Here is a 72,089-nt window from a genome sequence, read left to right on the forward strand (position 1 = left end):
ACATATTATATTAAATAATGGTACTCAACACTTGACAACTTCCAAATTAATTTGACAGAAAAACTGAAGTTATTTGAACCTTAATTATATGATTAGAACTTATATTGGTTTGGGGCACCTGGGTGGCTCAGTAGGTTAAGCATCTGATGGTTGATTTCTGCTCCGGTCATGATCTCAGGGTCCTGGCATCAAGCCAGCAGCAGGGTCCCCACTCAGCGGGGGGGGGGGGGGGGGGGGGGGGGGAGTCTGCTTAAGATTCTTTACCCCGCCCCCTACCACTCCCTTTGCCCATGGCATGCACTCATTCTTTCTAAATGCGCTCTTTCTTTCTTGGTTTAAAAAAAAGAACTTACATTGGCTTGAAGCCATTTTTGAAAGCATATTATTTTAAAGTGATTTTTAAAAATCTTCAATTAAAAATATTGTTCCAAAATGCCCAGAGTGTTTTCAAAGTTGGAGTAAATTCTCCACTGCCGGGAAGACACTGAAAGCAGCTTTCCTGGAAACAGGCTGATAATCCCTCTATCCTTTCAAATATACAAAGGTGATTTCGTTACCTAAATCACATTTTCCATCCTTAATTGAGATTATAATCCCAAATCTTTGCTCCAAACAAGCTCTTTGGAAATTATGAACAAAGTTGTCTACTTAAATTTGACATAAAGTAAAAATGTCACCATTTACCATCCATGATCACGACTTGGGCATCTCAACAGTGTGGCATGCTAAGTATGTTGCTGCTTGAATTATTGCCAGCTAACATCCATTTTGATATATGACTATCACCAGGGAAATTCAGAACCCTTCAGCCACTTATGTCTCACGTTAATACTCCCAAGTGGTTTTATTAAAGGCGCCAACATCGCTACCCATTAAGAGTTGTCATGCAATGTTTTATTTTGATATTTTACTTCACTGATTTTCATCATAGTTTCCTACCTAGGTTCCAGACACTATGACTGCATTCATAAACTTGCATATAATATGCATGTGAAATCATATTTCCTTCTTGGACGTGTTAGCAAAATTCCATCTGTCTGTTCCTTTTTAAACTGTTAAGTTTTCCACATTGAAAAGAGAATTGGGTTACAATTACCTAGTGTGGCTTTTCATCAAAATAACATTTTAAGTTGTATGTAATATTGTTCCATATTATCCCCTGCCTGAGGAGTTTCAAAGATTTCACACACCCAGATATTTCTACAATAAACCAAAAGACATATTAAAGCATTTTAAAGCCGAAAGGAATTTTTAGAGATTTTTCTAGCCTAACCCCGTCATTTTTCAGATAAGAAAGTTCAGCTCAAAAAGATTAAAGAGGCAGGAGGGCATGCGGGTGAGAATGTGAAGTCTGGGGCCAGACTGCCTGGGTTCAAGGATGTCTCCACCGTGGCCTCACAGTGGGACGTCGCCAACAAACTTCACTTCACTTCTCCGGGCCTTTGTTTCTGTGATAATAATACCTGTTCTATAGGGTTTCTGTGAGAATTAAATGAGATTCATTACCAAGGGAAAAGTTCTTCTCCATTCGCATAACTTCAATGAAGAGGGAATTTCCTTAAATACATCCAACTATTGCTTTGGAAGAACGGGTAGAATGGTGTAGCCCAGATCCTTGCTCTCCTTTATCCTAGGATTGAATACCCACAGAAGACTTCTTTGGCTCTGTTCTATATGTCTCAGGATGCCCTTCCAGTGGAAAGTCATAGTCTACCAGCGTGGCCCAAGACTGCATGCAGAAATCTATCTTATCCCTGGGTTCAGTATTTGGAAACGTGTTGTTACCACACTGTCTGGTAATAGCTTCATTCGTCATAAAGTTGGTACTTGGTTCTCCATCTGCCCAGTGTTATTGTATCTCTCATTTGCTTCTGAACTCTGGCAAGAAAACACCAGCATGAAGGGAACGGTTCAAAGAGGGCCTGACATAGAAGGAGCACACAATTAGCATTAGCTGTTACCGTCATTGTAGTCTTGCTCAAAGTCACCTATCACATCATCAAAATGAATATTACAAACCAGATCCCTTAGTTACAGAGCTAAAATCTCATTACAGACAGAAGCGTGAAAGGATCTTTGATTATTTAATACCTTAAGATCATACAACTATCTTTCTATTTCACAGTTCTTCAGATCTACTTTATAACCAATCACTATGCCCTTACTTGTAACAAACAAGTGCTGTAAATATTTGTCAAATACTCTTTGGGATCTACAATTCAAATAACAGTAATTTAGGGGCGCCTGGGAGGCTCAGTCGACTAAGCCTCTGCCTTTGGCTGGGGTCAGGATTCTGGTCCCTGCTCAGCGGGGAGTCAGCTTCGCCCTCTGCTTCTCCCTCCCCTCTCTGCTCATGCTCTCTCCCTCTTGCTCACTCTCTCTCAAATAAAGAAGTAAAAGCAAAAAATAAATAAATAAATAAATAAATAAAATAAATAATAGTAATTTATATTCTTGCATAAAATATTAAGTCATACCTTGGCATTTGGAGATACAAAAATACGGAAATATGAAAATATGAAATATGAAAAATATGGAAATATAAAATTATGCTGCATTCTGCATCTTTAGAACTTTTGAGGTTATAATTTTCCACTTAAAGTTGCAATGTGTCTCTTCCCACAATTACATATATATATGTATATGTAGATATATACACACACACACATTTACACACACACACACGCACGTACTCTCTCTCTACATAGACCATACACATAGCAGGAATATTTTAATTTTTAGTAAATTTATTTTTTCAATTCCATAGTTTAATAAGAATGCCTATGAGCGTTTGTATAGTAGAACTTTGAATAATAGATTTTCAGTTTCTTTAGAGCAGTTCCAAGATCTTTTAATTTGTCTTATTCATCATAAATCAGACAATATCAGTGCCTTACTTAAAACCTCCAACATATTTCCACCATATATAGAATCAAATCCTTTAGAGCCCATTCTGAGCTGCTCCTGCCTCCGCTCTGACTTCACCTCCAGGAAGCCCTCTCTGTCACTCAGCCTTACATGCCAAGAGCACCTCCATCCCGGGCACTTGAACTTGCTCTTCTCTTGGCCAAGAACTCTCTCCTATCAGAGAGCTCCCTGCTCCAAAGCCATCTCTCAGAGAGAACCTTCCTCACTATCTTCACTTAAGTATCCCCACACTCACACTCTATCAACTCCTTATCGCTTTACCTTGTTTCACTTTCTTCATTGCCCTTATAACTACTGGATAACACATATAGGTTCTTTATTTCTTTATTGTTTGTCTCCCCTACTAAGATGGAAGGTACACAAATTAGAAATTGAATTTACTTTATGCCTGTATCTCAAGACTCCAGCAGATGTTAGACACTCAAAAACGTGTTGAATTAATAAATAGCAAATCCTGTATACCAGCACTTAGCAAAGTCCCGGGCTCATAGTGAGCACTGGACAAGTGACAACTGAATAAATGAACAAAAAGTTTTATCCAGGGATACCTGAGTGGCTCAGTCAGTTAAGCATCTACCTTCAGGTCTGGTCATGATCCCAGAGTCCTGGGATCAAGCCCAGCATCAGGCTCCCTGCTCGGCGGGGAGCCTGCTTCTCCCTCTCCCACTCACCCCTGCTTGTGTTCTCTCTCTCTCTCTCAAATAAATAAGTAAAATCTTAAAAAAATGTTTTATCCAAATATATATATATATATATTGCACTCAGAACAAAAGGTATGACCCACCTGTCTTCAGACATCTTCGAAACTTACTGGAGAAAGAATAATTACTGCACTGAAAATTTTTAAATGGTGTGTAATACTGCAGGAAGATGCACGTCATCAGTTCTACAATAATTGTGTCTGCATCAGTGATACAGCGACAAAGTGTATGACTGCTCAGGAAGCAGAGCTTGACCAAGGCTGGAGTTCGCAAGTCAGGCTTCACTGGATAACAACTTTAGATAAATCTTAAAGGACTTCTGAGTTTCCGATAGGTAAGGAGGAGAAGTTGAACGTGGGGTGGGGGCTGCGGGGCAACAGGAATATCACCAGTAGGAAAAGTAAAGCCAGTCCATGATAAAATTGTATTTTCTTTTTTCATTGCTTTTTTGGGTTTTTTTGTGAAGTTTTCTTTTTGTTCTTTTGTTTTGGGAATTGTATTTTCTTAATAATATATTTTTTTCAAGTAAAATTTTCCGATTTAAGTACAGTTGATTCTTGAACAACAAAGGTTTGACCTGCACAGATCCAATTAGACACATATTTTTGTTTTTAACAAATACAGTAGAATACTGTATTTTCCTCTTCCTTTAATTTTCTTAACATTTTCCTTTCTCTACCTTACTTTATTGCAAAAATACAGCATATAATTCATATAACATAAAAATATGCATTAACCAACTGGTTACGCCATTGATAAGGCTTCTGGCCAACAATAAGCTATTAATGGTTAAATTTGAGGGGAGTCAAAAGTTATATGCAGATTTTCAACTGCGTGGGTGGTTGACACCCCAGCCTCTGTGTTGTTCAAGGTTCAACTGTATATAATGAATACTAGATGGTATATCCCTGCAATGTTGAAATTCTCATGAAGTTTAGAATTATGAAATAAAAGTAGAAGTTAATCATAATCATTCTCATCTTTTTTTCATGTGCTAATATGTACAATTATTCTGGCTTAAAGTAATTCAAGCACAAGTTAGTATCTATACTAGTAAAATACACCCATTTAAAAAACTAAAATAAAACTAAAATTTCTTTTAGAAGAAAGGTTTTTAATGTCTCAAAGATACAGGAAGGGTATTAGAACATCTTAACATGACCATATCCATAAAACACATGCTTTTTCTGATTATGAAATAGGTTGTTGAAGATATTTTCAGAAATACTCATTGTCTCAGATACGCTCACTGTCTCATCCTGTACCTGAATGTTAAGTAGCTTGAAAGGTATTCTTACTTATATATTCAATGCAGGAAAGTTGCTTATCAAAGTATGATACCTAATGTCATTAAAGAGTTAGAATATTTTCCAAAATGTCAATAGGTTAAACTTCAGTGAACGGATCAGGAGAGTATATAATGTGAAAGAATTCATGCTTCATATAGTATACCTTCATATTGAACTTTTGATGCTGTTTGACATTATTTATGAAGTCAGAACCAACATACTGTTAGCAGAACACAACACTGTCTTCAGGGGAGTGAGTCACACTCTGAGCAGAGACACGGCTGCAAAAAAGGTTTATGACTCTCCACAGCTTCTGAATAAAAAAGTCACAGAAGAAATAGGTTTGAAGTGCACAACATTTCTTGTAAAAGTGAAAAATTAAAACAGTTGAAAAATTAGTGTCTCACTGAACTGCAAGAATAAATTAGTAAAATAATGCTCCCAATCAAAAAACAGTAAAGAATACTTGTTTCTAACTTCTTTCTGCCTCTTCTGGGTGAATATTTTGAAGATAGAAAAGTGAATACGCTATATTAAATAGAATTTAATAATAACACCTGCCTTAACTTGAGATTATAAAAGAATAAATAGGGCAAATCAAAAGTATTGGTGAGAAGACCTTTCTTAATGAAATGGTCATCTTAAGGTCCCTCTACCCTCCTTCACTGAGAGAGAAACTTCGAGTCTCATTTACATCCCCATGTATGTTGATTGGTTTCTAGTCAGTCTGTTACCAAGCTTGTGGTGTAGGGAGGAGAGTCTGTATTTTTTAGGTTACTTTCATTTCCTGATTTTAGTACAATAGTAAGACAATGGAACTAATATTGGCTAAGGATTGGATCAGAATTTAATACTGTACACTTTCACTATCTGAACAGCTAATTTCAATTACATCAAACTGTTTAATTTTCAAACATATTGAGTCTTCATTTTTTTGTGAAATTTATGTTTACAAGAAGAAAATAAATCAGAACTTTTTTGTGTATTGTCTGGAAATAGTTCACGCTAGTGTGTATCTGTTAATTTATTTGTCATCAAAAGAGCACGTTGCCTAAAAGAAAGGACTGACAAGTGTGCAAAATGTTTACAATCCTTTGTGAAATCGTAGTTTATCATTAGTTTGTATCTGTAAGTTATTGTTATAAATACTACCTGTATTTTTTGTTATATACAACTTTATACTTTGAAGCTTGTATCTGTGAATTTGCAACTGAAATTTATTTTGCAATGTTTTCTGAATAAATTGAATAAAGCTTTTGTTTTGACAGCTCTTACACACGTGAGTGTTAAAAGAATTCACTGAATTTGTCTGAAAGATAAAGGCAGTGTGTACGATCACAGCAAGGCAAATCAAAAAACATCCAAATACGGTGAATGATTTTAGACTCAAGATTTCAACTCAACAATTTAGAAAACATTGCTAGACATGATATTTGGCATGAAGTTTAGAAGCACACTTTAAGTTCTAGTAATACCACCCATAAACAATGTGACATTTATTTAATATTCCTAGATCCCTGCCCTTACCGGAAAATGATAAATTTCTACCTTACCGAACCATCTTGAAAATCGAATGAGATATTTCAAATGATTATTAGAGAAGGAGTGGGTGTGCAAAGAGTTCATAAATTGCAAATTGCTAAACACATGGTGATTATGGATACATTTTTATTTTTTTTTATTTGTGTCCAAGGTACACAAAATTCGATTAATTGTAATTCTTCGTTCATAGTACACACTCATCATTAGTCCAGGCTTAGCTCATCTTTATTTAGTTGGTTGATTACTTAGTTGGCATTTTTAATAATGTAATAAACGTTCATGAAATCACCACTCAAAACATAAGCTAGTGACATGGTAACAACTAACATTCAGCCACATAGTCCCTTTTCCATCTCCTCACTCCCCACTAAATCCCATGTTCATCATTCCCTTGCTTTTTTTCTTTAAACAGTCTGGTTAGTTTGTGTATTTTTTCAATCTTTAGTAAAAATTGGTTTATATTGTGTGGTAATTATATAAATAAGATCCACAAATAATGACAGTTTTATTCTTCCTTATGCCTCCAATTTCCTTATCTTACTGCTCTAGCAGGTGCAGAAAACATTGAAAGTCTCAAAACTGATGAACTAAATATCTCCGATAAGATTTTAGCAAATAAACAACAACAAAAACATGAAAAGAGGAAAATAATTTAAATAGTATTCATTGTAGCGACCGCATCTCTGTGCCTACATTTTAAAGATTACACCTGACTGAGAAAAACTGAAGCAATCCTTAAAGAACTTCCACAGACTGCCACCACCACCTCTGCCCACCTAAATTAGTTTGCTGGGAATGCCATGACTAAGCATTTTAAACAATAGAAATGTATTGTCTTGCATTTCTTCAAGCGAGAAGTTCACAATCAGGTGTGTGCAGTTTGGGTTTCTTCCCAGACCTTTCTCCTTGGCTTGCAGATGTGTGCCTTCTCCCTGTGTCTTCACATGTTCTTTTCTTTTTTTGCCTACACATCCCTGATGTCTCTTTTTTCTCCTCTTCTTACAAGGACACCAATCATATTGGATTAATCCCTCACCTACGTGACCTCATTTTACCTTACTTACCTCTTTAAAGACCATATCTCCAAGTACATTCTCATTCTGAGGAACTGGGGAGTAGGCCTTCAACATATGAATTTGGGGTTGGATGGGGACACATGATTCAGCTTATAACACCATCTGTGAATATATGAATCCCAAATGATATTTTATGTTCCTTCTGCTGAGTAGATTTGGTCCCACATCAAGGCACACAGTGTGGCTGCATTTCAGTTCCCCCAGTCTCTTCAGGCAGACATCCTTGAGCAGAGCACAACCTACACATCTATAGATTATGGCCCAGTGTGTAACCAGATATTCTGCTTCCCACCAGTTACTATAGAAGGATACTCAATGATCCTATCTAAAACTGACTCATCCACTTGTTGATTTGATCTTCAGTTTTTGCCTCTTCAAGGCCACACCAGCAATCCTCATTTCTCTATGCTACATGATAATTTTTTTTCTCTCAAACTGATTATTTCCTTCAACATAAAAACTTGTTGCTATTTATCCCATCTTTAACCAGACGTTGATTCCCATTTTTGGCTCCACTTTGCCTTGTACCAGCCACCATCATTTCTCAGCTCCCTTTATGGCAAATCTTCTCAAAGAAGAGTTTAGAGAGACCTTTCAAATTTGTCTTCTTGCATTTTTTCTTATACCACTTTTTTTTTTACCATTTTATTTATTTTTTCAGCGTAACAGTATTCATTCTTTTTGCACAACACCCAGTGCTCCATGCAAAACGTGCCCTCCCCATTACCCACCACCTGTTCCCCCAACCTCCCACCCTTGACCCTTCAAAACCCTCAGGTTGCCCCAACCTCCCACCCCTGACCCTTCAAAACCCTCAGGTTGTGTCTTATACCACTTTTGACAGATTTCCTTTCCCTCCTCTCTATTAAAGAAAATCATTCTCATCAAAGTCACTGAAGACCTCCATTTTGCTAAATCTGAAGATCAATTCTTTTTGTTCATGTTACTTAATCTAGCAGCAACACTTGACACAATTTATTAACTTGATATTGATATTTGATAATCTTTTTTAAAATTCAGATTCTAGAATACCACTTCTTCGATTTCTTTCCACCTTATTAGTCACCCCTTCTCAGTTTACTTTTCTGGTTCCTTCTCTTCTCCCAGATCTCTTAAGATTGACATTCCCCAGAGCCCAGTCTTGAGCCTCTTCTCTTTAATATAGATAAATATTAATATAGATAATATAGATATTATATATATAATATAGATTATCTATATATTATATACATAATATATAGAAAATATAGATAATATAGATAAAGATTCACTCAGAGTGAGCTCAGTCTCACAGCTTTAAGTATTATCTGTATCACAATGACTCCCAAATTTTCTCTCCTAAATGGAATATCCAAATCTCTATTCCACATTTCTCTTGGATATTGAGGTAAGCAGAATTCTAAGGTGGTCCCCCAACATTCTTGGTCCTTGGTATACATGCACTGCAAAATCCCTGGGACTATAAATACTGTACTGATGTTATGGTAGATGACACAGTTAAATTTTAAAGGGGGGGGCAAGGTGGTGAGGAGAAAAGATGGGGATAGATAATAAAATTAAAAGAAATGTTAGAAACAATCCCTTTTATAATTACATCAAGCAAATAAAATACCTAAGAATAAGTTGAACCAAGGAAGTGAAAGACCTATACACTGAAAACAATAAGACACTGATGAAACAGGTTGGTAAGATATCCTGTGTTCACAGATTAGAAGAATTAATATTGTTAAAATATACCTACTGCTTAGTGCAATCTAGCAATTCAATGCAATCCCTATCAAAATTCCAAAGGCATTTTTCACAGAAATAGAACAAGTAATCCTAAAATTTATTTGGAACCACAAAAGATCCCATTTAGTCAAAGATATTTTGAGAACGAAGCACAAAGCTAAATCACCCTCACTGATTTCAAACTACATTACAAACACGTGGGAATTAAAACAGTATGGTATTGTGTTAAAAAGAGACACATGGATCAATGGAACAAAGTAGAAAGCCCAGACATAAACCCACACATACATGGCCAATGAATTTACAACAAAGGAAGCAAGAATATACAGTGGGGAAAGACAGTATCTTCAATAAGTGATGGGAAAACTGGTCAGCTACATGTAAAATAATGAAACCGGACCACCATCTCACACCACACACAAATATTAACTCAAAATGGATTAAAGATTTGAATGTGACACCTGAAACCATAGAACTCCTAGAGAAAAACGTTGGCAGCAAAGTCCTTGACATTGTTCTTAGAGATGATTTTTTTGGACCTGACTCCAAAATCAAGGACAACAAAAGCAAAAATAAATAAATGGGACTATATCAAACTAAAAAGTCCCTGCACGGTAAAGGAAACCATCAAGAAAGTGAAAAGGCAACCTACTGAATGGGCAAAGATATTTGAAAATCATATATCTGATAAGAGGTTAATATCCAAAATATATAAAGATCTCCTGCAACTAAATAACAAAAAAAAAATAATTCAATTAAAATATGGGAAGAGGATTTGAATAGACGTTTTTCAAAGAAGACATACAGATGAGCAACAGGCACATGAAAAGATGGTCAACATCACTAACATCCTCAGGGGAAGGCAAATCAAAACCACAATGAGATATCACCTCACACCTGTTAGAACAACTATTATCAAAAAAAAAAATCCAAAAAACCTGAAATAAGTATTGGCAAAAATTCAAAGAAAAGAGAACCCTCATTTACTATTGGTGGGAATATAAATTTGTTTAACCATTATGGAAAACAGTATGGAGTTTCCTCTAAAAATTAAAAATGGAACTACCAGGGCGCCTGCATAGTACAATTTTTTGAGTGTCCTATTTTTGGTTTTAGCTTAGGTCATGAGCTCAAGCCCTGTGTCGGGCTCCACACTCAGCCCAGAGTCTACTTGAGATTTTCTCTCTCTCTCCCTCTGCCTGTCCCACTCATGCTTTCTCTCTTTCTCTCTCTTTCTAGAATAAATAAATAAATCTTAAAAAAAAAAAAAATAGAACTACCATATAATCCAGCAATTCCACTTCTGAGTATTTCTCCAAAGAAAACAAAACCACTAAGTTGAAAAGATAGATGCACCACTATGCATAGTGCATCATTATTTACAATAACCAAGATATAGAAACAACCTAAGTGTTCACTGATAGGTGAATGGATAAAGAGGATGTGGTGCATATGTGCCATGGAATACTACTCAGTCATCAAAAAGAATGAAATCTTGTCATCTGCAACAACATGGATGGACCTAGAGGATGTTATGCTAAGTGAGGTTAAGTAAGACAGGCAAAGACAAATACCATATGATTTCACTTATATGGGGAATCTAAAACAAAAACAAAACAAAACAAACAAACAAAAAAAAAAACAAGACAAAACAAGAACTCATAGACAACAGAGAACAGACTGGTGGTGACCAAAGGGGAGGAAATTAAGGAGGTGGGTGAAATGGGTAAAGGGAATCAAAAGCTACAAACTCACAGTTGTAAAATGCATAAAGCATGGGAATATATATATATAGAGAGAGAGAGAGAATATATACACATACATATATATAGAGAGAGAGAAAGAGAATGGTAACTAATCAATAATATTGTATTACATATTTGAAAGTTGCTAAGAGGGTAGATCTTGAAAATTTTCATCCTAAGGTTAAAAAAAGAAAAGATTTTATGGTGATGTCATAACCAGTCTTATTGTCTTAATCATTTCTCAGTGTACACCAATATCAAATGACTATGCTGTATATCTTAAACTGATATGATGTTATATGTCAGTTATAGTTTAATAAAATAATATTTCCAGAAAAGGGCAGAAATAATATAGGATGGTTAAGCTTTGGCTATTACCTATACTTGAATCGAATTGTCTTTTCTTTTAACAGTTACTTATGTTTTTTGTAATAATTTGTTATACGTAGCTCCTTTACAGGTTTCTTGATACTTAGAATAAAATTCAGGCAAATTGTGAATGTTTTTTTTTAAGATTTTATTTATTTATTTGAGAGAAAGAGAGAATGAGAGAGAGACAGAGAGCATGAGAAGGGGGTGGAGGGGTCAGAGGAGGGAGCCTGATGCAGTACTCTATCCCAGGACTCCAGGATCGTGACCTGAGCTGAAGGCTCAGGCTTAATCAACATAACCAACCAACTTAACCGACATATTTATTTATGAATAAATAAATAAATATGAACAAATTTATTTATTTATTTAATGAATAAATAAATAAAGATGGGAGGGTGGGAGATATCCAGGTGGGCCTGACCTAATCACATGAGCCTTTTAAAAGCAGAGTGCTTTCTCCAGCTGTTTTCAGAAAACGGAGCAGGAAGTTGAAGCATGAGAAGAATTCAACACGAGGGAAATTTTCCATTGCTGAAGGATGAGAAGGCTATGGAGCAAAGACTTCAGAGTGGCTTTTATTTGCTGAGAGTGGCTCACACCTGACAGCAAGCGAGGGAACAGGGATCTCAGTGCTACCACCACAAGAAACTGAATTCTGCCAAGAACTTAAATGAACCTAGAAGTGGATTTCTTGCCAGGGCTTTCAGACAAGAACTCAGCCTTACCGACCCCTTGATGGCAGCCTTGTGAAACCCTGAACCGAGAACCCAGCCATGCACTGCCTGACTTCTGCCTCACAAGAATATAAGTGGCTGTTATTTGAATCCACTTCACTTCTGGTAATTTGTTACACAGGAAAAGTGCAGGGCAAAATAAAGAAAGAGAGAGAGAGTGAGACAGAGAGAAAGAAAAGAAGGAAGGAGGGGAAGAAGGGAGGGAGGGAGGGACGAAGGAAGGAAGGAAGGAAATACAAATGTGTAACAGACACTCCAAGCTCAACATTTCCAAAACTGACCTCTTGATCTTTCTCCAAATTGGCTTCACCTCATTCTTCCCCATCTTGATGGATGGTACCACCTTCCTTCCAGTTGCTCAGGCCAAACAGTTTTACTATAAATCTTTGACTCCTCTCTTTCTTTCACAAACCACATCTGAATTGTCACGAAGTCCTACTGGCTCTGCTTTCAAAATAGATCCAGGTCACAATACTTGTTAACCACCTCTTCTGCTACTTCTGTCCAAAACGCCATCATCACCTCTTGCATATCAGATGACTACGGCCTTTTAGTTGGACCCTCCTGCTTCCCACCTTACCCAATGTCTGCTCTCAGCACAGTGGCCAGAGGACCTTTGTAAAACCGGAAGTCAGATTGTGTAACTCCACTGTTCACAAAGCTGCAAGGAGTCTTTGTTTTACTAAGAGTAAGCACTCTGACAACGAAGAGAGAAGCAGACTTCCCAACCTGCTACTGGTATTCCGCTACTAGTATTTTGCTACTAGTATTCTGAAGAGGAAAAAAAATAACAAAGAAAGAGTATTTGAACAGCAATTCCGACAGAGTATAAGTTTACCTCCAACCACAATTCTCTTCTCATTGGACAAATATAAACAAACTCAGTATAAGTTCCTGATTCTCGCAACACTCTCGAATTTTCTGAGAACAGAAAAAGGCCCAGACGTTCTCTGCTATTGGAAACTATTGTGACTTTTTTTTTTTTTTTTTTTAAGTTGGAACTCCTTTCCAGTACCTCTGCCATGTCCCAGCCGCAGGAGGCTGGCAGGTCGTGCTGGCTCTCTGAGGCTCAATGTCTCATCCGAAAGGGAAGTTTGTGAGGCCTGCCACTGCAACAATTAAGAGAAATTTTCGCATTTGGGGATGCCTAGGTGGCTCAGTGGATTAAGCCTCTGCCTTAGGCTCAGCTTGTGATCTCAGGGTTCTGGGATCAAACTGTGCATCGGGCTCTGTGCTCAGCAGGGAACCTGCTTTCCCCTCTCTCTCTGCCTGCCTCTCTGCCTACTTGTGATCTCTCTCTGTCAAATAAATAAATACAATTCTTTAAAAAGAGAGAGAGAGAGATTCTCACATTTGGGGAAAATGTTCTAATGAACGAGCTCTGTGTATATGTATATCCTTATTTATAACAAAACTACTTAGCAGTTCCCTGGCTTCTCAGCACTTCATCACTCCTCCCACAGCCAGTGAACTCCCCTATAAAATTATAAAGATTTCCAGACCCGCAGGTGACCCTTAGGCTTGGGTGCTCGTTGCTTACCCTGGGACAAGTAATGAAGAGCAAGTTATGGCTCGTAAATTTTCAGAGCTGTCTCTTTCCTGCAGAATTTGAAACTGAGGCGGAAAGGGGGATTGGCGCTGGTTGGTAAATACAGCCATTCCTTCCTCTTACACATGAATCCCAGCGTTCACATGTCAGCTACTATTACAACACATTTCAACTTCTGCCTTTCTTCATTTCCACAGCCCCAGCCTTGCTGAGGAAAAAAGAAAAAAATTTTAAAAAGGCAAAACCCTAGGAAAGAGCAGAGCAATGGTCCCGCGGAGAAGTGGCATGGTAGGAATGTACAGGAATGTGCTGAATGAAGGTGCCTGGGAGCACTCTGGGAGCACAGTGCTCAGCGGTGAGCTGTTCCTGGCCTGTCCCACTTCCTGTGGCACCACCATCATGGGCGCTCTACTTCCCAGAGTGATTCAGGTGTTATGACAGACATTTCAGAGAAAACACAGCCCCTGAAAAAGAAGTCTGGATAGCCAATAGGAGAGATTCTTAGAAGAAAGAGCTATTATCATAGTCTCAAGAAGCCATATTTTTTATTCTGACAGACCAAACCATGCCCACCACAAATGAATTCAAAGCAGAGCGAATCTTCACAAATCTTTTCACAAAGTTTATTGTTCTTTTGCACTAACACACACACACACCCCACCTGTGAGCTTTGTCTACAGTGAGAGCTTCGTGGAGATTTGCTATCTGAGGTATCTTCTATTTCTCTCCAAAGTCCATGTTCTACCTTCTGGACCATGATCTCTAACTGGAAGGCCAACCCATGTGAAACTCATCATCTTTTGACTTGTAGTTGGATTCAGCCAGAGGGGCTCATTACCAGGAGAGCACAAGGAAAAGGAGAGGGAGATCTCTGGTTGTATCCACCCCCACACCTCACACACACGCTGCATTCTCACACTGAGGGCACTCAGGCTGCTGTGTCTCTCAACCAAGGCCACTATTCATCTCAAGGCATTATGTCTCCCTAGTATTCAGGTCTCCATGCCCCCCGTGTTGTCCCTTTGGGTCTAGGGAGTAATAGCTCTGCTATTAAAGGCCCTGAAAATACTGCTCTATCCCTTGTCACTTCCCTACACCTTTGTAAAATTTATTCAACCCTCCTCAAGTTGTCCATTTGCAGGCGGCATCTGTTTCTTGGTGAGCCTCTGACTGACTTGTGAATTCAGTGAGCATGTCCTAAATGTTTCTTTACTTCATTCATCAGACACTTGACTATAAAAGAGCAACTCGGTAGAAATTCTAATTTTAGGGCTCCTGAGTGACTCTGTTAGGTGACTGCTTTCAACGTGGGTCACGATCATAGGGTCCTAGGATCGAACCCCACATCAGACTCCCTGCTCAGCAAGGGAGTCTGTTTCTCCCTTCCCCTCTGCTCATGTTCTCTCACTTACTCTCTTTTTCAAATAAATAAATAAAATCTTTCAAAAAAACAAATTCTAATTTTAGCAAATTCTAGTAAGAAGTGTGTCATTGTATTTTAATAGGCATATCCTTCGAATCTTCAGCTTTCAGAAGAAATATCTCTTCTTCAGACCTGCATTCCCCAGTCCACAATCTCTTTCATAACATCGTGCTCTCCTTTACTGTTGCCTAGCACAGTTTGTTGTTGTATACATTTGTTTGTTTTCATGTTTCATGTCTACTGCCTGCCAGATCTTAGAAGTCATGAAGGCATCAACTATGTTCATTGTCTATGTTCCATACCAAGGTACCTGAACCATGGCAGATGGCACAATAAACATGTGTTGAGAAAGTGACTGAGTTAAAATAGGTGAGAGGGAGAAGAGCCATGTGATTCCTCATGCCAGACGCATTTCAACCTCAACACCCGTTCACTTTGCCCCACCCCCAATAAAGGTTGAGATTCATCCTTCCTGTTCATTGCCCCCCCCCAAGTGCAAGCCTTCCACAGCACCTAGGTCCTCGTTGGTCTTCTTCCTCCTATGAGTGAGTGCTGCTTTCCCAAAATATTCTAGGAAGCTTCTAGAATATAGAGTCTATGACTTAGATTAATTTTGTATCCCCTATAAAACATTTTTAAATAAAACCTAGGGCTGAAACTGCCATAGGCCAAGGGCTCTCCAAAATAGCGATAAGTGTAAGGCTGGAAAAGGGCTCAAAATAACTTACCAGAAATAATTTACATAACTGCTGAATGGATATATAATGTCACACTCATACTCATTTCAATGATGAGCCCTCCATAGCATATAATCAAATATCTTTCAGGCCCTGAATCTCATTCCAGATAATTCAGCCACATAATTCTTTGCTGAAACAGAAATACCCCTCATCAAAAAATGTTTATATGCTAGTACAGCATGAACATAAACAGAAGATTAGCAATATTTTAAATCTATTCCAAGTATTCTGGAATGTTTGCTATACATACAGCTGCCACTTGGGAGATATACTGCCAAGGTGACCATTTTTCCATTTTTAATAACATTTTTTCATTTCTCTTTCTATATTCCCCAGTTAGGAGATTATAAATGCAATTTTCAGACAAACCCAGTCTCCAGTAAAACAGAGAGGAAAGACAGCACAAAACTCTGACAGCATTTAGTCCTGGCAAAAACTTTTGATTCAGCATAATTTAAATCCTGTATTTAATTATCTAACTACTTCAAAATAACCATGTTTTGTATTGTTTTTTTATTTTTTTTAAGATTTTATTTATTTATTTGACAGAGAGACAGCAGGAGAGGGAACATAAGCAGGGGGAATGGAAGAGGGAGGAGCAGGCTCCCCACTGAGCAGGCAGCCTGATGTGGTTGTGGGGCTCAATACCAAGATGCTAGTATCATGACCTGAGCCCACTGAGCCACCCAGGCACCCCTGTATTGATTTTTTAGAACTCTTCCTTTATTTACTTTTCCTCTTGCCTTTACTGGAAAAAAGCATAAGCAACTAATAACTTTAAAAGTCCAGCCAGTTTTGGAGTTGATGACAAATGTGTGAACTGAAGTACCTAAGTATGAGGATACCCTTCTAAAATAGAAACTTGAAACTCAGAAAAATTTATGGAGAAGTTTGTTATATTCCTTTGTGTTTTATCTTCATGTTTCTTACAAATGTGCAGTTGTAGAAGAGAAATTAATTCTGCTAAATCTGCCTTAGATATGATCTGGCTCCTTTGAGAAAGCTGTAGATGGGACTAACCAGACTTAAGCACACTTTGGGTTCATCTGGTCTGATTTGCAACATAACACCCACATAAAATATTTAACTTCTTGCAGCCTATCAAAGTTAGATGCTGTTTAAACATTCCTTGAATTATTTCTTGCCCAAATCATACAGTACGAGGCACATGCTCAAACACCAAACCGTAAAGTTGCCCAGACTAAGAAGTCAGTTCTAAAAGTCCTTTTTGTTTTCCAAAAAGGTTAAAATCACAAGTTCAATATGCGATAATACACAGAAGATTGATAGACAATGTGCATAAACATAGTGACAGAGAATACCATGAGCTGTCCATCCCATCATGACACTGCTTAAAATTGGACGTGTTTGAACTCTCAACACACTTGGTGAACTTCCAGTAAGCTCTACCAATCATAATTAACCACTAATGAAATTTTACTAGGAAAAAAATTACAAGCTATATTCAAAAACTCCTTAAGTCTGAGAGAGCAAACTCTGTGAAAATGATTGCTTTCCCATATAAGAGACTGCCACAGAAAGGCTCAGAAACAAATCTGTCCCCAACAGCTAATAATTCACCTATTATCAAACCCTCTAGAATCATAATACCTCAGTCCCAACTGTGAGCCTGCAAATATGTGACAAAACAATTGATGAATTGCAGCGACCAACCGAATTGGTAATGTGCCTTGGGATTTGGGAACTCCACCCACCCTACGTGTGAGAAGAATTTATGAAGATAACATGACATGCTAATATATTTTTACAGCTTAAACAAGATATTCCATGCCATTTCTGAGCACCACACATAGTTTATCAATATAACTCTTAAGACCTTTATCCCCTTTTGTTTCTTTGCTGCTGCACATAATATAATTATCAAAAAGGTTAAGACTGACGAGTGGAAGCATTTGAACTCTAGACAGAAGCTCCTTTTTTCCTTTCTTTCTCTATTTTTGTTGTATTCGTTGGTTCATTTTCACTTTTGTTGTTTTGTTGCAATTGCCGTAATACAATCTTCAGTCACCACAACAACATAAACATTTTACGTGGCTGAGATGTGACCTTTGAAAACCTTCCTTCTTCTGTCTCCTTTGAGATGGGTCAAGTGGCACATAAAGCAGCACTGGCCAGAATTCAGGTATCTTTCAGAAAGAAATCAAGGTCGCCACCTCCTGAAGGACAAAACCGTTAGTTCACAGGTAGAAAAGACATCAGCACTGTCCTCTCCCTAGCTGCTGGTGAATGTCAGATCTGCTTCTGAAAGCTGTTCTCATGTGCTAACACAGTCTGAGCAGTTAATTATAGAAAAGTACTTCGGGCTTCTCGGCTTAATCATATTTAAAGTATAAAAAAATATATTCTGCTATACTGAGTGGTCAAGAAAATTCCTGTAAATTGAAAGAGTTAATATATACCAGGCCTGTCACTGCTGATGATAAAAAAGAACAAGCAGCTAATGTTTGGTGAGTCATTAAAATATGCCTCACACAGTGTACTTTCCCTGAATTAGCTCACTCAGTCCTTACACAACCCTAAGAGATAGGAACTATTATGATGCCCATTTTCTAAATGAGGAAACAGGCTTGTGGAGTTTAAATAAGGTAAAACAAAGACCAAAAGCCTAGGAAGTAGAAGAGCTGGAACCTTGAACTTATGCTTAGCCTATTCCAAATTCTAGATTTAATGCTTTCTGCAAAATTCACACACTTCATGTTGCTTTGAAATTTCCCAGATATAAAGCACACCTTAGAACAAGATTTAACCATATCATAAATCCTTTAAAGTCAAGCAAATATGAATGAGAAACTCCACCAATCATGAATAAGGTGATCTTGGGAAATTTACCTAAAACCGAGAAGCTTCAGTTTTCTCATTTGTATAAAGCTCACAAGACTTTTAAAAGATGAATAAGAGGTGCCTGGGTGGTTCAGTTGGTTAATCATCTGACTTCAGCTCAGATCCTGATCTCAAGGTCCTGGGATCAAGTCCCGATTTGGGCTCCCAGCTCAGCGTGGTGTCTGGTTCTCCCTGTCCCTCTATCCTTCCCTCCACTTGTGTGCATGCATGCTCTCTTTCAAATAAATAAAAAAATATATTTTTTAAAAAAGATAAATAAGATCACATGTGTCAGTACATAGTAAAAGACCAACAAATGGAAGCATTTTCCCCTTTAATCTATTTAGAGATTTTCAATATTTAAGATAACTTAATTTGAAAATAACCTTACACACATTTTCCCTCCTAGTACCTTGCATGTAGCAGGCCATCTCATAAATATCTATTGATGTCTCCAGGAATCCTGAAAACATCAGAAAAATATTACCTGATTGGAACCTTAGTAATGACTTCCTCCTATCACACTTTGTCAATCAGGAATTTGTTACATAAAGTGGTAGTAAACTCAAAGTTGATGCTGTCATGTAAAACCATATCCTATTCAGAAACTGAAACTTCAAATAACCATACAACAGGTGAGCTCAGATATCTGCATAAACTCTGCCTTAAAAAGATATGCAAATAGGGAGGGAGGAGTCAAGATGGCAGAGAATTAGCAGGCTGAGACGACATCAGGTAGCAGGAGATCAGCTAGATAGCTTATCAATCCATTTCGAACAGCTACAAATCACAGGAGATCGAAGATAAGAAGAGCAACAATTTTAGAAACAGAAAATCGACCACTTTCTGAAAGGTAGGACAGGTGGAGAAGTCAATCCAAAGTGACAGGAAGATAGACCGCAAGGGGAGGCGGCGGCTCCTGGCAAGCAGTGAAGCAACAGAGCACAAAATCAGGACTTTTAAAAGTCTGCTCCACTGAGGGACATCGATCCAGATTCCTTCACCTAAACCAGGGTGAAGCCCACGGGGGGTCAGCGTGGCCCCAGGTCCCGTGGGGTCACAGTGGATCGGGGATGTCTGAGTATCACAGAGCTCACAGGTATTAGAGCAGGGAAGCTGGTTACAGAGGCAGAGCTGAGGAGTGAGCTCTCAACTAGGGGTTACCTTGAGCCGTAATCTGTGGCACAGGTCACTGCTCTGTGATTGGGGTCCCCACAAGATCCGGGGAGACAACCCCTAGAGGAGCTCAGGGATCTGCAGGGTTCAGAGACCCCGGGAAGAGCTGGGTGCCAGACACAGAGATGCTTGGTCACAGTCTGGGTGACCTCAGAGCTCAGCCAGAGACCAGGGAGATGGGAGTGATTGAGCGCTTTTCTCTGAGGGCACACTGAGGAGTTGGACCCCGAGCTCTCACTCCTCTGGGCCGGAGATTGTGAAGCCGCCATTTTCATTCCCGTCCTCTGGAACTCTACAGAAGGCATTCAGGGAACAAAAGCTCCCGAAAGCAAACCTAGCAGATTACTTAGCCTGGACCCTGGTAAGGGTGGTGCAAATCCACCTCAGGCAAAGACACTTGAGAATAACTACAACAGGCCCATCCCCAAGAAGATCAATAAGGAATCCAGCCAAGACCAAGTTCACTTATCAAGGAGAACAGTGGAATTCCAGAGGAGGAGAAAGCAAAGCATGGAATTCATGGCTTTCTCCCCATGATTTTTGAGTCTTGCTAAGTTAATTAATCTTTTTAAATTTTATTTTTTTTTCCTTCTGCTAAATTTTTTTAAACTTTTACCCTTTCCTCTTTTAATTTTTTTTAACTAGTTTATCTTAACAATATATTCAAAAAAATAATCTTTTTTCAACCTCATTATTATAGTCATATTTTACCCTTCATTGTATCTAACTTTATTTTTTGTATACACATAGGGTTTTTTCTTCTAAAAAATTTGGGGTTCAACTTCTTCTAATAGATCAAAATACACCCTAAATCTAGCACCGGGCTTGTTCTAGTCTCCAGCCTGAGCAAATTCTCTCCACCTTATTTTTCTTTATTCTCCCAACCAACTTACCTCATCAACTCCTTTTTTAGAAATTTGAAAAAAAAAAATTTTTTTCATCTTTATAGTCATATTCCATCCCTTCATTGTGTTTATCCATATATACAATTTTCATTCTTTAAAATTTTGGGAGACTAAGAGACCAAAATACTCCCAAAATTAAGTGGGTGACCTGTTCTAGTCACCAGTCTAATATATATATTTTTTCTTTTTTATATTTTTTCTATATTTGTTTTCTTTTTTTAATTTTTTTTTCTGAACTTCTTTTTACCCCCTTTCTTCCCCCCATGATTTGGGGTCCCTTCTGGTTTGGTTAAAGCACATTTTCCTGGGGTATTTGTCACACCTTTAGTATTTTATTTGTTCTTTCATATATTCTTATCTGGACAAAATGACAAGATGGAAAAACTCACCACAAAAAAAAGAGAACAAGAGGCAGTACCAAAGGCTAGGGACCAAGTCAATATGTACATGGGTAATGTGTCAGATCTAGAGTTCAAAATGACGGTTCTCAAGGTTCTAGCTGGGCTCGAAAATCTAATATCTTCCATGGAAGATATTAGAGAAATCCTGTCTGGAGAAATAAAAGCCCTTTCTGGAGAAATAAAAGAAATAAAATCTAATCAAAAAAAGTTATTAATGAGGTACAATCAAAAATGGAGGCTCTTACTGCTAGAATAAATGAGGCAGAAGAAAGAATTAGTGATATAGAAGACCAAATGACAGAGAATAAAGAAGCTGAGCAAAAGAGAGACAAACAGCTACTGGACCACAAGAAGAGAATTTGAGAGATAAGTGATACCATAAGATGAAACAACATTAGGGAGGAGTCAAGATGGCGGAGAAGTAGCAGGCTGAGACTACATCAGGTAGCAGGAGATCAGCTCGATAGCTTATCTAAACATTGAAAACACCTACAAATCCAACGGGAGATCAAAGAGAAGAAGAACAGCAATTCTAGAAACAGAAAATCAACCACTTTCTGAAAGGTAGGACTGGCGGAGAAGTGAATCTAAAACGACGGGAAGATAGACCGCGGGGGAGGGGCCGGCTACCGGCAAGCGGCGGAACAACGGAGCACAAAATCAGGACTTTTAAAAGTCTGTTCCACTGAGGAACATTGCTCCACAGGCTAAACTGGGGTGAAGCCCACGCGGGGTCAGGGTGGCCCCAGGTCCCGCAGGGTCACAGAATGATCGGGGGTGTCGGAGTGTTGCAGAGCTCGCAGGTGTTAGAAAGAAGAAGCTGGCTACAGAGACAGAGCCAAGGACTGAACTCTCAGCTCGGGGTTAGCTTGAACTGGTCGTGGGCTGGGTGAGCTCGGAGCGCGGCTAGAGGCTGAGGATACGGGAGTGATTGGGTGCTGTCCTCTGGGGGCGCACTGAGGAGTGGGGCCCCGGGCTCTCGGCTCTTCCGGGCCAGAGACTAGGAGGCCGCCATTTTCATTCCCGTCCTCTGGAACTCTACGGAAAGCGTTCAGGGAACAAAAGCTCCCAAAAGCGAACCCGAGCCGATTACTTAGTCTGGCCCCCGGTAAGGGCGGTGCAATTCCGCCTCGGGCAAAGACACTTCAGAGTCACTACAACAGGCCCCTCCCCCAGAAGATCAACAAAATATCCAGCCAGGACGAAGTTCATCTATCAAGGAAAGCAGGTTCAATTCCTAAGACAGCAGCGGAATTCCAGAGGAGGAGAAAGCAAATCACGGAACTCATGGCCTTCTCCCCATGATTCTTTAGTCTTGCAGTTAATTCAATTTTTTTTTCTTTTTTCAATTTTTTTTCTTTCTTTTTTCTTCTTCTGCTACATTTTTTAAAACTTTTACCCTTTTGTTTTTTAACTTTTTTGACTAGTTTATCTAAATATATATTTTTTTTCTTTCTTTTTTATATTTTTTCTTTCTTTGTTTTATTTTTTAAATTTTTTTCTTTTTTTTTCTGAACATCTTTTTATCCTCTTTCTCCCCCCCCCACAATTTGGGGTCTCTTCTAATTTGGTTCCAGCGCATTTTTGGGGGGTCTTTGCCACCCATTTAGTATTTTATTTGATCCTTCATATCCTCTTATCTGGACAAAATGACAAGGCGGAAAAAATCACCACAAACAAAAGAACAAGAGGCAGTACCAAAGGCTAGGGACCTAATCAACACAGACATTGGTAATATGTCAGATCTAGAGTTCAGAATGACGATTCTGAATGTCCTAGCTGGGCTCAAAAAAGGCATGGAAGATATTAGAGAAACCCTCTCTGGAGATATAAAAGCCCATTCTGGAGAAATTAAAGAACTAAAATCTAACCAAGTTGAAATAAAAAAAGCTATTAATGAGGTGCAATAAAAAATGGAGGCTCTCACTGCTAGGATCAATGAGGCAGAAGAAAGAATTAGTGATATAGAAGACCAAATGACAGAGAATAAAGAAGCCAAGCAAAAGAGGGACAAACAGCTACTGGACCACGAGGGGAGAATTCGAGAGATAAGTGACACAATAAGATGAAACAACATTAGAATAATTGGGATTCCAGAAGAAGAAGAAAGAGAGAGGGGAGCAGAAGGTCTATTGGAGAGAATTATTGGAGAGAATTTCCCTAATATGGCAAAGGGAACAAGCATCAAAATCCAGGAGATGCAGAGAACCCCCCTCAAAGTCAACAAGAATAGGTCCACACCCCGTCACCTAATAGTAAAATTTACAAGTCTTAGTGACAAAGAGAAAATCTTGAAAGCAGGCGGGAAAAGAAGTCTGTAACATACAATGGTAAAAATATTAGATTGGCAGTGGACTTATCCACAGAGACCTGGCAGGCCAGAAAGAACTGGCATGATATATTCAGAGCACTCAACGAGAAAAACATGCAGCCAAGAATACTCTATCCAGCTAGGCTATCATTGAAAATAGAAGGAGAGATCAAAAGCTTCCGGGACAAACAAAAACTGAAAGAATTTGCAAACACCAAACCAGCTCTACAGGAAATATTGAAAGGGGTCCTCTAAGCAAAGAGAGAGCCTAAAAGTAGTAGATCAGAAAAGTACAGAGACAATATACAGTAACAGTCACCTTACAGGCTAATAATGGCACTAAATTCATATCTCTCAATAGTTACCCTGAGTGTTAATGGGCTAAATGCCCCAATCAAAAGACACAGGGCATCAGAATGGATAAAAAAACAAAATCCATCAGTATGTTGCCTACAAGAAACTCATTTTACACGCGAAGACACCTCCAGATTTAAAGTGAGGGGGTGGAAAACAATTTACCATGCTAATGGGCATCAGAAGAAAGCTGGGGTGGCAATCCTTATATCAGATCAATTAGATTTTAAGCCAAAGAGTATATTAAGAGATGACGAAGGACATTATATCATACTCCAAGGGTCTGTCCAACAAGAAGATCTAACAATTTTAATTATCTATGCCCCTAACGTGGGAGCAGCCAACTGTATCAACCAATTAATAACAAAATCAAAGAAACACATCAATAATAATACAATAATAGTAGGGGACTTGAACACTCCCCTCACTGAAATGGACAGATCATCCAAGCAAAAGATCAACAAGGAAATAAAGGCCTTAAATGACACACTGGACCAGATGGACATCACAGATATATTCAGAACATTTCATCCCAAAGCAACAGAATACACATTCTTCTCTAGTGCACATGGAACCTTCTCCAGAATAGATCACATCCTGGGTCACAAATCAGGTCTCAACTGGTATCAAAAGATTAGGATCATTCCCTGCATATTTTCAGACCACAATGGTCTGAAGCTAAAACTCAATCACAAGAGGAAAGCTGGAAAGAACCCAAATACATGGAGACTAAACAGCATCCTTCTAAAGAATGAATGGGTCAACCAGGAAATTAAAGAAGAATTGAAAAAATTCATGGAAACAAATGATAATGAAAACATAACGGTTCAAAATCTGTAGGACACAGCAAAGGCAGTCCTGAGAGGAAAATATATAGTGGTACAAGCCTTTCTCAAGAAACAAGAAAGGTCTCAAGTACACAACCTAACCCTACACCTAAAGGAGCTGGAGAAAGAACAAGAAAGAAACCCTAAACCCAGCAGGAGAAGAGAAATCATAAAGATCAGAGCAGAAATCAATGAAATAGAAACCAAAAAAACAATAGAAAAAATCAATGAAACTAGGAGCTGGTTCTTTGAAAGAATTAATAAGATTGATAAATCCCTGGCCAGACTCATCAAAAAGAAAAGAGAAAGGACCCAAATAAATAAAATCATGAATGAAAGAGGAGAGATCACAACTAACACCAGATAAATACAGAAAATTATAAGAACATACTATGAGCAACTCTACGCCAACAAATTGGACAATCTGGAAGAAATGGATGTATTCCTAGAGACATATAAACTACCACAACTGAACCAGGAAGAAATAGAAAACCTGAACAGGCTCATAACCAGTAAGGAGATTGAAACAGTCATCAAAAATCTCCAAACAAACAAAAGCCCAGGGCCAGATGGCTTCCCAGGGGAATTCTACCAAACATTTAAAGAAGATCTAATTCCTATTCTCCTGAAACTGTTCCAAAAAATAGAAATGGAAGGAAAACTTCCAAACTCATTTTATGAGGCCAGCATCACCTTGATCCCAAACCCAGACAAGGATCCCACCAAAAAAGGGAACTACAGACCAATATCCTTGATGAAAGCAGATGCAAAAATTCTCACCTAAATACTAGCCAATAGGATTCAACAGTACATTAAAAGGATTATTCGCCACGATCAAGTGGGATTTATTCCAGGGCTGCAGTGTTGGTTCAACATCCGCAAATCAATCAATGTGATACAACACATTAATAAAAGAAAGAACAAGAACATATGATACTCTCCATAGATGCTGAAAAAGCATTTGACAAAGTACAGCATCCCTTCCTGATCAAAACTCTTCAAAGTGTAGGGACAGAGGGCACATACCTCAATATTATCAAAGCCATCTATGAAAAACCCACTGTAAATATCATTCTCAATGGAGAAAAATTGAAAGCTTTTCTGCTAAGGTCAGGAACATGGCAGGCATGTCCATTATCACCACTGCTATTCAACATAGTACTAGAAGTCCTGGCCTCAGCAATCAGACAACAAAAAGAAATTAAAGGCATCCAAATTGGCAGAGAAGAAGTCAAACTATCACTCTTTGCAGATGATATGATACTATATGTGGAAAAGCCAAAAGACTCCACTCTGAGTCTGCTAGAACTTATACAGGAATTCAGTAAAGTGTCAGGATATAAAATCAATGCACAGAAATCAGTTGCATTTCTGTACACCAACAACAAGACAGAAGAAAGATAAATTAAGGAGTCAATCCCATTTACAATTGCACCCAAAACCATAAGATACCTAGGAATAAACCTAACCAAAGAAGCTAAGAATCTATATGCAGAAAACTATAAAGTACTCATGAAAGAAATTGAGGAAGACACAAAGAAATGGAAAAATGTTCCATGCTCCTGGATTGGAAGAACAAATATTGTGAAAATGTCCATGCTACCTAAAGCAACCTACACATTTAATGCAATCCCTATCAAAATACCATCCATTTCTTTCAAAGAAATGGAACAAATAATCCTAAAATTTATATGGAACCAGAAAAGACCTCGAATAGCCAAAGGAATATTGAAAAAGAAAGCCAAAGTTGGTGACATCACAATTCCAGACTTCAAGCTCTATTACAAAGCTATCATCATCAAGACAGTATGGTACTGGCACAAAAACAGACACATAGATCAGTGGAACAGAATAGAGAGCCCAGAAATGGACCCTCAACTCTATGGTAAACTAATCTTCAACAAAGCAGGAAAGAATGTCCAATGGAAAAAAGACAGCCTCTTCAATAAATGGTGCTGGGAAAATTGGACAGCCACATGCAGAAAAATGAAATTGGACCACTTCCTTACACCACACACGAAAATAGACTCCAAAAGGATGAAGGACCACAATGTGAGAAAGGAACCCATCAAAATCCTTGAGGAGAATGCAGGCAGCAACCTCTTCGACCTCAGCCGTAGCAACATCTTCCTAGGAACATCGGCAAAGGCAAGGGAAGCAAGGGCAAAAATGAACTATTGGGATTTCATCAAGATCAAAAGCTTTTGCACAGCAAAGGAAACAGTTAACAAAACCGAAAGACAACTGACAGAATGGGAGAAGATATTTGCAAACGACATATCAGATAAAGGGCTAGTATCTAAACTCTGACTTTTAATGACTACTGTTATTTAATGACATGGAAATAATTATACAATTTTAAAATTTAATTATCATAATAAGTTACCAGGGCTGTCATAACAAAATACCACAGACTGAGTGGCCTAAACAACAGAAACTTTTTTCCCACAGCTCAGGAAATCCAACAAGTTGTGCACAGGTTTGTTTTCTTCTGAGACCTCCTTCTTGGGCTCACCCATGGCCACCCTCTCACTATGTCTTCACTTGGTCTTTTCCTCTGTGTGATTACCAGTGTGTGTCCGAATCTCTTCTTATAAGGAGACCAATTATATTGGATTAAGACCCCATCCTAATGACATCATTTTACCTTAATTACCTCTTTAAAGGTTCCAGCTCCAAACACACTCAGTCTGAGAGACTGAGGGTTAGTACTTCAAATTTGGTGAAGTTACAATTCAGCCCATAATCACTCAGCTATAGTAATTTAAAGTAAACCCACTATGAATAGTGGGTTTTTTTTTTTCCTGATTACAGAAGCTTTCTAATGTATTATGGGTCTCCTAAGTGAATCTACCTAGCTAAAGAGAAAACTCGTTCCAAATGGTCAACATTTGTCATCTTGTAAGTACGTATATCTCTTTACAGAAGTAATCTGAACTCCTACTTTATAAATCAATCTCTTGTGGGTCTTTTGAATATGAACTGGTTTTCTGGAGTTTAAGCCCCACTGGAAGGTTATGCTTTTCTCTCCAGACTCAATGGAGGCATTCTGGACATCACTATACAGTACTGTGCAAGGCAGGACCACAAACCCAACATTCATATCAGCCAAGCTTTGAGTGTCACCATAACAAAGTTCTTTTTATGATCTATTGCAAATATTTCAAATAGCTGGGTGGGTTGGTGGAGTAGTGTAGTGAAGAGCACAGTCTTCATGTGGTGCCTGGGTGGCTCAGTCAGTTAAGCACCTGCCTTCAGCTCAGGTCATGATCCCAGCATCCTGGGATCAAGCCCTGCTTCAGGCTCCCAGCTAAACAGGGATTCTGCTTCTCCCTTTCTGCAGGCTGCTCCCCCTGCTTGAGTTCTCTCTCTCTCTTTGTGTCAAATAAATAAATAAAACCTTTAAAAAAAAAAGAGTACGGTCTTCAACATGATGCAGACTTGAGATTAAATTCTTGCTCCTCTAGTTCCTGACTATGGGATCCAAGGAAGGCTGTGCAACTCCTTACACTTCAGTTTCCTTATCTATCGTAGAAGAAAAATAAGGGTGCTCTTAATTATAAGACTGTGATGAGGATGAAATACCTTGACTTAAATAACTTCCTGCTCCAACAAATTGAACAAATAGTTTTCTTGATCATTCTCTACTTTACCACCTAATACCTAGGTAGACAAAAGATGACAAGTCTCTTCAATTCATCAGCTTTCTTTAGGAATTCTATATATAGACTGTATTTGGTTTGTGGCTCCACGGCCTAGGTCCATTAATATAATTTTGAGTTACAAATGGAAGAAAAGTCACTAAAAAAGATTATGTTTTCAAAAGAGGTTTTTGAAAATGATATAAAAATGCATCATAATAGAAGAGGACAGGACGGAAAAACACTGTTTCATGAATCCCACCAACAGATGTCTTGGGTGTAAGAAAAAGAAAAGAGATAGAGAAGAGGTAGATTATTAGAAGCTTGTGGTTAGCAATATCAAAAGGGAACTCAACTTTTGGTTTTGATCCAAAAAAAAAAAAATCCAGGAACAGACTTGGGGAAAATAAACCTAAAAATACTTCACTCAGAGGTGAAACAAGAGTCATGAGGTGAGCCCAGCTTTCCTGACACATTAGGGAAATGTGTCTGAACCCAATATGGAAAAGTGAAAACAAATTGTCTAACTTAAGAAGAGGAAATAACACAATTTCTGCCCCCCCTTGCAAGCCTACTTTGGTTCCTTAGAATCCAAGGAGAATTTGGAAAAATCTCATCAGCAAGACAAGCAATCTGGAATGAAAAAATTATTACTGACTACTCCTTCAGAAGGATTACAGTAACATCTGGTTGGGATTGCATACTTATTTTAATCTTTATGGAAAAGCCTTTAACTTTAAAAAAAAAAAAAGAATCATTCAGTTGCTTCAAAACTGAGAATACTAACTGACATTTTTTTTTCCTTTTTACTTTCTGACGTTTTATAAAAATATATCCCACCAAGTAAATGTTGATTCTTAGGTCAATGGTGAAAACAGCTAATGAAAGTATGTCTTTACATTTCCTTTCCATGAGACTATTCCTTCTGTATACTGCTTATAAGTTCAAAGTGATCTGAACTATATTTGATAAAGTTTCCCAAAAAATCAACAATGGCGTTCCAACCCAGATGTCAAAGAAATAACTTATATTGATTTGTCACATTTCACATTCACATTGTCTCATCACTAAGCCTGAGCCAGAAATCTTGAAATTGCTGTAGAGTAGTAATATATCTGGCCTCTGATCTCTCTAGGAATTTTTAACTTGTGGCCAAAATATACATTAGGATGTGGCTATCTGTGATGGCCACTGAATATAGAGATGATTTTGCTTGGGTTCACAGTTTAATTAGTTCATGCTTGCATCCCCACGGCCCCTTTATATGTTAAATTGAATTTCATGACTATTTTTAAGGGATATTCAGACACTAGATAGCTCAAACTTCCCTGGCAGATACAGATAGAGAGAAGATAGAGAGATGATAGAGACAGAAAGGGAGAGAGGAAGAGAGAGAGAGATGAGAGATGAGAGATAGATAGATGATAGATAGATAGATAGATAGATAGATAGATAGATAGATAGATAGATAGATAATAGATAGATAGACAGATGATAGAGAGACAATGAGCTCTCAATTGGTAATAAAAATAAAGAAGGCCACTTTGGTCAAAGACAAGAAGAGCAGTATCCATCTAAAATTGAAAGCAGAACAGAATATCTTGATGACAATGACACAGGATCCAGTAAACATTCTAACAAGGTCTGACATTTGCTTGTGCACCTGACAAGAAGTGTCATGCCAGGTATCTTATGGTTCTTGGTGCTATAGTAAACAGAATTGATTCTCTAATTTCCCTTTCTGTATTTTCATTGTTAGTATATAAGAAAGCAACTGATTTCTGTACATTGATTTTGTACCCTGCCACATTACTGAATTGCTGTATGAGTTCTAGTAGTTTGGGAGTGGAGTCTTTGGGTTTTCCATATAAAGTATCATGTCATCTGCAAAGAGAGTTTGACCTCTTCATTGTCAATTTGAATACTTTTTATTTCTCTTTGTTGTCTGATTGCTATTGCTAGGACTTCTAACACTATGTTGAACAAGAGTGGTGAGAGTGGGCATCCTTGACATGTTCCTGATCTCAAAGGGAAGGCTGTCATCTTTTCCCCATTGAGGATAATATTCATGGTAGGTTTTTCGTAGATAGATTTTATGAAGTTGAGGAATGTTCCTTCTATCCCTATATTTTGAATCGTTTTCATCAGGAACGGATGCTCTATCTTGTCAAATGCTTTTCCTGCATCAATTGAGAGGACCATGTGGTTCTTCTCTCTTCTCTTATTGATTTGTTCTATCACATTGATTGATTTGTGAAGTTGAACCATGCTTGCAACCCATGGATAAATCCCACCTGGTCATGGTGGATAATCTTTTTAATGTACTGTTGGAGCCTATTAGCTAGGATCTTGTTGAGAATCTTAGCATCCATATTCATCAGGGATATTGTTTGAAATTCTCCTTTTTGGTGGGGTCTTTCCCTGGTTTGGGGATCAAGGTAATGCTGGTTTCATAAAAAGAGTCTGAAAATTTTCCTTCTGTTTCAATATCTTGAAACAGCTTCAAGAGAATAGGTATTATTTCTTCATTAAAAGTTTGGTAGAATTCCCCAGGGAATCCATCAGGTCCCAGGTTCTGTTTTTTGGGAAGTTTTTGATCACTGCTTCAATCTCGTTACTAGATATTGGTTCATTCAGGTTGTCAATTTCTTCCTGATTCAGTTTTGGAAGTTTGTAGGTTTCCAGGAATACATCCATTTCATCTAGGTTACTTAACTTATTTGGCATATAACTGCTGATAATAATTTCTGATGATTGTTTCTGTTTTCTTGGTGTTAGTCATGATCTCTCCCTTTTCATTCATAATTTTATTAATTTGGGTCTTCTCTCCTTTCTTTTGGATTAGAGGTAAAGAATCTGTACTCAAGGAACTACAGAGCACTCGTGAAAGAAATTGGAGAAGACACAAAAAGATGGAAGACAATTCCATGTTCATAGATCAGAAGAATAAACATTGTTAAAATGTCTAGAGCTGCCTAGAGCAATCTATTCAAAAAGATGGAAGACAATTCCATGTTCATAGATCAGAAGAATAAACAATGTTAAAATGTCTAGAGCTGCCTAGAGCAATCTATACAAAAAGATGGAAGACAATTCCATGTTCATAGATCAGAAGAATAAACATTGTTAAAATGTCTAGAGCTGCCTAGAGCAATCTATACTTTCAATGCCATGATGATCAAAATTCCACAGGCATTCTTCAAAGAGCTAGAGCAAACAATCCTAAAATTTGTATAGAATCAGAAGAGACCCCAAATTGCTAATGAAATGTTGAAAAAGAAAAACAAAACGGGGACATCACGTTGTCTGATTTCAAGCATTACAACAAAGCTGTGATCACTAAGACAGCATGGTACTGGCACAAAAACAGACACGTAAACCAGTGGAACAGAGTAGAGAACCCAGATATGGACCCTCAACTTTATGGTCAACAAATCTTCAACAAAGCAGGAAAAAATATCCGTGGAAAAAAGACAGTCTCTTCAATAAATGGTGCTGGGAAAATTGGACAGCTATGTGTAGAAGAATGAAATTTGACCATGCTCTTACACCATACACAAAGATAGACTCGAAATGGATAAAAGACCTCAATGTGAGGCAGGAATCCATCAGAATCCCAGAGGAGAACATAAGCAGTAACCTCTTCGACATCAGCCACAACAACTTCTTTCAAAATATGTCTCCAAAGGCAAAGGAAACAGAAGTGAAAAAGAACTTTTGGGACTTCATCAAGATCAAAAGCTTCTGCACAGCAAAGGAAACAGTCAACAAAACAAAGAGGCAACCCATGGAATGGGAGAAGATATTCACAAATGACACTACAGACAAAGGGCTGATATCCAAGATCTATAAAGAACTCCTCAAACTCAACACACACAAAACAGATAATCATGTCAAAAAAATGGGCAGAAGACATGAACAGATATTTCTCCAAAGAAGACATACAAATGGCTAACAGACATATGAAAAAATGTTCATCATCATTAGCCATCAGGGAGATTCAAGTCAAAACCACATTGAGATATAAGCTTACACCAGTTAGAATGACCAAAATTAACAAGACAGTAAACAACATGTATTGGAGAGGATGTAGAGAAAGGGGAACCCTCTTACACTGTTGGTGGGAATGCAAGTTGGTGCAGCCACTTTGAAAAACAGTGTGGATATTCCTTAAGAAATTAAAAATAGAGCTTCCCTATGATCCTGCAATTGTGCTACTAGGTATTTACCCCAAAGATACAGATATAGTGAAAAGAAGGGCCATCTGTACCCCAATGTTTATAGCAGCAATGGCCACGGTCGCCAAACTGTGGAAAGAACCAAGATGCCCTTCAATGGACAAATGGATAAAGAAGATGTGGCCCATATATACTATGGAGTACTAGGCCTCCATCAGAAAGGATGAATACCCAACATGGACGGGACTGGAAGAGATTATGCTGAGTGAAATAAGTCAAGCAGAGAGAGTCAATTATCATATGGTTTCACTTATTTGTGGAGTATAAGGAATATCACGGAGGACATGGGAAGATGAAGAGAAGAAGAGAGTTGGGGGAAATTGGAGAGGGAGATGAAGCATGAGAGACTGTGGACTATGAGAAACTAACTGAGGGGTTTGGAGGGGAGGGGTTGGGAGGTTGGGTGAGTCCGATGGTGGGTATTGTGGAGGGCACGTATTGCATGGAACACTGGGTGTGGTGCATAAACAATGAATTCTGGAACACTGAAAAAAAGTTTAAAAAAAAAGAAAGAAAGAAAGTGTCATGCCAGATCCCCATACACAAATAGTCCAGTAATTAAGATGAGTTTTTCACTCTTTATGAAAAGGCAAAATTTTTTCCATCTTATGTCAGTCAAATGATATCTGTACTTGTTGATTTACCTAAACCACACTTCAGCTGTTTGAGTCATTAGCAATGATTTAGATTGATAGAGAAATAGTCAAAAAAAAAAAAGATAAAAATAAGTTAGGGGTTCAACCTTCCACTTTCATTAAATAGACATAGCGTTTAAACCAATAGGTATAACATATTCAGAATTCTCAGTAAACATCCTGGATCTCTAATGGGAGCTACACAATATACAGAGATATCCCATCCCTATTAAAATCATTTTCTCATCATCCGAAGTGGGTGATAAGTATCTTCAATAAGGTGTAGAACTAATTTATGTGAAGGTGTATTTTCAGGAAATAAAAACTATCTCTTTATCAGAACTAATGAAAGTAAATGAACCTGTATAAATACAGTTCTACAGGTGCAAATTTACATAAATAACAGCAAAGCAATGCCCAAAATTCTGCAATCAAGAAAGGACGCTATTTTGTAACCAACTGATTACAAATACTAATTATGCACCCACTCTATGCCACATTGGTCCTTTAAGGGTAAGTCAAATACAGAAAACAGTGATGGAAAAGACAGGGAGCACCTGGGTGGCTTGATCAGTTAAATGTCCCACTCCTGATTTCAGCTCATGTCAGCATCTCAGCGTTGTGAAATTAAGCTCCATGTTAGGCTCCGTGCTGGATATGGAACCTGCTTAAGGTTCTCTATCTTCCTCTGCCCTCCTTCCACCCCCATTCATCATGTGCTCGCTCTCTCTCTCTTAAAAACAAACAAACAAACAAACAAAAGAACAGTAAATTACTCAAAGCCTACTTAGCTTGTGAATTCTTCCTGATTATATCTGTCTATGTGAGGAAATAAACATTACTGAACTCCTGTGGTGTGCCAGACACTAGGTGCCAGGGGTATAAAAACAAATGAGATGCAGTCCCTGCCACAGATGAAATCACAGTCTAATGGGAGGGAGATAACAGTTCTTACCATCTAATGTGCTAAGCTCTAAAGCAGTATGATGATGACGGCTAAGATACAAACACAACCATTTCATATAACCAGTTCAGTCTGAGCTTATTTTTACATGAGCTGCAGTACATTTTGGAGTGATAGGACTTCATTTCATCTCCATTGCTCCACTTGGAACTCAATCTCTCTAACCCTAGTAGGATCGTTCTCTAGAACTGATAGGCCGAAAGAAAGAAGTCATTCTTTCACGGTACAGACATATTGTTCTGGGTGTGTGCCTACCACAGTTACTGTGTTTGCAATTGCAAGTCCACCACCACAGAATTCCCAGGTACCATGTTCCCTTCATGATAAAATATGCAAGTTGCTTTTGGCTATTGTAAATTTCTCTATTCCACTGAAAGCATTCCATCTCTTAACTCTAAAAACATCCCATCCCAGTTGCAGTTTTTCTCTTCACGTATTCTGCAATCTCTTACTTTCATTGATGCCTGCAGTCAACCTCAGAGAACCTGTCTTATCTTTCTCCCTTTCTCTCCCCTTTCTGATCTAAGTCTCAAAGTCTATCCCATCAAATATTCTCCTGTTAACATCCTTTGACCTTGCCTTTGAACTTGTCAATCTCCCTTCCAATGCATATTGGTCTACTCTACTTTTACAGCTATGTTTTGTGAAGGAAATCATGCACCATAACATCTGGCGCCAGGAAGAAATATGGTTTCCAACTCTGATCAAGCCGTTGGGACCAATGAGCTTTATATATTCCTCATCTGCCTCTTTGCCCATTACCACAAACATCTTTACTATTTACCTTTACTGTTTTCAAATTCCTTTTTCAAACCCTGTCGCTCTCATTTGCAGCAGATTGTCGTGTCCTCTTCTTGACATAAAAAACACAACTTATTTAGGAAGAACTTTCTCAAAGCCCTATTTTCCTATGTAAATACATCTACATATCTATGCCCCTTCTATCACAGTTAATGAGATGTCCACTTCCTGCCCAAAGCTAGTCCTGCAATCCATATCTTTCGCCCACTCAGGCCCTTGTTCTGCCAATCAGCTCTGCTTCCCCCATTCAGGCTCTTCCTCTTTTGGGGTTTTACCCCCTGCGTTGGATATATCCAAACCCCTCCCATGCGAAAAAAAAAAAACAAGCCCTCTCTCAACCCTGTGTCTTTCTTAAGCTATCTCTCTAGCTTTTGCTGAAGCTCACAACCAAAGACCACTTAAAAGTGGTCTTTGCCTCCCACTTACTTTTTCACTCACTGTAGTTTGGTTTCTTCCTTCAATCTACGAAAACTCTTCTGGATGAGACCAAATTGCTGTTTAGGCTGCTCCCTCATTTCTGAAGCCAGTGGATAATTAATTATTCTATCTTTCTTGATTGTTCTATAACATTCAGCATTATGGGCAACTTTTTCAAACCCTTTTGTCTCCTCGCTTTTAAAAGATTTTATTTATTTATTTGACAGAGAGATCACAAGTAGGCAGAGAGGCAGGCAGAGAGAGAGTGGGTGGAAGCAGGCTCCCCACCGCGCAGAGAGCGGGATATGGAGCTCAATCCCAGGACCCTGACATCCTGACCTGAGCTGAAGGCAGAGGTTTATCCCACTGAGCCACCCAGACACCCCTCTCTCCTCGCATTTATAACGTCCTATCCCTTTGTTTTTCTTCTACCTACCTACATGCTTTTGGAGAGTCATCTCTTATTTCTCCCACTCCTTCAATATTTGAGTACCTCAAATGCTCTATGCACTGGCTCCGTCAATTCTACATGCTAACAGTGTTAGTGAACCTCTTAGGGGTCCAACTTTCACCTATATGATAACATCGCCTGACTCTTTAGCCCTGATCTCACTGTGGATCCAAGACCACAAATGCATCTGACTAAAAGACAGTTCCATATGGCTATCCCATGAGCACCTAAATTCAGCATATTAAAAATTGAAACTGAATCCATATGACACTGTTTAGAGATGTAATATGTAATTACAAAACCAGAATCCAGTTGGCTCTTGAGCAGAGCAAAAGTTAGGGGCACAACCCCTCCTCACAAAATTAAAAATAGAGCTACCCTACAACCCAGCAATTGCAATTGCACTACTGGGTATTTACCCAAAGATACAAACATAATGATTCAAAGGGGCACATGCACCCCAATGTCTATAGCAGCAGTGTCCACAATAGCCAAAATATGGAAAGAGTCCAGATGTCCATCAATAGATAAATGGATGAAGAAGAGGAGGTATGTGTGTGTGTATTTTATATATATAAATATATATATATAAAATATATACACATATATATTTATAAAATGTAATATTATGAAATATTACATATATGTGATGGAATATTACTCAACTATCAAAAAAATGAAGTCTTACCATTTACAATGACCTAGATGGAACTAGAGGGTATTATGCTAAGCAAAATAAGTCAATCAGAGAAAGACAATTATTATATGATTTCATTCATATGTGGAATTTAAGAAACAAAACAGAGAATCATGGGAGAAGAGTGGGAAAAATAAAAATAAGACAAAATAAGACAAAAATCCATAAGAGACTCTTAATGATAGGAAAGGAACTGAGGGTTGCTGGAAAGGAGGAGGGAGGGGAAGGGGGGATGGGGTAACTGGGTGATGAGCATTAAGGAGGGCACACGATGTGATGAGCACTAGGTGATACATGCAACTAATGAATTATTAAACTCTACCTCTGAAACTAATAATATAAATAAATAAATAAATAAAAGTGAGATGCAAAATTTTCCCCAAAAATCCACATATAATTTTTGACTCTCCCAAAACTTTATTAATAGCCTAATGATTACCAGACGTCTTACGGATAACATAAATAGCCCATTACACATATTTTGTGTATGTATTATACACTGTGTTCTCACAATAAAGCAAGCCAGAAGAAAGTGTTATTTTGAAAATCATAAGGAAAATACACTTACAGTAACTTACTGTATAAAAAAAATCCATGTAAAAATAGAGCCACACTGTTCCAACCCATGTTATTCAACTGTATTATAACTTTGTCTTAACTTTAGAGGAAACTTTTAGGAACTAATAGCCCTTACAGTAATGAATCATGTGTCTAAAGCTGAGTGAAGCCTGTAATTTATCTATATTTCTTTATACATATTTTTCCCATAGAAGTATGTCCAGAATTAAGTGTACCAAAAGTTAATAATGAATAGTTCTGAGCTCTAAGATTTGGGGTGACATTTAACTTTAACTGTTGACTCCTTGTACTGCTCTAAGTTTAATAATGAGTTTGTACAATTTTTCAATACAATTTTTTAAACTAATCTCGTCTCCTCCCTCTATATTTCCTATTCACAAAATAGCACCAAATGGTAGCAGCTTCTAATTTGGGAGTGGTCCTTGATTTATCCTTGCACCCACTTCAGTATGTCTTAAATCAATTTGCTTAGATTTTTTTCCCACAGCTGTGTCCTAAGGAAGGATGTCAGTCTCTCCCACCTTATCTCTTACAATGGCTTTTTGCCTCCAATCTCAAGCCCTTCCATTCCATTCTCCATGCTATTGTCAGAAGTTTCTCTCTAGAACCCAAATCCTAGCATGCCATATGCTGTTTAAAATCAGTAGCTCTCAATAGCCTTCAGAATAAAATCTAAACTACTTGGAATGTCCTAAATGATCTACGTGATCTGACCCATGTATTTTCAAAATGGTGACCTTAGACCTTGGGATCAGAACAAGGTTCAAATCCAAATTCTCTATTTGCTCTCTGTTGACTCAGACAAGTTAATTAACCACTTTGGGGCTGTTTCTTTGCTGGCAAGCCAGAGCAAATGATACTTTGCAGAATTGTTGTGTTAGAGATAACCACATTTAAGTAGTGCACATACTTCAGGTGTTCAGTAAATGTAACTACTACTATTTTTACTACGGCTGCTTTTCTGGTTTCCATATAGTCCCATCCTTGAGGAAGGAAAGTGTCTTATTTATGCTTTTATCTCCATCACCTGTGCCTAATACATTAAAGGTACTCAAGAAATATATGCTCCAAAAATAGTATAGATAATATTTTAGAATCCTCTTGGTCAGCACAGGGCTTTTGTAGACTGGCTATGGGCCTTTAAAATTCATCAGTTAAGTCATCTGATCCTTTCCATCTGAATCCAATCATAAAGTAAGTCTTATGTCTGCATGCAGTGAGAGATTACAGAGAGTTCTTCTTCATGCTCCCTCAGTTGCTTGCTTAGAAATATCAATGCCTCACTGCCCATCTCAGTTTGAAAAATTCACACAGTTCTAATTCTGAGTCACACCAAACCTAAAAATGTTTCTGTATATACTTGGTTATATAACGTTGTATCCTCTAATTCTGAAAAGTTCAACATTTGTTTTCTTGGGTTATTAAAATTAAATTTAAAAGGCCAATTTCTAAACTCAGACTTATCAACCCATTTGTATTTTGACCTGCATACCTTAAGTTAAAAGCCACCAACAAATACCAAAGTGCTTCAAAGCGCAAACCAATTACAAACTTAAGCAGTCATTAAAGTAAATGAAATGCATTATTTTGACTAAAGAAAAAAGCATTGTCTCTGTAAATTTTTATGGAGTACTCTAAAGGCAGGGTTTTCTCATCATCCCCTGAATAAACAAAATCGTAAATTCTACAGACCAGGAGTAAAATAAAAACAAAATTAAAAATTGACCTCACACACCTGCCTGCTTAGCTATAACAGATGTGATTGTCACAATTTAGTACCTAGGCAATAATAAGGCACCCAAAGAAGACTTGGTAAAGGTAAGTAATCCTAAATTTGTAGCAGTTTGACTTTAAGCTAAAATGGTTCTAAATAAAAAATACTTCTCTTAATAATAATTAAAATATCTTATATAGGCATGTTTTCCTTCCTTTAATAATATAAATTCAATATTCTTGAAGACTAATTGAATAGTGAGTTAGAAACTTCAGTGAGATATACCACACAACCATAAATACAACTTCTAGAATTATTAAAATAATATCATCAGAAATCACAATCCTTTCACATTATATCTTGAAATTGCTGGCTGGTCTCCCCTAGACTCTACTAAACCACATTAAAACTTAATGGTTGGGGCGCCTGGGTGGCTCAGCGGGTTAAGGCCTCTGCCTTCGGCTCAGGTCATGATCCCAGGGTCCTGGGATCGGGCCTCGCATCGGGCTCTCTGCTCCGCAGGGAGCCTGCTTCCTCCTCTCTGCCTGCCTCTCTGCCTAGTTGTGATTTCTCTCTGTCAAATAAATAAAATATTTAAAAAAAAAAAACTTAATGGTAAGGGCAGCTGGGTAGCTCAGCTGGTTAAGCATCTGACTCTTGGTCTCAGTTCAGGTCTTAATCTCAGGGTTGTGAGTTCAAAGCACGTGTTGGGCTTTCTGTGGGTTGGAGTCTACTTTAAAAAACAAAACCACAAAAGAAAAAAAAAAAGGACCTTAATGGCAAGCTAAATGTTGCATCTCCTTCTAGGGATGGAGAACTTCTAAATGTACAACTTTGATTCTCGTGAACATGGTGCAAGGTTCTGAATATTGTGTTTCCCCAAAATTCCTATGTTGAAATCCTAACCCCCACAGATAATGCTATTAGGAGGTGTGGCCTTTGGGAGATGCTTAACTCATGAGGGTGAAACCCTCATGAAAGGGTTTATAAAAAAGCTCCAAAGAGCTCCCAAGACCTTCTACCATGTGAAGACACAAGGATAAAACTGCCGGCTATGAACCAGGAAAAGAGCCCTCACCAGAATACAGCCATGCTGGCATCTTGACCTTGGATTTTCCAGCCTCCGGAATCTTGAGAAATGAATTTCTGTTGTTCATAAGCTACACAGTCTACACAATTTTGCTCTAACAGCCTGAACAGACTAAGACACTCAGAGCAATGGAAAAGTCTACTTGGATAATTTGAGGATCATTATATTGGCAAGGAGTTGGAAATTACATGTAGAATATATGAGAATTGGAAAGAATAAAATGTAAAAACTATGAATAAAAATATCACATTTGCTATGACCAATTCCATTATATAATGAAATATGTTATGGCAACTTTGCATCAGAAAGCTTGAAAGAATAATTCACTCAGGAAAATATATTTAAATCAACAGTAAAACATATAACACCAGTACATTTATTTTTGTAGAGAGATTTACTTTCAGACAATCCAAATTTGTTCACAAGCATTCAGCCTGGATTGGTCAATTGGAAGGAAGGAAATTGTTTAATTGTTTAAAGTAAGCAGATGACCCTCCCATATGACACTCACTACAGTGAAAAGTACTCAAAGTAAATCTGCTTAAGTGAACATCCCCAAAAACAATATACCCCACTCATAGTGCTGATGCCTCAATGGAGCAGTGGTGAATATCGCTATTACCTTCAGTTTAATGTAACCAAGGTGCCTAGTGAGAAGTTGCCTGCTCAAGTTTACAGAGCCACTGTAAAGAGGAATAAAGCCTGGGACATATATAGTATTATACGTAATACTTTCTTGACCAGAGAGTTTATCATAAAAATCATTCCTTTTTATAATGTGCCTTAGTCTTGTTTTGAGAAGTTAGAAAGAACTAATATAAACACCACTAAAGTTGAATTAATGTATATTTGGTAATGAATTAGGGAACAATGAGACAGGTTCTGTAACAGACCAAAGAACTCACAAAGAATGCAAGAAGTGATGAGGTGTGAGGTGGGATGACCCGTGCAGGCTCACACGTGATGATGTATGATGAAGTGGAGCTGAAAATCCCAAGGAAAGATGAAGTGAAATGGGCAGTGATCTTGTGGTGGTGGATATCCATCTGTATGTAAAAAACTTCACCTGAGGGATTATACAAATGACCAGAAAGAAACTTGAAAACTGACAGAGCTAAATTTTGATAAGTGGAATATTCTATAGAATATTAAGATTTACACTTAGCAACTAAATCCTTAAGCATAGTATAGATGTCCTGTCTTCAAATTATTTCCTGTCTCCATGTAACTGGGGTGGTATGTTGTCAGTAAGCAGTCTTCAAAGACTAGCACCCACCATAATTTAACCTCCCTATTTGGATTGTTTTGAAACTCAGTGTCATAATTCAACTCTAATAAATCCTGAATCCCAAGGATTACTAGTGTGTTTCTAAATCTGTTGTTGGTTTGTTTTAAAGACAAGAAAGTCAGCTCCACGAAGACATCTGAAACAGTATCTAACATATAGCTTGTGATCAAAAAGTACTGACTGACTGACTGAGTAAGTGAATGGATGCATAGATAAATGGATGAAGTCAAGATGAATCTACAGCCAAGCAAAGCTAAAACCATACCATAGGTTTTCCATCCTATAGTGGGAGGCCAAAAGCGGTCAAAGAGCATAAGACACCTCATGGTTTTTCCTGTATCATCTTTGGTCCCACTCATCAAGTCAGGAGACTAAAGGTTACTTAAGCCAGAGATTTCATCTATGGTACCATCAGCATCCAGCCCTGGGGCTATCCATAGGAAGGATTAAAAGAATTCATTGACCCATCCAAATTCATATTTACATTAATGTTAAGTGAGAAGATTTAATCTAATACACAGCTCTTCATAAATAGGGGACAATTTTTCTTCCTTTTTTCAACTTTTCACTGACATTCCAGTTAGTTAACATGCAGGGTAATATTAGTTGTAAGCATAGAATTTGGTAATTTATCACCGACATAAAATACCCAGTGCTCATCACAAGTGCTCTCCTTAATCCCCATCATCCACTCAACCCATCCCCACACCCACCTCCTCTCCAGTAACACTCAGTTTGTTCTCTGTCAAGAGTCCAATTTCTAGTTTGCCTCTCTTTTTTTCCCCTATGTTCACCATATGAGTGAAATCATATGGTATTTGCCTTTCTCTGACTGACTTACTTTGCTTAGCATAATACTTTCTAGCTCCATCCATGTTGTTAGTATCAAGATTTCATTCTTTTTGATGGCTGAGTAATATTTCTGTGTGTGTGTGTGTGTGTGTGTGTGTGTGTGTATTGCATCACTATCCATTCATCAGTTGGTGGATATTTGGGCTCTTCCCCTAATTTGGCTATTATTGGTAATGTTGCTATTAGCTTCGGGTGTATGTATCCTTTCAAATCAGTATTTTTGTACACTTCAGGTAAATACTTAATGGTGCAATTCGTGGGTCTTAAGTTAGTTCTATTTTTAACTTCTTGAAGAACCCCCATACTATTCTCCAGAGTGCTGCACCAGCTTGCATTCCCACCAACAGTGTAAGAGGATTCCCCTTTCTCCACATTCTTGCCAACACCTGTAGTTTCCTGTGTTGTGAATTTTAGTCATTCTGACAGGTATGAGGTGGTATCTCATTGTGGTTTTGATCTGTATTTCCCTGATGATAACTGATGTTAAGCATCTTTCCATGTGTCTGTTGGCCATCTCTATGTCTTCCTTGGGAAAATGTCTATTCATGTCTTCTGCCCATTTTTTAAACTATTTCATTTATTTATTTGACAGAGAGAGAGAGAGATCACAAGTAGGCAGAAAGGCAGGCAGAGAGAGAGGGGGAAGCAGGCTTCCCGCTGAGCAGAGTCCAATGCGGGGCTCCATCCCAGGACCCTGAGATCATGACCTGAGCCGAAGGCAGAGGCTTAACCTACTGAGCCACCCAGTCGCCTCTTCTGCCCATTTTTTAACTGGATTATTTGGTTTTGGGGTGTTGAGTTTTATAAGTTCTTTATATATTTTGGATTATAACCCTTTACTAGATAGGAAATTTGTGAATATCAGAGGACTATTTTTAACTGCCTTTTTCTTTCCTGTATCATTTTTATCAACTTCTTTTTTTCTTCATTTTAATCAATTTCTGAATCAAACTATCTATCTTAACGCAGCACAGTTTCAAGGGCAAGTCGTAAACTATATGAATGCACCTATTTCATTTTGAAGTGTGTAGGTATGCTGTTAAAGGTTTAATTCCTCGTCTAGCTCTGGTCTTCCTTATTCTCATCTTAGCCTTTCACATCATCCTCCATGCCAAACTACCTAAGATATTTTTGGTCCCAGGAGACATTGATTGAATATTCATAGGGATCAGGAGTTAAAATGATAATTATCCATTGAAACATACATTTAAAAAAAAACTGGCATTTGAAGTAGTATTAGAGCCTCCTATCAAAAGTACAAAGTTTTGGTTAATATATAAATTTGCTTCTATTTCAGTCTGTCTGAAATAGCTTTTCCATCTTATCAACTCTGTCTTTAACATTCTTGATGCTTTTGCCACCACACTCTCTGCTGCTATAGAAAGAATTCTGGTATCTCTCCTTTGCATATATCCACTTCATACCTCTTTCTTCATAAAAATTTTACCCTAAAAAGGTTTTTGGTCATCCCTATTCCTTTTCTACTTATTCTGCAAGTAGTGACACACTCAAAAACAGGAGCCAGTAGGAAGAATGTTGCTAATGCCTACCCATGCTTCCTGCTAATGAAAGAAAGATATATAGAGGCTTATATATATATAAAAAAAAATTTTAAGAATTTTTAAAAAACAACTGTTGTTTGGAATAACTAGGAATAGTAGCAGGAATAACTGGGAATGATGGTCCCAGCACCAGAAAACATAGGTTCTGTGGAAGAAAAGTGAACAAACAGGTCAGAATACAGAGGGCAGCAAAGAAAGCTATTGTAGATTAGATGCAGGGTGAAATTTATCCAGGATTTGGATTTCAAAGAGACCACGTCATTTTAATTCATTCCAATTCTGCATTTCATAATGGAAAAGAGAAAGTGAGCTATCAATAGAGATAGTCTTTTTTTGATATATTCACAGGATGGGTAGAGGGGAGGAGGTGGACAATACACAACATCCCTCTGACCTATTTTCTTGTGTCCTGTGTCATACTGTACGGGGCACAACAATCACTGTGACCTGGGTGGAGACAGCATGCCACTTCTTGGAATGCTACTTGATTAGCTGTCATGCAGATGGCCCATAGTTGTGTTATCTTCCCTTTGGCTGGAGGCAAAAGATGAGAAGGGAAAATCCTTGCCATACTCAAAGGACAGATGGCAAGCTCTGTCTAACCCAATAGAAGAAAGCAAGGACTTAGCATTTATAACCTAAGTTCATTACAAAAGGCTGGTTTTGAATTTAAATATGGGCAATTTCTTGAGAATCTAGCAAGCAAGTGGTTTATTAGGGAGATAATCCTGAGAAGCACCAGGAAAGAAGTAGGGAATTGAAATAGAGAAAGGAAGGAAATCAAGAAAGGGTATATATTCAGGCAGGTTACAGCTGTTGGCAACTGGAGCTCCAATCCCAGTATACAGGGAGACAATGTAAGAGTATGCCTCAGAGATATCCCAAGCTAGGGATATTTTCCCTCCAATTCTATAAGACATTGCTCAAGACAAGGGGCCTTCATGCCTCAGCACTCCCAGCATGCCGTACCTATAAGCCAAAGGCACTCCAGTGGTCAGAGAAGATCTATGGAATCTCACATGCCTGCTGCACAAAGCAGCAGAGTGGATGGGCAGGGGAATGGTGGGTACTAAACAGATACGGACAAGGCATCAACAGCATCTGCTATACCTAATTCCCATTAGATTGGACTCTAAAATGCCAATATATTTATCATCTGAACAAAAAAAAAAAAAAAAAGAGGGAAGGGTGGGAAACTCTCCTTATACAAAAGAGAATGCTGCATGTACAAAAAAACTAGAGCAACATTATTGGAAAGAACACTTCCTGGGCCACCTGCATGGCTCAGTCGGTTAAGTCACCAGCTCCTGATTTCAGCTCAGGGCAAATCTCAGGACCATGGGATCCAGCCCTGCATTGGCTCGGTGCTCAGTGGGGTCTGCTTGAGATCCACCCTTCCTTTCCCTCTGCCCCACCCTACCACCAGCTCGCGCATACACACATGCATGCTCTCTCTCACTCTCTCTCAAAGAGAAGAAAAAAAAAAAAACCTTCCTTTAAATTTCTTGAGCCTTTGAGAAATTATATTAGGTTAGCCCAAGGGTTGGCATGCTAGTGCCCTCAAGCCAGATCCAACTTGCCAACTGGTTTTGCACAGCCCCAAAGCTAAAAATGGTTTACATTCTTAAATAGTTGGGAAAAGGTAAGAAGAAGCTATTTCAATGCACGTGAAATTTATGATATTCAAATCACATTGTCCATAAACATTTATTTGAACATAGCCACATTCATTCATTTACAGAATATTGATGGCTATGCTGTCAATGATTGAGTAATTTTGACAGGGATCACCTGGGCTTCATGGCTTAGAGGTTTTCCACTCTGGCCCTTCACAGAAAGTTTGCCAACTGTAATCTAGAACCAGACTCACTCTCAGGGAATCTTCATGATAATAGCCATCCCCTGCGGTGGGAGTTGGGATGAGTCTCTTCCTTTTTTTTTTTTTTTTTTTTTTAAGGAAAAATGAAACCCTTTACTGGGCTCCATTGGGCGGTCTCAGATTCTTGGATAAGGACAACCAGTATTTTTTCCACCTCTAAATTGATCGGAGCAGAACAAATAGACCGTGTCCTATTATAGCCAACATAAAACTTGTGGTTTCTCCGTGGTAACGCATGTACTAAAGAATAAGACGCTTACAAATACTGATGAAATGGCATAAACATTAAGATTTAGAATCTCTGTTTTCTCCAATACACAACATAACACTTGGCAAACACCTGCCCCATTTTGAGATTTTTTCCAGACATAAATTCACTCTGGAAGCTAATGTTTAAATCCCTGAAAAACAGCTAATTTTACAACAGGAACTGAAAAGATACCACACCAAGGGGTAACTAGAAAAAAAGAGAGGGCAGTGGCAGCGGGCAAGAGAGAATTTAATCACCATTATTTAATCATCTGGCATCTGACTAATACATTACTGGAGGAATAAAGATTGATAGTAAAGATTGGCTATCCAGCAAAAGAATTAAAATTGGTAACTTTTGGGGCGCCTGGGTGGCTCAGTGGGTTAAAGCCTCTCTCTTCGGCTCAGGTCATGATCTCAGGGTCCTGGGATCAAGCCCCACATCGGGCTCTCTGCTCCGCGGGGAGCCTGCTTCCTCCTCTCTCTCTGCCTGCCTCTCTGCCTAGTTGTGATTTCTCTCTGTCAAATAAATAAAATATTAAAAAAAAAAAAAACCTGGGAACTTTCATCTGAACCCAAGGGAATTCAGGATGCCAAGTTTAACCTGGCACCTGACCCCACGGCTGCTTGCTGGGTCATAGAAGCAGGGACTAGATATGTAAACCAGTCTTTTGCAGCGAGTGTTGCAGTGATCTATGGGTGTGCTATAAATCAGCACTGCGTCCCTCAGGATGCCAAAGTCCATTCTCAAGGCCTTGTTTACAGGAGAACATCAGTATCCTCTGGGCACACACGTCAATTCGAAGAGAGCTTTAAATAGCACGAGAGAAAAGTGTTCTTGGTAGTCACACAGCCTATGATAAACTTTGAAATACAAATGAGAAGTGGAAGTGAATGTTAAACGTATGCCTTGTCCTAAAACTTCATGAAAAATGAAATGTACAAGAAAAGTTGGACCCCTGCCATGACACCCATTACAGTGTAGACGAAGGCTCCGACCTTTTGTGTTATACTTACTGTGTTTTTGACACATTTAGTCAATTAAAACGGGTGAAGTGTAATTTGTTTTTCTTAAGTTTAATACAGCATGTCAATAGAAGTTAACCAAAATTTATAGTTGGAACACTAAAGCTGTCACATGCACTTAAACAAATGAATGCGATTTATCATGGTTGAAATAAAGAGAACATCATGGGCATTTGACTTCATACTTCACATAAGCGTGTTGCCAAATATAGGAAAGCAAGCGCCTTCTCACACTTCCAATGGAAAAGACATTTTAGTTCACATTAAATATTGGTGTGAAAAATCTGGCAGGTGTCCAGTCCTAAGGAGTGTTAACGTTGGCACTTCCACTGTGTACTTTTACTATAAATTGTTGTAGCGTTTATTTGACATGGAATACCCAAAGGATTGATGAGCCAAGAAAGGAAGATTTTTTTTTATTGTGCCATATTACCTTTTTCAGACATCTATACTAAGCCTTTACGTCTTCAAAGTCTAAACAAGTAGCCACCTGTATTCAATCGGTGCAAGATATTTTTCATGAAACTATAGCTTGCCTTTTTATAAACCTATAAAAGCACACATTTTCCATTTTATTAGTCAGCAAAGCAGTGGTGGATTTAATAATAAAACTTATAAATGCAGTGTCTTTATAGACAGTTTAACTTTTTTTGCTTGTTTAAAATGCCACAGGAACAACCAAATTTATTTCAGTTTCTGTCTCTATCCCATAGAAACAAGAAGCCACAATTTTGTATATCTTTATGGTCAAAAAAATTCACCTAGCACTCAGATCATTTATATAGCAGCCTACAGACTCCTAAAGATTTAAGAGAAACATAATCCTACTAAGGGAAAATTATCTATTACAATCAAATGTATATACTTGATTTTGACATCCATGATATGCTCATCAATTACATATCGCTACAGCAGTCATGCACTTTGAATTTCCACAGGTGATTTAAAATACGTCTGTATCTCTTTTTTAATTGAATAAATATAAAATTACAATATACACAATAAATAAATATATATATGTGCACACAATCTCAATGATTACAAAATGAAAATTTAAGGTAGCCATAGGTAACATTTAATACCAGTAAGATTTAGAACAGCAGTGCATCTATTGCTGATGGAGACATAGGAAAGTACACTGGAGGAAGGATGAATTGTTACTGCCTTTTGGAAAAGCAGTCTGGTAATATCTGCTAAAATAGAAAATATATACACCCTTCAAATCAGCATCTCTGTTATTGGTAATCTATACCATAGAAATAAAATACGAGTATAAGGATAGTTAATGCAGTTTTTTGAAGGCAGGAACAAAAAAATGGTGGGGGGGGTTGAATGTCTACTAATGGGTAAACATTTTTAATAAGTTGTGGCAAAACCACACCATGAGATAACATGCAGCAATTACAAGTAATTTTATCAATCTATAATCAATGATTAAAAAGATTTCCACAATATGTTGTTAAGTGAGAAAGGTAAGAGGCAGAGAAATATATATATTATCCCACTTTTCTAAACCAAACAATGCCCAAAATATTTGAATATATATATATGTATGTATAAATGTGTGTGAGTACATGTAAATGTGCAAATCCGTATAATCATACAACCATAAATTAAAGTAAGCCAAGATACATACCAAGTTGGTAATACTGATACCTAGGACAATTCAGTTGGTAGAAGAAGAGGCAATGAACAAAAGACAAAGTTGGATTTTTTAAAAGCTTATAAAGTAAAAGGAAAATTATTTATTTACCCAAAAAAATTATTTATTTACTTTAGTAAATAATAAGTAATAATAAATAATAAGTAATAAGTAAATAATAAATAATAATAATAAGTAATAATAAGTAAAAATATTTACTTATAAAGTGAAAGTAAAATTATTATATGACCAACTTTGGGAAAAGGAGTGTCTGTGTACTTTTCTAAAAATGGTACATGAAAGAGTAGTCTTCAAAACATTGGTGGTACTTTTCTTCAATGTACAAAAATTTTGGATGACATTTCCTTTCTCTTTCATTGGCTGATTTTTTTTTAAATAGTGATTATTATTTTATATAAAATATATGATGAGGGACACCTGGGTGGCTCAGTGGTTTAGGCCTCTGCCTTCGGCTCAGGTCATGATCTCAGGGTCCTGGATCAAGCCCCGCATCAGGCTCTCTGCTCAGCAGGGAGCCTGCTTCCCCCTCTCTCTGTATGCTTCTTTGCCTACTTGTGGTCTCTCTCTCTGTGTCAAATAAATAAATAAATTCTTTAAAAATATATATCTATATTTATATGTATTTTTTATATTTTTATTTTATATTTTTATATATATTATATATTTATATTTATATTTATATAATAAATATATTTTATTTATTTATATATTTATATATTATTTATATAAAATAAATATATAAATATATTATATATATATGATGAAAGGGCTATTTTATATATATATATATATGATGAAAAGGCTATTTTCATTGGAGGGAAAAAACCCTAAAAACTATGTAAGAAACACACTAGTTTAAATTTCTCTCAATATAAATACTTACTATGGGGGAGATGCTTAAGCCTTAATATTAAAAAGAAAAAATCCTCACTTCTAAAAGGAAAAAAATGAGGAACAAAACATCATAAGAAAAAGGATATGACTTATGCCACCAATAGACCTCACTCTCTATTCTACCCTTTATGAGATTCTCTTTGTGTTTCATCTGGACAAACTGGTACTGAGAATAAACACTGTATTTTGCATTCTCCCTTACAGGTAGGAATGCAGGAATGTGCCTAATTCTGCAAACTGAATAAAAGAGAAGCAAAGCATGCAATTATCAGGCTTGGAACCTAGAAATAGTAATCTCAGCTATATGCAGTCACACATATGAGGGCAAGTCCAAGGGACTATTACAGAGCAAGAAAAGATAATAAAGTTATTATATCATAAACCTGGACTGTTTTTGCTTGACTTACTATGGAGAAACAAATACACTTTAATTTCTTCAAAGTCCCTGTTATCTTATTTGTTCTACTATTAACAGATAATATACAAATACAGAGTTGGGTACCTAGACATGGAGCTACCTTAACACAACTTAAGGTATGAAATACTAATTTTGTGGTTAGTTGATGATCAGCAGGAAAATAGATACAGCATGTGGGAAAGTTGGTGATCCTTGTTACGCTATGGTTGATTATATGATTAACTGTGCTATTTGATTAGCTGTAGACTATCATATCTTACAATATAAATCCCATGAAGATAGAGCCTATGAGAGAGACCACCTGGAAAAAAATTCTCAAAATATTGGTGAGAATTGGCTTTTCCTTGCCAAGTTTAGCAGTTTGCTGGAAGAGACTAATTCAAGAGAATTAAGAGAATTCTGTAAAGGCAGATTTAGCAGGAGATAAGATCGACCTCTTATCTCTTCTTTTTTTTTTTTAAGATTTTACTTATTTATTTGACAGAGAGATCACAAGTAGACAGAGAGGCAGGCAGAGAGAGAGAGAGACAGAGAGAGAAGCAGGCTCCCCGCCGAGCAAAGAGCCCGACGTGGGACTCGATCCCGAGACCCTGAAATCATGACCCGAGCCGAAGGCAGCAGCTTAACCGCTGTTTCAGATGACTTAAAAGTAACCAAATCCAAAAATGTAGCTGATTTAGTCAAAGAAAAAGAGATCCCCATCTAGAAGGAGTTTCTTGTCTCCTTCTCAAACCTTTGTCAATTTCAACTTCCTTGCCTCCACTCCAGCCTCCACCATGTCCATCAGGGTAACCCAGAAGTTCTACAAGGTGTTCCCTCCCATCCACAGGTTTTCAGCAGCCACTCGCATCCCAGAGCACTTGAAGCCCACATCCACTCCCCAGCCTTCTCCCAGACGGGCAGCAGCAACAGCTTCTGGGGTCATTTGGACACCAGCATGAGTATGGTCAGGAACTACCGCAGGGCCAGGCAAATGTAGGGCATCACAGCTATCTCAGTGAACCAGAGCCTGCTGAGCCCCCTCAAGCTGGAGGCAGACCCCAACATCCAGGCTGGGCAACACCCAGGTGAAAGAACAGATCAAGACCCTCAACAAGTTTGCCTCCATCCACAAGCTGTGGCACCTGGAGCAGCAGAACAAAATTCTGGAGACCAAGTGGAGCCTCCTACAGCAGCAAAACACTGCTGGGAGCAACATGGACAACAAGTTCCAGAGCTCCATCAACAACCTCTGGCGACAGCTCAACACATTGGGTCAGGAGAAGCGGAAGCTGGAGGTGGAGCTTGGCAACAGGCAGGAGCTGATGGAGGATTTCAAAAATAAGTACAAGGAGGAGATCAAGGAGTGTGCAGACATGGAGAATGAATTTGTCCTCATCAAGAAGGATGTGGACAAACTTTACATGAACAAGGTAGAGCTGGAGTCCGGCTGGGAGGGCTGACAGACGAGCTCAGCTTCTTAAGGCAGCTTATGAAGGGATCTGTGAGCTGCAGTCCCATGTCTTGGACAAATCCGTGGTCCTGTCCATGGACAACAGCCACTCCTTGAACCTGGACAGCATCATCGTCAAGGTCAGGGACATCACCAACCGCAGCTTGGCTGAGGCTGAGACCACATACCAGATCAAGTACAAGGAGCTGCAGGCATTGGCTGGTGTAAGGTTTTACAGGCGAGAGATACATAACACCAGGCGAGATAGGCGCAAGGCAAAGTTTATTAAAGGTGCCCTCCGGCGAGTTTCCGCAACTCAGGAGAGGAGAGTCGGGGAAGTCGTGCCTGGGAGGGGATCGAATGTGTCTTTTGTGGAGGCTGAGAAAAATTAAGGCCATCCCACCTCAAGTTTAGCCTTAGCATAAGTACAGCCATGTTAGGTCTGGCAGCCATCTCAGACCCCTGTGCCCAAGGACTGAACTTCCCCTACTTTACTTTAGTTCTAAGGACCCCCACCCTGCTTTGGTTCCAGAGACCCCCACCCTGCTTTAGTAACAGGAAGCCCCACCCTGCTTTAGTAATAGGAACCCATAAATACCCCTGCCTTAACTAAGCTTGGGGCCCAAGTCCCTACTCCGCTGTGTCCGGTATACTTGGGCCCAAGCTTAAGCTTGTCGAATAAACCCTCCTGTGATTGCATCGGTGTTGGCTCCTTGGTGGTCTCTCAAATGCGAAAACTCGGGTATAACACTTTTATTTGGTTTAAGACAGGGCATAGGTTCACATCCATATAAGGTAAGGTATTTGGTGATTGGAGGGTAGGGGGAGTCCTGATGTTCCTGTTTCCTGCATAGGTATCGGTTTACTTACGGTGACATGTCCTCAGCATATGTCCTTCCGGCAGAGAGTCATGGGTAAAGGATGAGGGTGACAGCCCAGCAGCCATTTTTATTGTTCGTCCTGCATTCCCAGAGCTGCCCACCCAACAGCTGGGAAGCATGGGAATGACCTCAGTGGCATGAACAGGGAGATTTCCATGATGAACCAGAAGACCAGCCACCGCCAGGCTGAAATCAAGGACCTCAAAGGCAAGAGGGCTTCACTGCAGGTTGCCACTGCTGATGATAAGCAGAGCCAAGAGCTGGCTGTTAAGAACGCCAATGCCAAGGTGGCTGGCCAATCCAGAGGATGCCCTGCAGTGAGCCAACCAGGATATGCCATGGCGGCTGCACGAGTACCAGGAGCTCATGAACATCAAGCTGGCCCTGGACATTGAGATCGCCACCTACCAAGCTGCTGGAGGACAAGGAGAGCCAGCTGGAGTCTTGGATGCAGAATCTGAATATCCATACAAAGACCAATGGCGGCTACTCAGGTGAGCTGAGCTCAGCCTACAGGGTCCTCATGAGCCTGACCTCAACAATAGGCCTGAGCTCCTTCTAGCCCAGCTTCGGATCTAGCAGGGTTTCCAGTTCCTTTAGCTGTGTGAGCTCCTCCAAGGCCATGGCCGTGAAGATGATCGAGGCCAGCAATGCGAAGCTGGTGTCCAAGCCATCTGATATCCTGCCCATGTGAAGAGCCATTTTGGTCCTTCCCAGTCTCCTCACTCCTGTGACTACTGTAGAGCCACTAGGGGAAGGAGCTGTGCAGGGGAGTGTCGGGAACAGGAAACCCACCTAAGGTTCAGCCCTAGTCTTCAGCCTATTCTTGGGGAGAGTCTATTCTCTTGGGTACCCCCTCTAGCCCATGCCCCCAACTAAAAGTTGCCTCTTCCCAAGTAAAAGTGCCTCTTCCCAAGTAAAACCTCAGATGGCTCTGCCAACACCCTCCCCAAAGAAAAAGAAAGTACAAATACACAAAATAACAAATAAGAAAGGAGAAATAAATTGAGAAAATTTTGAAAATCATGAGTCCATACTGTGTAATTCTGTGAAAACAAATGTGAAAACCTAGCGAAAAGTCAATTCTGTATAAAACACATTTATCAACTTTGATTTTCTCTCTCCAGATAAGTATTAGTTTTCTATCACTGCCATAAAAAGTTACCACAAATTTAGTGGCTTAAAACACCACATAGTTATTGTTTTATAGTTCTTAGGTTAGAAATCCAAGATGGCTCCCACTGAACTAAAATCAAGGTGTCCACAGGCTGTGTCCTTTCATGGAGGTTCTAGAAGAGAATTTGTTGCTGGCTCCTTCCTGTGTTGGTAGTATTGTTCCCTTCTAGGTGTATGACCAAGGGTCCCTGCTTTCTTACTTGCTGTCTGTTGAGGGCTTTTTTCCTTCTTCCCAGAGCCACACATATTCCTGGGCTCATCACCCCTTCCTCCATCTTTAAAGTCAGCAACAGTGATGCAGGTCAAGTTTCTCTCACATTATGTCTCTCTGACCCATGAGAAAAAGTTATTCACTTTCAAATTCTCAAAGGAATAAACAGTTAGGGGCACCAGGGTGGCCCAGTGAGTTAAAGCCTCTGCCTGAGGCTCAGGTCATGATCCCAGGGTCCTGGGATTGAGCCCCACATTGGGCTCTCTGCTCAGTGGGGAGCCTGCTTCCCCCTCTGTCTCTGCCTGCCTCTCTGCCAACTTGTGATCTCTGTCAAATAAATGAATATAATCTTTAAAAAGAAAGAAAATGAAAAAGAGAAAGAAAAGAAGAATAAGCAGTTAAACATTCAGGTGCACGTGCCCCTTCAGATCACTACATTTGTATCTTTAGGGTAAATAACCAGTAATGTGATTGCTGGGTCGCAGGATAGCTCTATTTTCAACTTTTTGAGGAACCTCCATGCTGTTTTCCAGAGTAGCTGTACCAGCTTGCATTCCCACTAACAGTGTAGGAGGGCTCCCCTTTCTCCGCATCCTCTCCAACATCTGTCATTTCCTGACTTGTTAATTTTAGTCATTCTGACTGATGTGAGGTGGTATCTCACTGTGGTTTTGATTTGTATTTCTCCGAGCCTAGATGTCCATCAACAGATGAATGGATAAAGAAGATGTGGGGTGGGTGTGTGTGTGTGTGTGTGTGTATACACACACAATGGAATACTATGCAGCCATCAAAAAGATGAAATCTTGCCATTTGCAATGGCATGGATGGAACTGGAGGGTATTATGCTAAGTGAAATAAGTCAGTCAGAGAAAGACAATTATCATATGATCTCTCTGATATGAGGAATTCGAGAGGCAAGTGGGGGATTGTGGGGGGATAGGGAGGGAAAAATGAAACAAATGGGATCGGGAGAGAGACAAACCATAAGAGACTCTTACTTAATCTCAGGAAACAAACTGAGGGTTGCTAGGGGCTGGGGGGAAGGTATAGGGTGGCTGGGTTATGGACACTAGGGAGGGTATGTGCTATGCTGAGTGCTGTGAATTGTGTAAGACTGATGATTCACAGACCTGTACCCCTGAAAACAAATAATACATTATATGTTAATAAATTTTTTTTTAAATAGAAAAAAAAAAAAAAAAAGAACAAGCAGTTTAGGATAATCTCCCCATCTAGAGGGCCCTATCTGTAATTACGCCTGCAGAGTCCTTTCTCCCATGCAACATAACATAACCACAGGTTTTGGAGATTAGGGTATGGATATTTAGGGGGCCATTGTTCTCCAACTCAGATCCAAATACAGATTTCTTTATATATAAAAAAAACTTGTATTAAATTTCAAAGAAGTGGAGAACTTGCACTCAAACATTACCATGTGCAGATAGTTTCATAGGGGAGTTCAGCCAAACTTTTAAAGACTAGATGATCCAAAATGACACAAATTTCTTTAAACATAGACATTTCCAAAAATGTTATTACAAAAAAGTATCAATACAGAAAATTGATAAAATGGTATAGTAAAGAAAAACAGAAACCAATCTCACTTTGGAATACTTAGGCAAAAAAATATCTTAATCAAAATAACAGGCAGTAAAATCCAACAGCATATTAAAAAATTAATATATTTATGACCAAGTTGATTACATGAACACAAGAGTGATTCGATATTAAGAAATCCATTACAGGGCACCTGGGTGGCTCAGTCATTAAGCATCTGCCTTCAGCTCAGGTCATGATCCTGGGTCCTGGGATTGAACCCCCATCAGGCTCCCCACTCGATGGGGAGTCTGCTTCTCCCTCTCCCACTCCCCCTGCTTGTGTTCCCTCTCTCTGTGTGTCTCTCTTTGTCAAAGAAATTAATTAATTAATTAAAAATAAATAAATAAATTCAAAATTCATTTCTGATAAAACATTTTATAAAATAGAAAGCCATGGATTTTTCTTTAAATTGATAAGATAAATCTACCTCAATCCTAAAGCCAGCATATTATTTATTAGGCAATCATTAGAAGCATTTCCACTAAGATCCAGAACAAGGCAAAAATGCCTGCTGTTCTTTTAACTATTTAATACAATATCAGACTTATTAGCTAGTGCAACAAAACAAGAGAAAAGAGAAGGTGGAAGTCATTAGCTCTCCTACATATCAAAACAAGACATATAAATAAACAGCCAGACTACTACAACAGAAAAAAGAAGTTTAAAAATAGATACAACTACATGTGGAAATTTAGAATATAATTGAGATAACATTTCACACCTGTGAGGATAAGATGGGCTTTTTCATAGTGTTGTGACAAATGGATAGTCATTTGGAAAAAGAAAAAAGATAAATGCCACTGTAGAAGAAAACACACACAACATTTATCAAAGATAAAGAGCTAATATGGGGTGCCTGGCTTTCTCTCTCAGGAGTCCACGTGACTCTTGATCTCGGGGTCATGAGTTCAAGCCCCATGTTGGATGTAGAAATTACTAAAATAAATAAATAAATAGATAAACTAAAAAAAAAAAAAATTAAAAAGAGTTAATCTTCCAAGTATACAAAAAACTCTAGGGTAAAGAGGTGCATTTTTTAAATTTGTTTTTTTTCCCAGCATTGCTGAGATATAACCGACAACATTTTAAGACATTTAAGGTACGTTTATTCATCTGAAAATGTTTATTGAGAAACTGCATGTAAAGTTCTCCACCTAAATTTGGGTCACAGGATAACAATATGCGTGAACATCTCTGTTCAAAATGGGAAAATTCCCTCGAAGGCGTTTTTACCTCAGTAGCATCTCCTTTGGCAGTCAAGGGCAACTGCTCTACTAATTTCCCACACATGTTTTTCATTTTACTATTTGCCTTCTTGAAGATCCTGGAAGGCAAAATAAGCCACGAAAAAGCTATGAAAGTCCTTTGATATTTTAAGATAAGAAAAATATCCCCATCCATGATATTTATTTGAAAACTTATAAAATGTAGTTCCTCAAGATATTTTTATTATAAGATCCCAATTTTTGAAGTAAATTTCAGTGCCATCTTTTGTTTGCAACCATTAACGAAGTCAATTACATGTTACTTTAACCCTGATTTTAACTAGAAATATCTAATATGACAATAATTGCATTATTCTCAATTCAATATTTGGCTCTATACTCTACGTCACTCGTGGCTTTAACTACAGCAGTCTAAGAATTCTGAACTTGGAATCTTCCATTACTTCTTCCTCAAATATACAGAGCTGGAGTTGTTTAACATTATATTTAATAATTTTGCTTAAACAAGACTATTTATTTGCATTGGTAAGAAAATTATTACAGTTTTCCTCCCTAATAGGTTATTCTTACTACCATAAAAGGAGTCCAAGAGACAACAAGGGCAACGTATGCTTTCCATGAGACAAGAACTCTACCCACTTTTGTATTATTTACGCAATAATGATCAAGGCCCAGGGCATTTCCTAGGGATTAATGGCTGACTGGGAGATTGGCTGAAGGCCATTAACTTGGGGCAGTCATTAATTTTCTTAGAAAACCTGGTTTAAAGTCATTATTTCTATTATAAGATCAATAACACACACCCTTCATCACCACCACAACAAAAAAACTCATTGGGAATAACTTTTCCCTGGAATTTTTCATAAATACATTCAACATGTAGGTTATATTTTAAAAGCAACACCACGGAAACCCTGAAGAAATTAGTCACATTGACAGGACTCATCACCTAGACATCAACGTCAGGTACATTTGCAGTTGTTTTCTGTCTGCCCTATTTTAGTAGTCAAGCTAAAAATAAAGTCCCCCCCCCACCACCAACCCCTCTGATATGCTCTTTCTCTCTCTCTCTCCCATCCTTTCTCCCTTCTTCACTCCCACCCTCTCTTGCTCCCTCCCTTCCTCCTCCCAGGTCGTTGTTGCTCCTTCCCTCCCTCTTTCCTCAGGGCTTTATCCAGCAAGTTTCCACTGAAGGTGTAAAGCTGCAAAAACAGCATGTGGTAGGTCACACGATGTACAAATTATTAGCAAGCAAATGGAATTATGACTCTACAGTGTTTTCATGAAGGGCATTTTCTCAGGAATAAATGTGTGAAAGACCTGGTCCTTCTTAGCAACTTCCCTGAAATAGATCTGAGAAAACTAGAATTCACATGATGAAATAGGCATAATTTGTCTGTCACCGCTTGGGGGCTCTAAACATGGAGACTGGAAAGGGGAGGACCCTGACCCAAACTACAGCCCAGAAAGCCAAGAGCACCAAAAGGGCAGTAGTGTTTGGAGCCCTGGAAGAAGCAAGAAAACAGAAACAGATTATAAAAGAAATGTTAAAGAACATTGGGAACTGCATTTCAGTGCATGAAAGTAGATGGTTAGGAGAGCACCATGTCAAACAGGGGGAGAGTTCCCTCTATCAATGTTCCCATTCAGACGCATTTAGAGATGTCATCATTCTTCTGCCTCTCAAAAGTCCCTACATTCTTTTAGGCCAGGAGAAAAGTACCACTGACTTGTGAAACAGTAAATAAAAATAAAGAAAAAAGAAAAGAAAAGAATTAAAGAAATTGCATCAAACTATTTTCCTCATCTTTTCTTTTTTAAGATTTTATTTATTTATTTGACAGAGAGAGAGAGAGCACAAGTCAGGAGGGCAGCAGACAAGAAGAGGGAGAAGCAGTCTCCTCACCAAGAAGGAAGCCCCATGCGGGGCTCATTCCCAGGATCCTGGGATCATGACCTGATGCCAAAGCAGAAGAAGGGGAGAAGACACAAATTACCAATTATAGGAATGGAAGAGATGACATCACTATATATTCTACAGATATTAAAGGAAAATAAGAATATATTAAGAACATTATGCCAACATTTGACAATTTAGATGAACTGAACATATTTCTTTAAAGATGCAAACTACCCAAATTTACTCAAGAAGAAATACTAACCTAAATATCCTATTAAATAAATTGAATTTTTAATTAGAAGTGTTCCACAAATAAATCAACAAGTGATTCAGGTTCAGATGGTTTTGCTGGAGAATTCAACCAAGGACTTAAGAAAAAATGATATCAACCCTACAGAAACTCTTCCGCAAAACTGAATAGGAAGTAATACTTTCCAATTTATTGCATGAATCCAGAAGTTCTCTGGCGTGAAACTCAGACTGACATTATAATAAAAATAAATCCATAAACCAATATCCTACATACACATAGATGCAAAAATTCAAAATAAGGGAAACTTGGGTGTATCAGTCCATTAAGCATCTGCCTTTGGCTTGGGTCATGGTCTCAGGGTCCCGGCATCCTGGGACAGAGACCCATGTCAGGCTCCTTGCTCAACAGAGAGTCTGTTTCTCCCTCTCCATCTGCCCCTCCCCTGGCCCTGCTTGTGCTCTCTCTCTCTCAAATAAATAAATAAAATCTTTAAAAAAAATTCTAAACAAAATTTTAGTAAATTAAATAAGGAATATACAAAAAGATAATAAAACATGATGAAATAGGGTTCATTCAAGGAAAACATTTTTTATGTTTTATGCGATTTGACATTCACATATCAATCAATGTAATTCACCACATTAACAGACCAAAAAGTAAAAATCATATGATCATCTCAACAAATTCAGAAAGAACATATGACAAAGACTAAATAAGCATATCTGCTAAAAACTCTTAGCCTCAGAGAGGATCTCAAAGGGAACTTCCCCAACTTGAAAACTTATAGTTCTGCAGAAAACAGCTAATATCACACTTAATGGAGAAAGACTGAAAACCTTCTAATACTAGGAAAAAGGCAGTGATGCCCCCCTTTCAGCATTAAACTGGAAATTTAAGTCAGTTCAATACAGTAAGTAAAAGAAATAAAAGACCTCCAAACTGGAAAAGAAAAGTTGCCTCTATTTGCAAACAAAAGGATTACATAGAAAATTCTTCAGAAATTTCAAAAAACAAAAAAACAAAAAACAAAAATAATTATTAGAACCAGTAAGTGGATTTAACAAGGTTTCAGTTTATACTATTTTATTTGTATACATTAGCAATGACTATAGAAATTGAAATTTTAAAAGTAATAAAGTTTACAAAATACAAAAAAAGAACTTTTGTCAATACCTCATCAAAATCAGTGGGATACAACAAAAGCAGTTTATAAGAGGGAAGCTCATAGCATTACAGGTATATCTCAACAAATAAGAAAAGAACAATTAATAAGTGGCAATAAGTATATACCTTATTATATATACCAAATTTATAATTACTCTAAATGTATATGGACTAAATTCTCCAATCAAAAATCATGGCAACAACAACAGCAACAAAAACAAGATCCATCTACAAGCTGTCTACAAGAGACTCAGCTCAGTTGTAAAGCCATATGACCCTATAATTCTACTTCTGGGTATTTATCCATAGAAAATAAAAACACTAATTCAAAGAGATATGTATGCACTGTCATGTTCATTGCAGCATTATTTACAATAATCAAGATATGAAAATAACAGAAGTATCCATTGATGGATGAATATGTTGAGAATATGTGGGGCATATGTACCATGGAATACTACTGAGCCATAAAAAAGAATAAAATCTTGCTATTTGCAACAACATGGGTGAACCTTGAGGGTATTATGCCAAGTGAAATAAATCAGAAACAAAGAGACAAAAACCATATGATTTCAGTTATATGTGGAATCTAAAAAACGAAATAAACAAAACAAAACTCACAGAGGCAGAACAAATTGGTGGTTGTAAGACGGGATGAGGGTCATGGGGTGGGTAAATAGGAGAAGGAGTCAAGAGGTACAAACTTCAGGTCATAAGTTAAATAAGTCATGGGGATACTATATACAGCATGGTCACTATATTTAACAATATTGTATTGCATATTATGTACTTTTTATGATGATGAGGAAGTCAGACCTACAGTCATGGTCATTTCACAGTGTATACAAATATTGAATCATTATATTGAACATCTAATTAATACAGTATTACATGTCAATTATACTTCAATTTTAAAAAAGATCTCAAATAAGGAATCTAAAATGAATCTAAGATTACATATCTATGAACTAAGAAAAAAAAGAGCAAATGAAACCCAATGATAGCAAAAAGAAGGAAATAATAAAGCTTAGAGCAGAGCTAAATGAAATAGAGGCTAGAAAAACATAAGAAAATAACAACAAAGCTAAGAGCTGGTTTTGTGAAAGGATAAACATAATTGACAAACCTTTAACTAGACTAAGAAAAAGGTGAATCAAATAAATGAAATTAATTATAAATGAAAGCCAAGACATAACAACTTATACCACAAAAATACAATGGATCATAAAAGACTACCATGAACAACTATATACCAAGAATTTGGACAACTTAGAAGAAATGGATAAATTACTAGAGACGTACAACTTACCAAGACTGCATCTGAAGAAATAGAAAATTTGAACAGACCAACAAGTAAGGAGATTGAATTGGTGACAGAGAACTTCCCAACAAATAAAAGACCAGGACAAGATGGCTTCGCTGAAGAATTCTACCAAATATTTAAAGAAGAATTAATAACAATCTTTTTCAAACTCTTCCAAAAAATTGAAGAGTAAAGAATACATCCAAACTCATTTTATGAGACCAACATTATCCTGATACCAAAACCAGAAAAGGATGTTATAAGAAAAAAAATTATGGGCCAATAGTCCTGATGAACATAGATGCAAAAATCCTCAATAAAATACTAGCAAACTGAATTCAACAGCCTATTAAGAGGATCATTCACTGAAATCAAGTGGGATGTATCCTTGAGATGCAGGAATATTTCAACATACATAAATCAGTAAACTGATACACCACATTAGGAAAATTCATTTCACTATATAAAATCATATAATCATCTCAATAGATATAGAAAAAAGCATTTGACAAAATTCAACATCCTTTCATGATTAAAAAAAAACTCAAGAGATTTGTTACAGAAGGAATGTACATCAACACAGTAAAGGTCATTCATGATAAGCCCATAGCTAACAACAAAGAAAGAAAGAAAAGAAGGAAGGAAGGAAGAAAGAGAAAGAAGAAAGAGGGAGGGAGGGAGGAAGGAATGAAGGAAGGGAGGAAGGAAGGAAAGAGGGAAGAAAGGAGGGAGGGAAGGAAGAGAAAGAAAGGAAGGAAGGGGCAGCCAAAATGGAAAGGAAGGAGTAAAATTATCTGTTTGTAGATGGCATCATCTTATATAGAAAACCCAAAAGACTCCACCAAAAAACTGTTACAGATAATAAACAAATTTAATAAAGTTTCAGGACACAAAATCAACATGCAGAAATCAATTATGCTTCTACACACTAACAATGAATTATTAACAATGCAATCTCATTCATATAAGTATAACAGTAAACTATTTAGGAATAAATTTGACCAAGGTGGTGAAAAACCTGTTCACTGAAAATATTTATAAGACATTGATAAAAGGAAAGTGAAGAATACAAACAAATGGAAAATATCACAAGCTCATGATTAGAAGAATTAGTATTGTTAAAATGTCCATGCTACCCAAAGCCATCTATACATTCAATGCAATCACTATCAAAATTCTAAAGTCATATTTCTCAGAAGTTTAAAAAAAAACTATTCTAAAATTTATATGGACTCACAAAAAACCATAAATAGCCAAAGCAATCTTAAAAAAGAACAAAGCTATGGGTATCACATTTCCTGATTTCAAACTATTTTGCAAAGCTATGGTAATCAAAACAGCATGGCACTGTCATAAAAACATGTGGACAGACCAATGGTATAGAATAGAGAGCCCAAAAATAAACCTACACATATACAGTAAACTACTCTTTGACAAGGGCACTGAGGACACAAAATAAGAAAAGAATAGTCTCATTAATAAAAGGTGTAAAGAAAACTGGATATCCCACATGCAAAAGAATGAAACTGGACCTTTATCTTACACAACTCACAAAAATTAACTTAAAATGGATTGAAGAGTGAGATGGAAGATCTGAAACTGTAAAATTCCTAGAAGAAAACACAGAGAAAAAAATCCTTGACTTTGGTTTTGCAATGATCTTTTTAGGTAAGATGCCAAAAGTACAGGCATCAAAAGCTAAATAAACAGAACCACATCAAACTAAAAAGCTTCTTTATAACAAAAGAAGCAATCAATAAATTTAAAAGGCAACCAATGGAATGGGAAAAGTATTTATTTACAAACTGTATATCTGGGGTAAATATCCAATATACATAAGAAACTCATACAACTCAACAGCAAACAAATAAACAAACAATCCAATGAAAAAATGGTCAAAGGAGCTGAATAGATATGTTTTCCAAAGAAGACATATAAATGACCAAAGGTATATGAAAAAGATGTTCAGCATCATTAATTATCAGGAAATTGAAAATCAAAACATCAATAAGATATCATCTCACACCTATTAGAGTAACTATTTTTTTTAATATTTTATTTATTTATTTGACAGAGAGAGAGGTCACAAGTAGGCAGAGAGGCAGGCAGAGAGAGAGGGAGAAACAGGCTCCCCACTGAGCAGAGAGCCCGACGCGGGGCTCAATCCCAGGACCCTGAAATCATGACCCGAGCCAAAGGCAGAGGTCCAAACCACTGAGCCACCCAGGCGCCCCTAGAGTAACTATTTTTACCAAAAAGATAAGAAGTAACAAGTGTTGGCAAGAAAGCAGAAGAAAAGGAACCATTGTACACTGTTGGTGGTAATGTAGATTTCCTATTATGGAAAAGGCTTCCTCAAAAAATTGGAAAAATAGAATTGCCGTATGATTCAGCAATCCCACTCTCAGAAATATACTCAAAGGAAATAGAAGCACTATACTGAAGAGACATATGAATTCCCATGTTCATGGCAGCATTATTCACAGTAGCTAAAAATATGCAAACAACTAAAGTGTCCCTCAGTAGATGAACAGATTAAAAAAATGTGGTAGACACAAAAACACACACATATATAGGTATATCTAATATATGTATATATTAGATATATATATATTATGTATTATATATATGTGATTGGGTATTATTCAGTCATAAGAAAAGAATGAGTTCTTGCTATTTGAGACAACATGGATTAGAGGACATTACGCTAAGTGAAATAAACCAGAAAGAGAAAAACCAATACTGTATGATATCAATTATTTGAGGAATCTTAGAAAAAAAAAAAAGCTGATTTCATAGAAACAGGGTGGTGGTTACCAGGGGCTGTGGTGAGAGAAAAGTAGGAGCTGTACGTCAAAGGATACGAAATTCTAGTTAGAAGATGAATAAGTTCAGAGAATTTAATGTACAACATGGTGATTATAGTTAACAATACAGTATTGTGTACATGAAATTTGCTGAGAGTAGATTTTATGGGATTTCACCACAAAGAAAAAAAAAAGAGTTAATTATGTGAGACAATGTATATGCTAACTATCTTGATGTTGGTAATCATTTCACATGTATATGTATAGCAAATCATCACATTATATACTTTGAACATATACAATTTCGTTTGTGAGTAAGTTCTTAATAAAGCTGGACCAAAAAAATAGATAAAAGCACCGTGTAAAATAATGTAAATATATTTAAAAGTGTGTCTGTGTGTGTGTGCAAACTATTTCTAAGAAATGCACGAGAAAACAGGTAACAATTTCATCCAGAGGAGAGAGATGGCTAGCTGGCTTTGTGACAAACAGAAGAGACTTTGTTTATACTACACACACATTTTATGTCCTTTGAACTGAATTCCTTATACATGTATTACCTGGATTTAAAATCATTTTGGAAATTAAAAATCAGACTTGCACTCAATTACTAGACCCACTGAATACAGGGCCAAATTAACAAGATAAAATTAACTTTTTATAAGGTTTTCCTCTTGGCACCAGAAAAAGTAAGCCACTAAAAAATAAGAACTATATGACTTATCAACAATCCCAATAAAAAAAAAAAAAGATGTGAAGATTTGCTCTGTCAGTTTAATATGTATAAACAGAATCATATGGCTGCCAAGAAAAAGACCCACGTTCAGTGGAGCTCAACATTTATTAAAAATCGACTGTGTAGGGGCACCTGGGTGGCTCAGTGGGTTGGGCCGCTGCCTTCGGCTCGGGTCGTGGTCTCAGGGTCCTGGGATCGAGTCCCACATCGGGCTCTCTGCTCAGCGGCGAGCCTGCTTCCCTCTCTCTCTCTCTCTCTGCCTGCCCCTCTATCTACTTGTGGTCTCTCTCTGTCAAATAAATAAATAAAATCTTAAAAAAAAAAAAATCGACTGTGTATGGTGCACCTGGGCGGCTCAGTCAGTTAAGCGGCTGCCTTCAGCTCCGGTCAAGATTCCAGGGTGCTGGGATCAAGCCCTGCATCCAGCTCCCTGCTTGGCAAGGAGCCTGTTTCTTCCTCTTCCTGTCTGCTGCTTCCCTGACTTGTGCTCTCTCTCTTTGTCAAATAAATAAATAAAATCTTAAAAATAAATAAATAAAAGAATCTACTGTGTAATGATAGCACAAAAGTGAAAAAGATAACAACTCCTTTCGGAAGGGGATACTAGAGGATAGAGGCATATTAACATGTAATTAATGGCTGAGTAACATTCCATTTTATGTATCTATCCCATCTTCTTTATCCATTCATCTTGCCATCTGCAACCACATGGATGGCACTAGAGGATATTATGCTAAGCGAAGTAAGTCAGAGAAAGACAAATAATTTCACTCATGTGTGGAATTTAAGAAACAAAACAGATGGACATAGAGGAAGGGAGGGAAAAATAAAATAAGGAAAAATCAGAGAGGAAGACAAACCGTAAGACACTCTTATCTCTAAGAAACAAACTGAGGGTTGCTGGAGGGGAGATGGGGGATGGGGTAACTGGGTGATGGGCATTAAATATGTAACTGATGAATCACTAAATTCTACCTCTGAAATTGCTAATATATTCTATGTTAATTAATTGATTTTCCATAAAGTGAAATTAAATAAATCCCATTCTTATATATATATATAATTAAATAGGACATACTAAGAGTGAAGGCAGGAACATGCAGAGCCTGAGGGAAGCAGAGAAGACAACACCGGAGAAATTCAGGGACAATGTCCCAGGGGCAGTCTCGCTCACGATCGTCAGCGGCATTGCCCGTAGTGCAATGTGTTAATACGTGACCACACCAGTGCGATGTGTTAGCTCTCGCTATGCTCACTCCAGCTCACCAGCAATATAGTCGTCCATCTGTAGTTCCACTGAGAGACGGGAGAAGCCCCACAGGATGACAACGGGACTCGGGATCTTTCCATACAAGAAATGATAAAAAAAAAAATTAGAGGTATTTGGCCCGAAAAAATTTAATAAATAAAAATCTCAGGAATTAAATCCCTTTACTTTTCTCAAGTGCCATCCCAGAGGAGAAATAACAACATTTCTTTCTTCAGCAAACAGGTACCAATAGGTAGACGTTACAGGAAAGTATCTAAACCAGCTCGATTAAAAAAACTATATGCTTGGGGCGCCTGGGTGGCTCAGTGGGTTAAGCCGCTGCCTTTTGCTCAGGTCATGATCTCAGGGTCCTGGGATCGAGCCCCATGTCGGGCTCTCTGCTCCGCAGGGAGCCTGCTTCCTCCTCTCTCTGCCTACCTCTCTGCCTACTTGTGATCTCTCTCTCTGTCAAATAAATAAAATAAAATAAAATTTAAAAAAAAAAAAAAACTATATACTTTACCCCTGAGAGACCAGAGAGGACTTGTGTTGCCACCGCAAGTGGAAAGGCTGTGAGGTGATTGCTCAGACGATTCCTGGGGCTAAGCTCAATTGTAGGATTCTAGAAGCTCATCATCATCTTGCATAAATTTACATTATGCTTTAGGGCTCAAACACACTTATGCACTCATTTTTCTACATGAATTTCACAATTAACCTTGTGAGAAAAACCAGACTAAGGTTATCATCCTCTTGTCCTACTGGAGAAGCTCAGAGAGAATCCATTAGATAACATGGAATGGTATCTGACTCCTAAACCAGGTCTCCTGATTCAAAGCCAAAGTCACTTTTATTTTCTTTTTTTTTTTTTTTACTTAAAAAAAGGGGGGGGGCGGTATTTATTTGACAGAGAGAGAGCCAGCAAGAGCAGGAACATAAGCAGGGGGAAGTGAGAGAGAGAGAAGCAGGCTTCCCACCAAGCAGGGAGCCTGATGTAGAGCTCCCAGGACCCTGGGATCATGACCTGAGCTGCAGACCTGAGCCGCTTAACAACTGTGCCACCCAGGCACCCCTTTTCTTAACTTTTTAAAACGTTTTTATTTATTCATTTATTTAAGTAATCTCTACATCCAATAGGGGCTCGAACTCATGACCGCCAGATCAAGAGTTACATGCTCTTCCGACTAAGCCAGCCAGGCATTCCAAAGTTATTTTTAAATTTCTCAGTAATTCTCTACATTCTCCTGCTGGATGTCAATCTGTGACAAAGTTGTCATCCAAATGAGAAAAATAAGATAATGAGCTGACTTCTGCACAAATTAAATTGACTAAATTTAAACCACTGTTCTTTATTCATATATTAGATCTTTCTTAACTTTTAGCGTTAAAATGTACTGTCATTTATTAAATGATGAAAGTCTTTCTTGTCCGTAATTGACAAAATCAAGCCAGGACCATCAACACAGATTCTCCCCAGAACTTTCTGGAGATTTTGCTGGTCTGTATAATCCCAAATCTGGAAACTACCAAGAGATATGAATAAGGTAGAATATATGGGACTGGCTACAGCAATTGGGATAAGTATTGTTATTAAGTAAAGAAAATACAGTAGATGGCTGTTCTAGCCCTGGAGAAGTGCCCACTCTTCCAGAAGCTATGAAACAAAATTCTAAAGACAACCCCACATACACCCTATCCAGTGGCTCTTGGAGACCATTACCTGAAGCAATAATGTATCTGAAATCTACACCAACTGAACCTTCCTGGGTGAATTTCCAAAATGGCCTGAAATAACCCTGAACTAGGATCTAGAAGTTAAAAAGCAAAGGGACTGTGTGAGAACAAGCCACAGGGCAGATATTAACATTCAAACCTATTTTTTTAAAGATTTTATTTATTTATTTGACAGACAGAGATCACAAGTAGGCAGAGAGGCAGAGAGAGAGAGGAGGAAGCAGGCTCCCCGCCGAGCAGAGAGCTCAATGCGGGGCTTGATCCCAGGACCCTGGGCCTGAGCCGAAGGCAGAGGCTTTAACCCACTGAGCCACCCAGGCGCCCCAACATTCAAACCTATTTGCTATTTATACACAAAACATGTGTCCCACTGGATACTCATGAACCCTAAAGACATTGAAGGTACTTAAAAAGTAGTTAAGCCAAAGTGAACCATCACGTGCTATCATAGCCACGTGTGGATTCTATAAAGCTAAAATCACTTGCAATTCAACTTTTACCCAGTTTTAATTTGCTTGAGGTATAATCTGGCAGGGTGTGAGAGCAATTGATTCCTCTGTTTTCTTTCTGATTTTAAGCCACGAATCTCTGGAGAAACGCTGCATTTATTTCCCCCACTTCACTTACAAAACAAATGACCAGAGTGCAACTTATTTTAACAATGTGGATTACAGAATGATTAAGTCAATCACCGCCCTGAGAGGTGATCAGCAGCACTGCTGAAATGAGTAGCTCCAGCACGCCCCCCCACACACACCCCAGCACAGGGAGACTAAAGTGCAGGCGTCGTTAAATCTCAAGGCGCTGGCCACAGGGAAACCAGAGCCTTTCCTCTGCGCTCCATTCACAAAACTGAACTAATGGTAATTAATTCATGATTAGTTCATTTCAGCTAATATATGAGTCTAAGCTTTTGCTGAGTGATGTAATATTTCAAAAGTAGGACTATGCAATGGAATTTATTAGACTTCCTGAAATCACCAATGTAATTGTTTTCGCTGTTCACATATTAGGGACAGTCTCCAGAGGGAAAGCTGATTCTTCTCATATAATACTCTTTCCCCCCGAAGTTTGAAAGTCTGTCATCTTTCTCAATATATTCACTTCGTTAAAGAGTTTACAGCTTGCAAGAGGGTCACAAAGTCTGAGTAACAAAATGACTGTCCTGACAGATTTAAACAATAAAACCACCAGATTGTTACATAAATGTTTTTTTCAGAGGCTGTTTCTGAAACACATACTAAATACAAATATTGAAACACCTGCGTGCCAAGCACAATTCTTTTAACAGATGTTAATCTGGGTGCATTTAACCAATGGATTTAGATCACATAAATGTAATTTACCCCCTTCAGACTATCTTGGAAAGCTACCAATTACTTTATTTCAATTTGACAAAGAAACTCTTACTCCCTACATTATAATTTCTATTTTAAACATTATAATGGAAATATCTAAAAAGCAAGCAAAAAATATGGAAAACCAAGTTGAAACTCAGACAAAGCCTCCAAAGTATATCCCAGGTAGTTAGGTAAGTTGTCTATTTTAGCATGGGAAATTTACAAAAATTGATAGGGTTCCAAAATTTAAAAAATTTTCCCATGGCTCTGGAGATTGAAATTCTTAATTTAACCCATCACTAATTGGGACAATCACCCCAAAGAGCAGTCATTTTCATTCCCCCCTTTCCTGAGATCCGGTGAGTACCCTCGTTCACAGTTAAAACATTTCCAGGTCCCTTGGGTTATTTGCTGCTCAGGGATGCCTCTAAGAGATCTCCTTTTTTTTTTAATAGACTATTTTCAGAGCAGTTTTAGGTTCATGGCAAAACTGAACAGAAGGTACAGAGATCTCCCTTTTGCCCTCCCCACCACGCACACATGCACGTCTCCATGATCAACATTTCTTCCTCCCACCCTGACACACCGTGCAGCATTTGTTACAACTGATGAACCCGCACTGACTCATCATAATCACCCAGAGTTTACATCAGGATTCACGCCTAGAGAGTCCATAGTTTACATTAAGATTCACTCTTGGTGGCGTACTTTCCATGGGTTTGAATAAATATGTGATTTCATGTACCCACCAAAATTTACCTTGCAGAATATTTCATTGTCCTAAAGATACTCTGTGGTCTACTCATTCAGCTCCCACCTCCACCTGCCCAATCCTGGCCTTTTTAGTTCTTCCTTAATCATCTCCCCACTTTTCCAGCCTTGAGTCATTGTGATGAGTCAATTATTTGGTAATCATGAAAATGATCACTCTGGGGCCCAAATGTAGGTGCCAGAAGCTGCACCGGGCTTTTGACATACATTACCTCGTTTACTTCTCAAATATGCCAAGAAGTGGGTTTTATTTTCCACATTTATTGATAAGATAACTCAGCAAACACAGGTAATTTAATCCGACTCACTTAGTGAATGAGCAGTATCATCCTTATTTTAACCCAGCCTCAAAGCCTACACTTCGCCCTGGACTATAATTCTTCTCACAGGTCTGCAAAATCCTGTTCTGTCGAGGAGCCTTTAATTTCCATTTTAAAACATTTTTGGGGGGTGGTTTTGTTTTCTTTTGTTTTGTTTTTGGAAGAGAGTTATGCAGGAAAAAAAAATAAAACTATTTACTTAGGTTGACAAATTATTTCAAATAGACACGCTAGCCTCAGTCTCTGCCTCTGTGCCAGAAGCAGGGTTCCCAAGCTCAGTGGAGATATCTAGTTAGTTTTCAGTAAATATGGACTTGCTCCTTGTTAATTAGTATCTATATGGATTATGCCATGTCAGAATTTTCCCTCCTACCTCCCGCCACCTGTCTTCTCATATGGTATGGCCCTATTTACCCAAGAAGCTTTCAGATAAAAACAGAGCCAGACTTGTCTCTTGAGAGTCCCTTCCATCTCTTATGTTGAATCAGAGAATCGACACGATTCAGTAACACACCAAGATTAATTAATTAATGTCTCTCTCTGCCTGCCTCTCTTGTGATTTCTCTCTGTCAAATAAATAAAATCTTTAAAAAAAATACATTGTCAGAGAAATATTTTTCTTCTAGGTGACATTTGAAGTAATGGAATAATCCATTTAGTTATGAGCTGTAGCAGGAAAGTATCAATCCACTTCTCTAACGGTGACCAACATAGCAAGATGGGACTTATGAAAGCTCTGTCCCGTGTGACTTTTATGCTCAAAATAATGGGGAAAAAAAAAAAACACTGCAATTTTGGCCTAGTTTCTTTTCAGTGAATTAAATTTAGACTTTATCAATTATGTTTCCCTTTCCGTGTTAGTCACAGGAAGTTCAGAGCCAAATTGAACTTGGCCTTACACACATGGGGTGAATGGTTCTATTCTAATTCTCCCCAGCTTTGACCTTCACATTATATTTTCTCTGGTCTTGACTTTCTATTCATGCATACTTTTAATCTTTTTATATATACATGTATATTACTCACATCTTCTCTGGAATGAGGTAGACTATTAGTCAATAATAATTCATTTATTATTGAAATAAATAGGCAAGATTTGCTCAATCTACTAACTGCTTGCCCAAAACTTTGCCTCCTTTTCTCCTTACCCCTCCAAAGGCAGAAGTTGGAAATTCTAGTCAGATATACACTGAGCAGACAATGTGACTACACTCATCAACTCCTGGATGCTACGTATTAATTGTCTGCTCATTCAGCAGACAAATCTAGGAGCTGGGAGAGGGAGAAAAGGAGTCAGCATGAGGGGCGCCTGCATGGCTCTGTTGGCTAAGCATCAGGTCATGATCCCAGGGTCCTGGGATCGAGCCCCATATCTCCCTCACTCTCCCTCTGTGTGGGTGAGCCCATTCTCTCTCTTTTCTCTCTCTCTCAAATAAATAAATAAATTTTTAAAATAAAAAAATGAGCATGAAACAACATAGGTTCTTCCCCAAATTTCACATGATCATGAAGAAAGAGGGTGTGATCCAGATGGTGTCTAGATACCATAATGATTGGCTCTGCATAAAAGTGTACAAAGAACGTGCTTGTAGATTACTTGACATATCCAGGCTGATGGCCTCATATCAGTAACATGTCCCGCTAAATTGTACTTTTCACCTTCAAGTCTGTTTACAAGCATTATTTATTGACACAAAATACCACATGGTTTAATTAAATTGAAATAATTCAGGGCAATGAACGGTGCCTAGACAATTGGAAGATGCTTTCCAAATGTTCTTCCAGTGGAAGTATGTGGAATCCGTAAAATAACAATAATTATTTCAGCACCATAAATCAAGCTAAAATATTTGTTTCCAGAAATGTCCCGTAGAATGAACACCTTCCAGACCTAAGTCATCTCAACATAATACAGCTGTCTGGAACAACCCTGGAATGTCTCTGTTTTTCTTTTTTTAATGAGAAAGCACCTTTTGAGGCATGGATGATAGGTGAGATTTACAACACCATATTTCAGAATGTAGGGAAAGGATAAATAAGAGAAAGATAACCATAATGTTTAGAGGACATGATTTTTAATTTCACTTATGAGGAACGTCTCTAAAAGGCAATTAAGTATGCAAATGTAAGGGTACAAGAAATAACAGAGGATAGGAAAGAACAGTGTTTTTGGTTTTTTTAAGATTTTACTCACTTGAGAGAGATTACGATCAGGGGGAGGGGGCAAAGGGAGAGGGACAGCAGACTCCCTGCTGAGCTCGGGGCTCCAGGCAGGGCTTGA

General features: G+C 38.1%; 1 pseudogene; it reads left to right on the forward strand.

Moving 5' to 3' along the window:
* The first annotated feature begins 50,479 nt into the window (after positions 1 to 50,479).
* On the forward strand, positions 50,480 to 52,710 carry LOC123936925 (annotated as a pseudogene).
* Positions 52,711 to 72,089: the final 19,379 nt, after the last annotated feature.

The sequence above is a fragment of the Meles meles genome, chromosome 2 (assembly GCF_922984935.1).
Source record: "Meles meles chromosome 2, mMelMel3.1 paternal haplotype, whole genome shotgun sequence".
Lineage (NCBI taxonomy): Eukaryota > Metazoa > Chordata > Mammalia > Carnivora > Mustelidae > Meles > Meles meles.